The sequence below is a fragment of the Pinus tabuliformis genome, chromosome 5_2, assembly GCF_031772625.1.
Source record: "Pinus tabuliformis cultivar Carrire ecotype Pingquan chromosome 5_2, CPIR1, whole genome shotgun sequence".
NCBI classification, from domain to species: Eukaryota; Viridiplantae; Streptophyta; class Pinopsida; order Pinales; family Pinaceae; genus Pinus; species Pinus tabuliformis.
The window spans coordinates 674,721,363-674,793,451 of record NC_142306.1 but is presented as its reverse complement, the minus strand read 5'-3'; the positions used below and the strand labels follow the sequence as shown (position 1 = coordinate 674,793,451).

Below are 72,089 nucleotides of genomic sequence, written 5' to 3'. Positions count from 1 at the left end.
GCATTTGTGTGGTCAATATATATTTGGTCCTATATTGTTTATGATAATAGATCTATGTTCTTGGATAGTGTTATGCTGCTTTGATTCTACAGGTGCCCTTTGAAGCTGGGTAAACAAAGAAGCGAGTGGCAAAGATCTACCAGAAGAGAGAGGAATCAATCAAGGAACCAAGCGCAAGACAGAGGTTGGTCTCCTTCATTCCCCTCTTATCTATTTCTCATAAAGGAAAACGAAAATAGTTTTAGTTTGTTTGTTTTTAAGGTAGCTACTAGCCTTAGTGGGACTAGCAGCTCTGCATAGACACTAGTTTTCCCGATAACAAGGGCAAAGTAAACATACCTATCTTTCCATTTTTAAGTGGGGTTTTACCATGTTTAGTAGCCTTCATTGCAGTGGGAGATGCATTTTCTTCCTCTTGGTGACTTGCAACAGGGGTATTCTTGGATTGACTGCCAGGCATACTATTCTCGACAGGAACCCTGGGAGCAGATGCTTTCATAGGCTGAACATCTTGCTTTGTTCAGTCTAAGGGCTTTGTCACACCTAGAAGCGGCCCTTTACCGCACGCATGGATTTCATTAGCATTTATTTCTACGGTGTTATCTCCCTCGTTGTCATTCTCATCACTATGGAGATCCCACAACACATTAATTTGGGTTTCCTCATCTGAGGGTTCTTATACTTGGTATTCCTCTTCATCTCCTTGTTCTAGTTCGATCTCCAGTATAGGTTCTTCTTTGTTGAGGAGCGATCCAATCAGAGCCAATTCTTTTGTGTTTAAATCCCCTTCATTAGGTGGAGCAGGAAATGCAGGCTGATCATGACCACCTTCTATTTTCTTCCGGTAGAAAGGTTTGAAGGGTTTTCTGTTATTATAATCTCCTCTCGTACCACTAGTACTCTCTCCATGATTCCTTTTCATATCAATGACCGCGTTCATAAGTTTCTTAATGATCCGATGCAACCCTTCAACATCCATGGTGTCCTTTTCTTTAGTTTCAGCCCCTTTGTTATCATTTCCATTATTCTTCTTGGATGTCTGAGAAGCTGTCTTTTCTCTAGTTGTATGGTGGCATGCGGTGAGGCTGATCATTTCATTTTCAACTTTCACTGCTTCATTGATAGCACCTTGTAAGGTTTGCACATTACTCCTTTTGACCCACATCACTATAGGGATAGGGAGAGTAGAGATATAGAATTCCATTAGCACCTCTTCAGTAGTTCTAGTGGTGGCTGGGATTTTGTTGAACAAGGTGTTGAACCGGATGTTAGAATCCTTAACCTTTTCCTTGGTTTCCATTTTCAGACGGGATAGTTCTAAAACTAAGGCTGTAGGTGTTTTGTCATTACCAAACTTGTCTAAAAAGGCTTGCTGAAAAGCATCCCAAGAGGTGATTGACCCTATTCTCAAGCTAAAATACCATGTGGAGGCTACACTAGTCAAAGTAAAAGAGAATAGGTGGCACACCACATCTTCATTGGCAACCCCCAACCTGCGCAAGGCTAGGAAGAAAGAGAATAAATGGGTATCAACAGTATCTCCCTGCTCAGGGTCAAAATTGGGTAACACTCTTTCCATATTTTTGGGTAAGGGAAGTTGCTACCCAGGTACCGCTACAACATCCTGTGCAAGCCAAGGAGGGAGTGCTCCTAGAGGAGGAGGGGGTTGATTCCCACCCGGAGGAGGAGGTGGAGGCTGATTCCTACCAAGAGGGGGAACCTTGGCCATATTATAGGCATGGAAGTTTTGGTCGAAGGCTTCTCCACTAGGATTCTCAAAATCAAACGAGGAGTTACCTTTAGAAGGGGAATCCTCAGGAATTTCTTCCCAAGGGGTGTCGATACTTTGTAAGGATTCTAGCACAATGTCTTCGAGAGAACTAGTTGCTGATGTATCTTCATTCAAGGTAAAGATCCTTAGCTTTCTCTTAGTTGTCGGAGGTAAGGAGTGAAAGATGGGAAGCTAAGAGAGGGAACAAGCGTAAGCCCGAGTAAGTGCTCTGACAAGTTGTTCCTGAGTAACAGGATACTCCCACAGTCTCTCTTCCTTAGGTGACCTAGAAACAACACTTAGAGGGGCCTCTGTTTCTTCAAAATGAGGCTCTTTCAAATGTGTGGTAGGATCTCTCTGACCTTTATGATCCATACATTAATCCTTTTGAATCCATGCATGGCACTTATAGATGAAATCTTGAAAAGCTGGAGAGGGTGGTTCAGGCCCTCCTTCTAGCACCAATTTGTTGACATGGCAAATGTGCACAATGCTAACAAGGGGAACTAACCCGATCGTAAGCCCCAATTAGACTTGCTTTCGTTTGGGATGGCTAGCTCCAATGGGTTTTAAGGGACCCCATAAATTGTTTGGACATGTCGAAAGGTTGCTTCTGGGAGGAAGACTTCAATTAGATCAACAAAGATAAAACAACTAACCTCTATGTATTAAATCCTATCTATACTACTTCTAACTACTCTAATCTAGTCCTAGCTACTCTAATCTATCCTACAAGAGCATGATATAGAGGTTTAAACATCATATATATGTTCAGTAGGAGCGTGATAAAGAAGGTTAAACATCATGCATAAATTCAAGTCCAGATGAATCAATCACTGAATTCACAGCTAGACAAGACTGTATTAAAGCTAAATTGCAATCCAATCACTCATATAGGAATCCACATTCTTCTATGGAATTAAAACTACAACTGATGTTTAATTTAGTTTCAAATCAGAGACCATTCACAAGTTAACCATGAAACTGAATCACATTCAATTTAACAAGACTAATAGTGAACTATAAGTCATCAATATGCATATATATAAATTACATTTATATTCATGCCAGTAACAACACTCTCATCCAAAACAATACAATGAGTCTAAAACTAAAGGCTCCTTCTTCCCTCAAAAACAGTCCTCCTCATTCACAATAAAGCGACATTGTTCTTCTCGAAAATCAAAAGCCATTTCTCCTCTTCGGAGGTAATACTTATGCAAAAATCCCTGACTCTATATCTACCCTGCCTCTTCATCTTCCCACTGTTTCAGATCTACAAATCAAATACACAGAGAAGGACTGCCAGCGTGACCACTGGCATGTAGAAAGCATAACAGTCAGATCGATTCCTTCCCTGAGGAAGAGAACAGATGTTGGTAAAGGAGGACTATATGTTGCCTTCTCATGATGAAGATTGGAACTGCTCTGCCTACAGAATGTGCAGGCAACGCGTGGGATTCTGACCCGGAATGCTTGCGGCCAGACCCTTAAACATAGTGCTTCTACATACAATGGCCCTTCGAATCCCCTCTTGCGTCCTTTACTTCTCACCTACAAGGATAGCTATCATTAGCTTGATGATTGTGAACAATAGAACAAAAATGCTTAATCAAACACAAACACTACCTTCGTTCATTTTATAAAACCACGGAACAAGTGTGAAAAGGATTTTTGCTTGATACATAGTCAAAATACAATTTCCCGCTCAACCCATAGGCTTGGCACAGTTATCGAGGGCTTCCTTTCATCGCAATCAGGTATCGGCCCCTTCTCAGGTCACAGGACCCATGCCTTCCACCACCCCGATGCGCAATTGCACTATCGGGACTCCACAGGCCCGTTTTTACACTGAAAACCCGATCCTTTGTTATATCGCAAATTTTGAAAAACATGGGAAAACACTGAAAATTCCACCCCAATCACTTAGGCTGGACCTCAAAAGTTATGTGATGGAGTCTATAAATATCGCTAGGTCCGGCCTATTGCCTATCACAATAGGCACAAGCCTGGGGTTCTGTCGATCACGATGTGCGATAGGGCTTCGAACCCGCAATATATATATATATATATATATATATATATATATATATATATATATATATATATATATATAGATATATATCATATTTGATAGGTCGACAGGTCCGTTATATTACTACGTGTAATATGTATAAGGCTCGAGGCTCTGCTGATATGCGACATGCGATTGGGGCCGGACTTGAAAATATATACAATGTGGTTCATAGGGCCGGCAGGTCCAGAGACCAGGGGTGCGCTGTTTATACACATGGCTTTGGGGCTAGGCCGATAGTGATCTACGATGGGCTCTGGACCCGAAATGCATACATTTGAGTTAATAAAACCCATCGGGTCCGGAAGCCATGAATGCCTTGTGTTATTATGATAGGCCCCAAAAAGGGTTTATGCGTGCTTTGTGAAGGATTCCCACTATAAGGCATTGTGGTGGGAATAATAATGCGATGAGGGTTTTGAGGGGTTAAACAAATCTCGATAAACATAGAAATGAAGGGCTTAAGCGAGAGATTTGTTAAAGGGCTTTACCAATTTGTGAATGGAAGATTGGGCCCTCCATAGAGTTAAAATTACTAGGATGAAAGGATCATTCAAAGAGATTATAGATCAGACTTATAGGGGGCCCATTTAAAATTTGCTATCATAGCATGTTTTAATATGGTGGTAGTTGTGGCGACAACACACCCTCACTGAGGGGGATCTCCATGAGATTGGCAAGACAGTGAGGGACGTCACTGTAGAGGCCCTCTAGCACTTTGATGAGCAACACCAGATGGTTTTGGGGGCTCTCCAGACACAGATATAGAGGTTTCAGATGCGCACTCCATAGGCTGACACTGTGTCAACCAGCCTCGCAGTAGGCACGTCCGCGGCCAAGGAAATGTTGCGCGCCCAGATGACTAACACAATAGTGTTGCCAGATGGTGCACGAGTCCGACATGCCTATGGTCAGCGAGTTGAAGGGAATTGGATTAAACGTGGTTGCACTCCCTTGGGAGACACTCTCTACTTTGCAGGATGGAGTCACCGCAGAACTATGAGCTAGGGAGGGTCGCGCACTCTAGGTAATGAGAGAGCAGCGCATAAACATGGAACAGTTGAGCCTACAACGCAATGAGGTAGTGGCGCAGAATAGACAAATAGTGCAGGTGGTAGAGGAAGCCTTCCAGATGATCCCGAAGTTGGCCATCCAAGTAGAAGAACCAGTGGAGGCGGGTGTCCGAAAATTAGCAGCAAGGGTTATTACACAAAAATATCATCACCATGACTATTTGCAGTTAGTATGGGTCTATCATTACTTATACTGTCCTCCTAAGCAAGTCTCAGACCTCAGCTCTTCCTGTCAAGCTTTGAGAATGAGAGAAAGACATTAAAAATCAACAAAGTTCTGGTTTCGCACTTTCTCTCATTGTTGCCTATGGTCCCGCACCCCCTGTTCACATTACCTGCGGACTTGCCCGCTCTATCTCTAAAGGAGTGGGTGTGGACCCTTGTGAAAGTCAAAAAGGTGCAAGTTTATTCTAAAAAACTCACTTTGGGTTAATTCTAGATGATTCTAGAAGGAATTTTGACGTGGATTGTTCCCTCTTAGGTGGTTCATGCATCCCAAAAGAGAAGGAGCTAATCCCTTGATGAGAGGAGCTATCCCTTTGAAGGAGGGCTTTATCCCTTTGAAGGAGGACCTAGTAACTTCCCTCCATTGCACTATAAATTAAGGCATTGGGCTGGTTGCTAGGAAGGTTAGAAGCTAAACATTTTTTAGGGTAAATGCTGGTGGAATTGAGACTTCCTAGTTAAGCTTGAGAGGAGAGATCACATACCTTTTTGGCTTCATTGGGAAGAGAGTGAAACTTGTCAAAGTAGAGGAGACTTCTTACTGGACCCTGGGAGGAGCTTGTACAGCATCAAGGCACAGGTTGTAAAGTTCTTCTTTGATTTGAATTAATACAATCATATTCATTTTTCTCAACAAATTGTCTTATGTCATTTGTTTCATGAATTCCTTGATCATCATGTTAAGTATGCTTTATTACATTGGTCTTTGAGGTGCTATTTAATTTGTTTTCTTGTTTGTGTTTGCAGATTCATGACAAGGGAGCTCATTTGGATCAAAGGAGCGAGGCTTCCACAAACTTGCATTGGACCCAAGGTAGGCCTAAAACACTTGTTTGCCTTTGTTTATAATTTCATATTTAGAGAAAGATACTTTTTGATTGGCTTGCTTGTCACTAGATATCTTTAGATACTAGGGAGGTCGATCTTGTCCGCAAAATCGACTCATTCCGTGTGACAAAATGGCGACTCCGCTGGGGACTTGATTTTTTCCTTGTTTTTTCTTTGACCTGAGACACTGTGTTTTTGTTTCTGTTTTTGGCTTGTTGTGTGTGGAATTGGGTAGATTTAGTAGATCTAGGATTATTTTTTGTTTTTCATAACTTTGGGAGAGGACCACACCCTCGGCTTGCAACACAGTGCGGACTGTCCACACTTTTGCTTTTCGCACAGAGCAGTACCACACCTGTGTGAACTGTGGGCCTGCGGACCCTGCTAAAATTTTGAAAAACTTAAGATTTTCTCTTTCAGTCAGTTTATTTTTGTTTAGATGTTATTATCCCCTGCCCAGACCCGCATATGACTTGTTAGGAACTTTCCTTAGGTCAATTCCATTGGTGTTAGGGTTTTAGGTGAAATTCCTATAAGTTTTGGTTACTGGACTTGATTTTCATTTTGGTCTTGTAGTAGCTTAGAGCTTAGAAGCTGTAGAAGCCTCAGATCACCTTGGTTTTTACTGGCCTTCTTATGAGTTTGACCGTTTGCAAAATCTACCTTTGTTGAGGAATCCATATTGTGTTTTCTCTTTGTGAAACTTCGAAAAGGCTTGTGTTAAAAGTTTGGATTTCATTTTTAAAAAAGAAAACAAAAATTGGTTGTTTTTGACTAATTTGTGATTTTGGACAAATTAGTCCTTAGTGCGCTTGTAGCTAAGTAAAACATCCTTGAAAATAGATCTTGTAGGCTTTTACTTCAAATAGTTTTTATAGTTTATAGATCTCAAGATTTCATTTTTCCATAGTTTTGAGTGTTTTATAAAAAATAAAAAAATCTCTTTTGGAAAAAGTTTGTTTTTGTAGTATTTGAGTGTGTTATCACTGAAATTGCTGTAGTTAAAAATTTTTAGCCTGGCTTAAAGAGTGGGTGTTTTCGCAGCACCTGAATTCTTTTCAGCAGTTTCGCAGCGCTACCTGTTTGAGTGGTTTCGTAGCGTGCTATGAAACTGGGGATTTGTTCGAGTTTTCATTGAAGGCCCAGACTTCAGGGGTTAAACCTTGTATTCAAATGCATGAGAAGGATGGAAGTGAATGATTAAAGTGAATTATTAACTGGAACTACATCAGCAATATAAATCAAGGTGGTAATGGAGAAGTGGCTCAAGGCTTTGCTGCCTTTTCTAATACACCGGTTGCTTATTCTGTTTCCTCTTAGTCTATCATTTCAATGTTCACATAATGGTTGAAGAATGATTTGTCACCTTAAATACTGGTATTTGTGAGATCCCCAGAAGATTCCTCTGTGAGAGCGAAAATTGCAGCAGTTGCCACATTAGATGTCCTGGCAAAGAAATTTGTAGGGAACTTTCCCAGTACCTTTAGTGACTGTCTTAGTCCTGTTGTTGCAAATCTCACAGCAAATGATGTAGCCCTTTCCTCAGGTTGCTTGCATTGCATAGCTTCTTTTGTTACTGAACTGGGGCCACAAGCATTGGCTCATCTTCCTCACATTATTAAATATATCCTTAAAAAGACATGGCGGGTTTGCTTGTCTTCATATAAAGAAGCAACAGTGTCTAAGATGGCAGACTTTGAAGGGAACACAGCTTCTGGGGGAGCCTTTTTGATTTCTGTTCTTAGTGTTTTAGAAGCAATTGTGCAGAAGCTGGGCGGGTTTTTGAATCCATACTTGGAAGAAATTGTTGGTCTTTTAGTGTTGCATTCACAATTTACTACTGACTCAGGTTCAACAGTATGCACAAAGGCTGCTTCAATCCGCATTCTCATGTCTGAAAAGATCTCAGTGCGGCTTTTGCTTGATCCGATTGTTAGAATTTATGGAAAGGCTGTAGAGAATGGAGAAGCTTCTGTTTCAGCCATTTTTGAAATGCTAGCAGTTGTCTCTTCTAAAATGGACAGACCATCTGTTGTAACTTATCATGCAAAAATATTTGAGTTATGTCTGATAGCTTTGGACCTTCGTCATATGTTTTCGAGCCTCTTACACTATTATGGAGGATTGAACCCGCGTTATCAAAGGCAAACAGAGCGAAAAGTTGTGGAAGGACAATGGGATTTCCAAGAGCTAAGGCCGCTGCATTACTTGTATCATTTTGTCCGACAATATCCATATGGAAGAGGCGAAGGCAGATATGAAGAATGCAGTTCTGAAAGTGTTCATGTCGAAGATCGAAGAAGCTAAAAGCCAGAACCTTATCAATATGAAGGTTGAATCAATTTTGGAAGATTTGTCTTCGGGATTATTAGAGTCTATGAAGAGACACGTCTTTTGGTCCCGTGGCAAATTCATGGAATAGCTTAATGTATGGGCGCAAGTGTTTGATGAAAGAGACGTAGCTCATTATCATCGTGGCCTAGCTTCATAAGACCTCTTTTTCTACGCAAACAGGTGGCAGGGGTGATCAATAGTCACTGTTGTTATAATGAGACATCTGGCAATTATGTTTTCAGGAAAATGATCAAAATGCGTATCAATTCTGTTTTCAGCTTCCCAAATTATCAGCTTTTATTGGAAGCACGCCAGAGAAACTATTTTATAGGAATGACAACCTTGTTTCAAGTGAAGCAGTTGTTGGAACCCGCGCTCGAGGACATAATAGCATGGAGGATTTACAGATTGGACTATTGATTTCTTTGTGCACCTGTAGCAAAAAGGTTAAATCAATATGCTAAATATGTAATACAAAAGTCAGAAGCATAGCAATTTGGGTAGCCTGTAATGTAAACCGCTCTACATAATAGGTGGTCGATTCCCTAAATGTCAGTTGAATACCAGAGAGTTGTTGATGGATTGAGGTCGATTTGATTACTCTGTGTTTACTGTCGGTTGTTGGTATAATCGTTGTGGACCTGTGGTTGTTATATGCATTGAATGGAGCATATCATGGTACCGGTGAATGAGGGAGGTCGAGAGCGCCTGATGAATTAATGTGTTGTTGTGTATGAAGGTTGATTGTCATGTGGTTGTTTGAACAGAGTGTCTGCAAGCTGAATTTCTTATACCTGAAGGATGATGGATGGGCAAGCAGATGATGACTCACAATATAAAGATGGGGAATACAGAAATCTAATTCTTATTATTGGGATGAAGACAATACTATTCAACGGGTTAACTATCAGATAAAACGGGAAATATCAACCATGAAGTTGATTAAGCATCCAAATGTTGTCCAGCTGTATGAGGTCATGGCCAGTAAGACAAGAATTTACATTATACTTGAGTTTATATCTGGAGGCGAGCTCTTTGACAAAATAGTTAACCATGTAAGGTTGAAGGAAGATGAAGCAAGGAGATACTTCCAGCAGCTTATTAATGCTGTTGATTACTGCCATAGTAAGGGTGTCTACTATAGGGACTTGAAGCCAGAAAATTTGCTTCTGGATACATATGGAAATCTTAAAGTATCAGATTTTGGCCTAAGTGCACTGTCTCAACAAGTCAGGGATGACGGTTTGCTTCACACTACTTATGGAACACCCAATTATGTTGCTCGTGAGGTCATCAATGATAAAGGTTACGATGGGGCAACTGCAGACTTGTGGTCATGTGGTGTCATCCTATTTGTTTTAATAGCAGGTTACTTGCCTCTTGATGATCCAAACCTTATGACATTGTATAAAAAGATATATAAATCAGATTTTACATGCCCTTCATGGTTTTCTTCTGGTGCAAAGAAATTAATTACAAGGATTTTGGACCCAAACCCTAAGACACGAATTACAGTACCTGAGATTTTAGACAATGAATGGTTCAAGAAAGGTTATAAGCCACCCAAGTTTAATGAAGAAGAAGATGTAAATCTGGATGATGTTGATGCTGTTTTCAATGGTTCAGAAGAACATCTTGTTACAGAAAAAAAGGGAAACAAAACCAGAGGTGATGAATGCATTTGAACTTATCTCCATGTTCCAGGGTCTCAATCTTGGCAATCTCTTTGAAATGGACATGGGTATGGTTAAGCAAGAAACGAGGTTTGCATCTAAACGCCCTGCAAACGAGATAGTATCAAAAATTGAGGAAGCTGCAAAGCCTCTTGGATTCAATGTGCAAAAGAGAAATTACAAGATGAAGATGCAAGGTTCAAAGACTGGAAGAAAGGGTCATTTGAATGTAGCTACAGAGGTATTTGAAGTAGCTTCTTCTCTTTTTATGTTTGAAGTCCGCAAGGCTGGAGGTGATACCTTGGAATTTCATAAGTTTTACAAGAACCTTTCGGCAGGCCTAAAAGTATCTCCAGAAAGCAGAGGAATCCGAGCATGCTGTTTGAGTTTGTTTTTAGGAAAAGCTATTGACATTGAAGCCTGGCAGCTAAACAGGATTATTTGCAAATTGTTGTTCATTTGTTGGAATGAGGAAGATCATTAATAAATGTAGCACAGTGTTAGCAGAAAACCAGTGAGGGGGACTGTGTTTTTAAATCACACAGCAGTTTCGTAGCGCGCTACGAAACTGCTGTAGGTGATGATTTTAAAAAAGCACAGAGCAGCTAGTGTAATACTGTGAGCAGGACTTGTGAAAGAGAGACATCTGTCTATGCCACCTACAGTACATTCAAAAACATGGTAGTACTTCATGCCTGGGGTTGTTAAATGATTTGGGAACATGTTGCTACACTTTCGGAGAAGGTTGGGAGACATAGACCATTATAATAGGAGCACACTTTCTGGTCATTAAATGAGCCATCAGCGCTTTCAAGCATCCCAAGTCAGCGTTCATTGCATCCGTAACTCAGCCATATCAGATTAATTGAAGGAGGACAGCTGCCAAAGCATTCAAGAAAGTATCAAGTATACGAGGAGAATGAAATTAGTATTTTAGTTTGATTAGGATTGTGTGTAATTATAGTTCAGCATGTTTGTAATTAATGCATTAGTTAGTAGCATGTAGGAATAGTTAATAGCCACCTTCGAGGCTCCCCTCATGCTGGAGGAGGAAGCTCGAGGTGTTTTAGTTTTGCTTGCCTATATATGGGCCAAGGTTAGATGTAGAAAGGGTTGGATACTTAATAGAAAAACAGTGTTGTTTTGGGCCATTGTAAGACCTTTTTTTTTTACAGTAATAGTAAAACAGAGTTATTCTCTTCTCAAGATTCTCGAAGGATTGTCATGATCAAATGTAGTGATGATGTGTTATACTTTATGTTATTTTATGGTTTTGTTGTATGCAATCACTCAGAATTCATAATTATATGCTCTGACTTCCTGTGTATACAGCAAGCTATGTGTTGGTGGAATATGTTTGACATGTAATGCTAAGAGCCTTGATTTCTATGAGGTCACTGTGTTTTCCTTGTTTACTTGATATTATAGACTCCATAGCCCAATGAGAGCCAGTTTGATGTGTTTCCAACCAGTTATGCTTTCATAAGTGAATAAAGAGTTAGCCATCTAGTGTTTGAAGGATTTTATCAAGAGTTGTGAGAGAGCCCTCTCTGATTAGGAAGGCTAATTCCTAATCTAAAGTATGGTCTGAAACAGTTACATGAAACTTGGCTTGGTTGCAGCCCCTAGTACTAGTTTTGTGATAACATTTTGGTGCGTCTGCCGGGAGCTTAAGATTGAATTTCTGAAGGTAGCAGGAGTTCAAATGATTTTCAAGGCTGCAAAACTACCTTGGCGACTCCATTGTTGAAGAATTCAAAGTTATATATTCATGGTGATTCCACTGGAGTTATGAAAGACCCAGAAGCTGCCCTTCTTTGTTCAAGGTATGCATGCATTGATTTCTCAGGAAGTCATGGTTTTCCAAATCATTTTCCCAAGGATGCATACTTTCTAAGGAGTGGTCCAAAATTCAACGGTGAAGATTTGAGTTTAACCTTGGATCATATTTCAGATTTCTGTCATTTTGCTGAGCTTCTTAGAGTTAAACATGAGGATGTTTGCATAAGGTTATTTAATGATTCACTCCAAGGGAAATGCAAATAGTGGGTTGAATGCTTGCCTGCCAAGTCCATTAAGTCATTGCCAGACTTTTGGCTTTTGTTCTTGGAGGAATGGATAGATAGGCCAGAGGTGGAAGTAAAATCTCCTTCAGTTGAAGGTTTTAAACAGTGGAATGATGATCATAATAAAGAAGAAACAAATGAATCTTTTTCTTTGTCCCTGTCCTCATATCTGAAATCCTTTGACTGCAAGTCAGAGGATAAGATGAAATTTTTTGATGAATTTGCCAAAGATATTGAGAAAGAAATTGAAGGATTAGAAGGACAAATTCAGGCATATAATTTTCATGATCATGATCATTATTCCCAGAAATTTTTTATGACTGAACGCAAGGAGACTATGCTGGTTCCCCTCTCTTTTACGATTGAGGAACTGAACGCTGTGGTTGAAGATCAGTTTGCACAGCTGGAAAGTGTCGTGGAAGGACAAGCTGATCATGTGTTCTGGGATCCTGTAGCTGATTATATGGAAGAGTTTTACTCTCCAGTGTTTCAGTTTTCATATGAAGATCAGAGACTATTTCAGTGGCAGTGGTCTTTACACTATCACATAGGATCTGAAATCCGATACAGTCAGAGAAGTTTTCAGTGGCAGCGGTCATTACACTGTCATTTTGGTTCTGAACTCCGGGACAGGCAAAGAAATCAAATGTCAGATAAAGTAAATGATTGGCTGCATTGGAAGTTTCATATTGATTGAGCTGAAGAAGTTGAAATGGTTAGGGTAGGTAGGTAGGTAATTGCAAATAAGCTCAAGGTTAACTGAGCATTTCTTTTCAGTAGATGTAATTTTCTTTCTCCTGCAGTCATGCTTGTCAAGCAAATTTAGATAAGGCACTGGAGCTGCATGTTCTTAGTGCACCACAAGGGCACACTATCCCAAGTGGAGCCACTGTTATCACTGAAATTGCTGTAGTTAAAAATTTTTAGCCTGGCTTAAAGAGTGGGTGTTTTCGCAGCACCTGAATTCTTTTCAGCAGTTTCGCAGCGCTACCTGTTTGAGTGGTTTCGTAGCGTGCTATGAAACTGGGGATTTGTTCGAGTTTTCATTGAAGGCCCAGACTTCAGGGGTTAAACCTTGTATTCAAATGCATGAGAAGGATGGAAGTGAATGATTAAAGTGAATTATTAACTGGAACTACATCAGCAATATAAATCAAGGTGGTAATGGAGAAGTGGCTCAAGGCTTTGCTGCCTTTTCTAATACACCGGTTGCTTATTCTGTTTCCTCTTAGTCTATCATTTCAATGTTCACATAATGGTTGAAGAATGATTTGTCACCTTAAATACTGGTATTTGTGAGATCCCCAGAAGATTCCTCTGTGAGAGCGAAAATTGCAGCAGTTGCCACATTAGATGTCCTGGCAAAGAAATTTGTAGGGAACTTTCCCAGTACCTTTAGTGACTGTCTTAGTCCTGTTGTTGCAAATCTCATAGCAAATGATGTAGCCCTTTCCTCAGGTTGCTTGCATTGCATAGCTTCTTTTGTTACTGAACTGGGGCCACAAGCATTGGCTCATCTTCCTCACATTATTAAATATATCCTTAAAAAGACATGGCGGGTTTGCTTGTCTTCATATAAAGAAGCAACAGTGTCTAAGATGGCAGATTTTGAAGGGAACACAGCTTCTGGGGGAGCCTTTTTGATTTCTGTTCTTAGTGTTTTAGAAGCAATTGTGCAGAAGCTGGGCAGGTTTTTGAATCCATACTTGGAAGAAATTGTTGGTCTTTTAGTGTTGCATTCACAATTTACTACTGACTCAGGTTCAACAGTATGCACAAAGGCTGCTTCAATCCGCATTCTCATGTCTGAAAAGATCTCAGTGCGGCTTTTGCTTGATCCGATTGTTAGAATTTATGGAAAGGCTGTAGAGAATGGAGAAGCTTCTGTTTCAGCCATTTTTGAAATGCTAGCAGTTGTCTCTTCTAAAATGGACAGACCATCTGTTGTAACTTATCATGCAAAAATATTTGAGTTATGTCTGATAGCTTTGGACCTTCGTCATATGTTTTCGAGCCTCTTACACTATTATGGAGGATTGAACCCGCGTTATCAAAGGCAAACAGAGCGAAAAGTTGTGGAAGGACAATGGGATTTCCAAGAGCTAAGGCCGCTGCATTACTTGTATCATTTTGTCCGACAATATCCATATGGAAGAGGCGAAGGCAGATATGAAGAATGCAGTTCTGAAAGTGTTCATGTCGAAGATCGAAGAAGCTAAAAGCCAGAACCTTATCAATATGAAGGTTGAATCAATTTTGGAAGATTTGTCTTCGGGATTATTAGAGTCTATGAAGAGACACGTCTTTTGGTCCCGTGGCAAATTCATGGAATAGCTTAATGTATGGGCGCAAGTGTTTGATGAAAGAGACGTAGCTCATTATCATCGTGGCCTAGCTTCATAAGACCTCTTTTTCTACGCAAACAGGTGGCAGGGGTGATCAATAGTCACTGTTGTTATAATGAGACATCTGGCAATTATGTTTTCAGGAAAATGATCAAAATGCGTATCAATTCTGTTTTCAGCTTCCCAAATTATCGGCTTTTATTGGAAGCACGCCAGAGAAACTATTTTATAGGAATGACAACCTTGTTTCAAGTGAAGCAGTTGCTGGAACCCGCGCTCGAGGACATAATAGCATGGAGGATTTACAGATTGGACTATTGATTTCTTTGTGCACCTGTAGCAAAAAGGTTAAATCAATATGCTAAATATGTAATACAAAAGTCAGAAGCATAGCAATTTGGGTAGCCTGTAATGTAAACCGCTCTACATAATAGGTGGTCGATTCCCTAAATGTCAGTTGAATACCAGAGAGTTGTTGATGGATTGAGGTCGATTTGATTACTCTGTGTTTACTGTCGGTTGTTGGTATAATCGTTGTGGACCTGTGGTTGTTATATGCATTGAATGGAGCATATCATGGTACCGGTGAATGAGGGAGGTCGAGAGCGCCTGATGAATTAATGTGTTGTTGTGTATGAAAGTTGATTGTCATGTGGTTGTTTGAACAGAGTGTCTGCAAGCTGAATTTCTTATACCTGAAGGATGATGGATGGGCAAGCAGATGATGACTCACAATATAAAGATGGGGAATACAGAAATCTAATTCTTATTATTGGGATGAAGACAATACTATTCAACGGGTTAACTATCAGATAAAACGGGAAATATCAACCATGAAGTTGATTAAGCATCCAAATGTTGTCCAGCTGTATGAGGTCATGGCCAGTAAGACAAGAATTTACATTATACTTGAGTTTATATCTGGAGGCGAGCTCTTTGACAAAATAGTTAACCATGTAAGGTTGAAGGAAGATGAAGCAAGGAGATACTTCCAGCAGCTTATTAATGCTGTTGATTACTGCCATAGTAAGGGTGTCTACTATAGGGACTTGAAGCCAGAAAATTTGCTTCTGGATACATATGGAAATCTTAAAGTATCAGATTTTGGCCTAAGTGCACTGTCTCAACAAGTCAGGGATGACGGTTTGCTTCACACTACTTGTGGAACACCCAATTATGTTGCTCGTGAGGTCATCAATGATAAAGGTTACGATGGGGCAACTGCAGACTTGTGGTCATGTGGTGTCATCCTATTTGTTTTAATAGCAGGTTACTTGCCTTTTGATGATCCAAACCTTATGACATTGTATAAAAAGATATATAAATCAGATTTTACATGCCCTTCATGGTTTTCTTCTGGTGCAAAGAAATTAATTACAAGGATTTTGGACCCAAACCCTAAGACACGAATTACAGTACCTGAGATTTTAGACAATGAATGGTTCAAGAAAGGTTATAAGCCACCCAAGTTTAATGAAGAAGAAGATGTAAATCTGGATGATGTTGATGCTGTTTTCAATGGTTCAGAAGAACATCTTGTTACAGAAAAAAAGGGAAACAAAACCAGAGGTGATGAATGCATTTGAACTTATCTCCATGTTCCAGGGTCTCAATCTTGGCAATCTCTTTGAAATGGACATGGGTATGGTTAAGCAAGAAACGAGGTTTGCATCTAAACGCCCTGCAAACGAGATAGTATCAAAAATTGAGGAAGCTACAAAGCCTCTTGGATTCAATGTGCAAAAGAGAAATTACAAGATGAAGATGCAAGGTTCAAAGACTGGAAGAAAGGGTCATTTGAATGTAGCTACAGAGGTATTTGAAGTAGCTTCTTCTCTTTTTATGGTTGAAGTCCGCAAGGCTGGAGGTGATACCTTGGAATTTCATAAGTTTTACAAGAACCTTTCGGCAGGCCTAAAAGTATCTCCAGAAAGCAGAGGAATCCGAGCATGCTGTTTGAGTTTGTTTTTAGGAAAAGCTATTGACATTGAAGCCTGGCAGCTAAACAGGATTATTTGCAAATTTTTGTTCATTTGTTGGAATGAGGAAGATCATTAATAAATGTAGCACAGTGTTAGCAGAAAACTAGTGAGGGGGACTGTGTTTTTAAATCACACAGCAGTTTCGTAGCGCGCTACGAAACTGCTGTAGGTGATGATTTTAAAAAAGCACAGAGCAGCTAGTGTAATACTGTGAGCAGGACTTGTGAAAGAGAGACATCTGTCTATGCCACCTACAGTACATTCAAAAACATGGTAGTACTTCACGCCTGGGGTTGTTAAATGATTTGGGAACATGTTGCTACACTTTCGGAGAAGGTTGGGAGACATAGACCATTATAATAGGAGCACACTTTCTGGTCATTAAATGAGCCATCAGCGCTTTCAAGCATCCCAAGTCAGCGTTCATTGCATCCGTAACTCAGCCATATCAGATTAATTGAAGGAGGACAGCTGCCAAAGCATTCAAGAAAGTATCAAGTATACGAGGAGAATGAAATTAGTATTTTAGTTTGATTAGGATTGTGTGTAATTATAGTTCAGCATGTTTGTAATTAATGCATTAGTTAGTAGCATGTAGGAATAGTTAATAGCCACCTTCGAGGCTCCCCTCATGCTGGAGGAGGAAGCTCGAGGTGTTTTAGTTTTGCTTGCCTATATATGGGCCAAGGTTAGATGTAGAAAGGGTTGGATACTTAATAGAAAAACAGTGTTGTTTTGGGCCATTGTAAGACCTTTTTTTTGACAGTAATAGTAAAACAGAGTTATTCTCTTCTCAAGATTCTCGAAGGATTGTCATGATCAAATGTAGTGATGATGTGTTATACTTTATGTTATTTTATGGTTTTTTTGTATGCAATCACTCAGAATTCATAATTATATGCTCTGACTTCCTGTGTATACAGCAAGCTATGTGTTGGTGGAATATGTTTGACATGTAATGCTAAGAGCCTTGATTTCTATGAGGTCACTGTGTTTTCCTTGTTTACTTGATATTATAGACTCCATAGCCCAATGAGAGCTAGTTTGATGTGTTTCCAACCAGTTATGCTTTCATAAGTGAATAAAGAGTTAGCCATCTAGTGTTTGAAGGATTTTATCAAGAGTTGTGAGAGAGCCCTCTCTGATTAGGAAGGCTAATTCCTAATCTAAAGTATGGTCTGAAACAGTTACATGAAACTTGGCTTGGTTGCAGCCCCTAGTACTGGTTTTGTGATAACAGAGTGTTTGAAAGAAAAGGGAAATTTTTGTGAATATAACTATTTGTCTCATTTCTAGTGCTTTGGAAAAGACAAAAAGCTCTTCTTTTGATTTTTTTGTTAAGAAAGATTTGTGTTTACAAGCATTTGCATTCTCAAACTCTTTCCTAGCTAGAAATTCATTGAAGGGAAAAGATTGCTTAATCATCTTAAGTGCATTTTTTAGTGATTTCGAGTCGAGTCTTCACACCATAAGTTTCATCTCCGCACCTCTTGACTTAACGAAAAACCAATAAAAATAACGCTTAAAGTAAAATCAATCTAGTAATCTTTTTGTTTCTAGGGCTCTATTACAACAACATAGCTTAGGTTAGTGTCTTGGAGTAGGGAGTAATTAACTCTCCAAGACAGTAAAACAAACAAGTAGTTGTATCTTGCGGTAGGAGAAAATCCAATTGTTACATCTATGCTCTGGGAAAGCTCCTCTTAAAGGAGAAGCACGAGATCGTGTCCGAACCAGTGTGGGAATCAATCCTTCCTCATTGGGAACGATGCCAGATATTCACGTATTAAAAATGGTAACCTCATATTAACCATTGTTGAGGAGCCTGGGGTCACTTGTTGGTAAACCTTGGATTATGTCAAGGAGCCTTCAAGGGGATTAAGCTTGTTACTCTGCCCTTGCGTGCATATAGGATCGTAGACTATTCCCCCAGGTATATTTGTTTCCGTTGGTAACCATAGTGACCATATTCTATAGGATTCTTCCTAAGGTGACAGTGGTGGGAATATCCCATTGTACCTGGAGCAGACGTCGGCTAGACTCACTTGGATTTTCTGGGGGGTTCTCTTCACTCAAAACGGTTTAGTGGAGGAACTTGTGCCAATCTATTCATTAAGCAAGTTGCTGGGGTAACTATTCCAACCACCACTTCTATATTGAACTCTGCGACGTTGGATTTCATCACCAACTAGTGTTTTCAGTACGGAAAGTTACTGTTTGTGTGTGGTTTGATCTCCTAGATTCTTTAGGCTTGTGATTCAATTTGTTTGGTTCTTTATAGACTTTAGGTGGTTTTCATTGAGATTTTTCTTTGTTTGCATGTGAAGTAGTTAAAATATTTAACCGTGGCTGAATTACCAAGGAAGTCCCGTAGACTTCGAGGCCAACCTCCTAAGTTTTCATCAAGCCAACCTGAAGGGCTACGAGCCCTTGTTACTCCTAGAGACAGTAGAGTAGGGTCACCTGAAGAAGGAGAGTCTTCTTTAGTGGTACATCCTGATTTTCAAGCTCTAGTGGCAGATTATAATCCACAATCTGTTTCTATTTCCGAAGTTACTAGTAGTGTTTCATCTACTAGTGATTAAGGTGAGGAACCTGAAACTGAATTTGCTGCTACTCCAACATCGGGTTTTACCTCTCCAACTTCTAGTGGTCCTGGTTCACCCAGGGTAGAAAGAATAATTACCCAAAATCTTCCTTCTGGACTAATAGCTATTGAAGAACTTGCTACTCCGAAAGAAGAAGAAGGCATCCCTATCCCTGAAAATCAACCTGTTATAGAACTTAGGGAGCGTGAATCAATCTTTTACAGTCCACCTAGGAGCAGTGCTTGGTATCTTTCATTGACTAATTTTTTGGAAAACCCGGGACTAAGTTTTTCACCACCTCGTATTCCTTATCACCCAACACCTAGGGGTTACTATCCTCCGTTAAATATGTCAAGACAGTCATCCACATTTTCTCAATCTCCGGAAACCTTTTTGTATGGCGGTCCTTCTGTTCCCTCTAGGTATCAGTCACTTTCTGGTACTTTTGCGGGAGCATCTCCTCAACCTATTGAACAAGGGTTATTAACTAGAAATAATGGAACTAAGCCGTTGAGTGTAGAAGATATTCTCATGATGTCGGGTTCTATTCCTAATCCTCAACCTCAAGGTGGCCAGTTACCACCTGGGGGGCAGCCTCAAAATCCTTAAGTATCACTTGGGGGGCAACCTCAAGGTACCCAATTTGCGCCTGGGGGGCAACCTCAAGGACAGTACATACCTATGGGATAGTACGTTCCTCAAGGTCAACCCCAGAATTAATATGTACCTCAAGGTCAACCCCAGTATCAATATGTACCTCAAGGTCAACCCCTGTACCAGTATGTGCCTCAAGGTTATCAACCTCAAGGTCAGTACCCGAACCAAGGTTACCAATCGCCTTCCGGTCAATCATATGTTCAAGGAAATGTATCGTTGAATTATCAACCCTACCCTCAACCCGGTTATGGTCCTCAATATTCTCAACCTATTATGGGTCCATACCCCAGAATGAACTTAGTGTGGGATCCATCTCAAACTCAACAGCTCTTGCAACCGAATGTACAGTTGTCATCTCAAACTGGACAACCCTTGGTTTCTGGTTCACCCCAGCAACTGGTCCAGTCTACTATTCAAACTTCTGCACCTTCTGTAGTTTCTCAGCCTGGGCCTAGTACGCCTCCTACTCCACCTCAAACGGCTACTGCAACTATTGCAACATCTGTTCAATCTACCCCACCTACTTCTGGAGTATCGACAGCTCCGGTTTCTACTGTTCCTGTATCAACTCCTTAGACATCTTTACCTCAGTCTGGACCCACAATCCAAACTTCGGTACAGATGCCTGTAGGACAACCTGGTTCAAGTACGGTTGTCACAAGCCAACCTTAATTTACTTATCAACCGTACCAGGGACAGTACCAATTCAGTCCTGCTGTGCAGCAGCCAGTCTATCAGTATCAACCGTACCCTGGGTATACATATCAGCAACCTCAACAACCCCAGTATGGTCCGGTTAATCCTGGTTTTCCGGGAGGATATAATATCCCAAATGCAATTCCAATTCCTAGTTATCCTGGATATCCTCCTCCTGGGGCTGGTCTCATGACCCAGAGTTTCAGGGACCCTAATCGTCAGTTACCATTTATTGCAACTTTGGACTTGCTTGAATTGTCGCACCTTACGAACGATCCAATTAACTATCTTCCATTTTGGCCGCCAATGTCGAATAAGTTTCCTAGTGATATTCCTAAGTTTGAAGGAAAATCAGGAGAGGACCCATCGAACCATGTGATGACTTATCACCTTTGGTGTGCGTCTAACTCCATTTCAGATGATTCAATCTGTTTAAGGCTTTTCCAGCACACTCTAATTGGTCTTGCGGCCAAGTGGTACATTGAGTTACTGCGAGCCACTTTTTATAACTTTAGTCAGTTAGCTACTTCGTTTTTAACACATTTTCAGTTGCCAGTCCGATATGAAAATGGCATGGAATTATTAACTTCATTAAAGTAGTCAACGTCCACTTACATTTTAGATCACATTCATGAATGGAGACGTCGACGGTGTTTAGTGAAGGTTTTTATTCCGGATCAGATCTTAGCTGAATGGTTTGTAAAATCTTTATTGTCGAAGATCACTGAGGATGTAGCTAAGGCCGGAGTCGTTACTGAGGAGCAAGTAATTGCTCAATCACAGTACCTTGACTTTGTTTATACGTAGTCAGTTACGTTACACGAGAAAATCCCCGATCTTCCTAAGCAAAATCAAATAACTACAGCTCCTTCAGGATCTCATGCCGCTAATGGTATGATTGGTACGGTTAATACCAAAAGTAAGAAGAAGTCTTCCAAGAATTCTTCTCCTATCATAACCTTGCCAGATTCCCCGACAGGAGATTCTTCCACAGAAATTTCCACCGATATTCATGTTGTAGAGTCATCTACAGCCAAATCAAAATCCGATGGTAAGAAGAAAGGGAAGAAGAAAAATAAAACAGATAAAAATTCGAAAGAGAAACCAGAAAAAGCGGAATCAACTGATGAGAAATGCAAACCTCGTTATCCTTGTCTCATTTGTGACGAAGAGCATTTTACAAGAGACTGCCCTCATCGTGCAGAGGTTGCGAAAATTGTCAAAGGTTCCCAAATGCCTGCTATTTTGAAGGATCCTTTTCCAAGTCAAGACAGTAAGATGATAGGTTCTTCCTCAAATGCCAACGAAGAACCCATACTGATGATGTCCCATGTTAGGATTGCGACTCGATCGCATGATTATGGAAGTAAAAGTCCTGTTGATGGTAAAGAAGCAGAATCTTCTCATTCTAACCCATCAACCTCAGCTCCCGGTTCCGATCCACTACAGATCGAGAAACCTAATCTAGACTTAGTAATCAAACCACCCGCCAAGGGTATACTTCGAAAGTCGGCTTTCAATCCACATGCGAGAGCGGCTCAGAACTATAACATTATTGAAGATTTAATTGTTTCACCTTCAGCAATGTCGGCTTTGGAAGTGCTGCAATCAAGTCCAGCACAACGTAAATTACTTTTGTCGGCTATAGGAGTTGTTGATGTTCAGGACTCGAACCTTATAATTTTCGATCTAGAAAATAGTACACCATGCCTACCTCATCCCAGTGTTAGTCAAAAACAGACCTATTCATAGGATTGTGATTGATGAGGGAGCCTCAACGTGTATTATGTCGATACAATGTTGGTGATCGCTTGGTTCTCCTTCGCTAAATCAATCCCCGATGATTCTAAAGGCCTTTGATGGCCTTGGGTTTCATCCTTTTGGCATTCTACAGGATTTACCTATAGGGGTAGAAGGCAACACTGTTAATCTAGATGTGGAGGTGGTTGATGCCCCTCTAGATTACAACCTTCTCTTGGGTCATAGTTGGTCTTACGCTATGACAACTGTCGTTTCATCGGTCTTTCGGCTTATAAAGTTCCCTCATAATGGAAAGATCGTAACAATAGACCAGCTGACTTACTTTTCATCCGACCCAGCCTCTTCTGAAAGTCTTCAGCATGTCAGCAAAACGACTATCCCGTATAAGGATGTTGGAGTAGGACTAGTTAAAGATGCTAGTTTACTGGGAACTTTTCCTTTTCCTCCTATCAACGCGTCGTCTTCTACTGTAACCATTCATATGATTTCGTCAGAAACCATTGTTTATGATGATCCTTGGATCGTACCTTCTAAATTTGAGATAGACTCATTTGGTAATGTTATGCCTTTGAGTCCATATGAAATTGTGTATCAGGCCGTGCAGTCGTTTTCCGATCCATCTTCAACCAAAATTGACTTAATGAATGTGGTCCATGAGGAATCACTTTCAACATCAACCTCAGATTCAACAACATTTTCTGAACTTGTTCACACTAATGAGAAAATTCGTGAAATCCTATGTGTCGATGATTTACCATGGGAAGATCTTCATCATAGATCTTTGTTTTTACCCGAGAGTGATCGTTTTGAAAATGATTTTTCATCAATTTTTACGACTGAATATGTCAAGGAACCTCAGAATCCAATGAAAAATCCTGATTCAGAGTTAAATTTGGGAAACATTTCTTGAACTATTCCTATTGATATTTCGGTTAAGCCTGGAATTGTTGAAAACATTCATATAGGGGCCTCTTGTACGGAAGATGAATTTCAAACATATAAGGCCCTATTTCAAGAATTCCACGACGTGTTTGCTTGGTCATATGAGGAAATGCCAGGAATTGACCCCACAATTGTTGTTCATGAAATCAAGACTTACCCGGATGCTAAACCCGTCCAGCAACGTTTGCGTTAGATCCACCCGCGAAAAGCTACTGCTATTAAAGCAGAAGTTGAAAAATTACTAAAAGAAGGTTTCATTTATACAATTCCATTAACGGATTGGGTATCGAATATTGTTCCTGTTAACAAAAAGCAAGGGACAATAAGAATATGTATCGATTATAGGTACATTAATCGAGCCTATCCAGAGGACAATTACCCAACTCCCTATATCGATCAAATCATTGATGATTGTGCCGGCAGCGAAATATTCTCCTTCGTGGATGGTTTTTCCGGATACAATCAAATCAATATTCTACCTGCCGATCAACCAAAAATGGCTTTCATTTGTCCGTGGGGGACATTTGCTTATTTCAAATTACCTTTTGGGCTCAAGAATGCCGGGGCAACTTTTCAAAGGGCCATGTCTTATGCTTTTCATGACATCAAGCACATTGTGCAACCCTATCTCGATGATTTGCCTGCTCATTCATTACATCGAGCTGATCATCTCATCCATTTACGAGCAATATTTATGAGGTGTAGGCATTATCGGATTAGGTTGAATCCACACAAGTGTGTTTTCTGTATAGAAACGGGTCGGTTACTGGGGTTTGTTGTTTCGAAAGCCGGTATTCGCGTCGATCCCTCGAAGGTTGAAGCTATTGTCAAATTGCCTCCTCCTTCGAGTCTTCGCCAACTCCAAAGTTTGCAGGGGAAAGCAAACTTTTTACGTCGATTCATTCCTAACTACGCCGAGATCACAAAGGTTTTTACCTAGTTGTTGAAACAGAATACTCCATTCTATTGGGATGAGATAGCTGAGAAATCTTTTGATACACTAAAACATGCGTTGACCCATGCACCGTTATTGCATCCTCCCAACTACAATCAGGACTATTTTTTGTATCTCGCCGCCTCGCATTCCACCATTGGAATGGTGTTAGTTCAGGAAGATGAATTCGGTACTGAACATGTGATATATTACTTTAGTCAAACTTTAAATCCAACTAAGCTAAAATACTCACATGTGGAGAAATTGGCATTAGCAGCTGTTCAAGTTGTCCAACGTTTTCGTCATTACATTTTACTACGTAAAACTACAGTAATTTCTTATTGCAACCCTATGATCTATATTTTGACCAAGAAATTGCTAGGGGGCAAGTACTCCAAATGGATTGTGATCCTACAGGAGTTCGACTTGGAATTTGAAAAGTCTAAGTCGAAGAAATCTTTAGTTTTTGCGGAGTTAATGTGTGACTTCCCGCGTGCTGACACGGAAACTGTGGCAGAGGAGCCCATTGCGAACGAATCCTTATTTCTAATCAGCACTTTAGATCCATGGTATGGGGATATCATTATTTATCTCCAGACCCAATCCTTTCGGCCAGAAATTTCAAGGTCAGAATGTCGAAAAATACGATTCCAGTCCCAACAATTCAGAATTATTGGAGATACTCTTTATCGTCGTGGTGCAGACTCAGTTTTTCGACGTTGTTTAACTCATGAGGAAGCTAAAAGGGTTCTGAATGACTGTCAATCTGGAGTGTGTGGCGGTCATATGTCTGGGTATGCCACAGCCCAAAAGATAATGCGTGCTGGCTACTTCTAGCCATCTTTATTTAAAGATTGTATTAACGCGGTCCGAAAATGCCACAACTGCTAAATTTTTGATCAAAAGATGCGCGCTCCACCTGCTCCTCTCCACCCTATAATTTCCGTTGGTCCTTTTGCCAAATGGGGTATCGATTTTATTACATGTAACCCTCACTCGGCCGGGGGGCATGAATATATCATCCTTGCGGTAGATTATTTTACCAAGTGGGCCGAGGCGATGCCTACATTTGAGGCAGACGGCAAAACAGCTGCGATTTTCATGTTCAATCATATAATTGCTAGGTTTGGTGTTCCACAAGCGATTATCACTGATCATGGGCGTCATTTTTGAAATGTTATGATGACTGAACTTACAGGCCGGGGGGCATGCGTATATCATCCTTGCGGTAGATTATTTTACCAAGTGGGCCAAGGCGATGCCTACATTTGAGGCAGACGGCAAAACAACTGTGATTTTCATGTTCAATCATATAATTGCTAGGTTTGGTGTTCCACAAGTGATTATCACTGATCATGGGCGTCATTTTCGAAACATTATGATGACTGAACTTACAGGCCAGCTTGGCTTGCGTCACGATAGTTCAACTCCTTATTATCCACAAGCTAATGGTCTGGTTGAAGCCATCAACAAAGTTCTAGTCATCATGATCCAACGAATCATTGAGATTCATCGGTCGAATTTTCATAACATGCTATTTTCAGCGCTTTGGGCGTATCGAACCTCAGTAAAAACGTCAACAGGGTTCACTCCTTTCCAACTAGTTTATGGTCTAGAAGCTGTGTTACCCATTGAATGCGAAATCCCATCATTTCAAATGGCCATCGAGTTACTTCCAGCCACTTCCGAAGAGGAAAAATGTTTGTTATACTTGGCTCAGCTAGATGAGAATCGACGTGACGCTGCATTGGCGATCGAAACTCATGCAAAACGTATTAAAGCTCAGTATGATTGAAATGTGACCCCTCGAAATTTTTCGAAAGGAGACCTAGTCTTATTGTACGATCAAGCAAATGATAAATTAGGCGCTGGAAAATTCGTGCCTATGTGGCATGGTCCTTATGTTGTCCAACGAAAGCTGGCAAAAGGGGCCTATGAATTGGTAGACTTTGACGGGGTCTCTTTAGGTAAACCTAGAAATGGTCTTTACCTAAAGAGGTATTATGCTTAAAAATGGGTGTGGAAATTTTTAGTTAGGTTAGTTTTCTTTCTAGCTGGTGTGTTTTAGATTAAAAAGTGTGCTTAGCTTAGAGAGTGTTTTTCGTCATTATTCCTGCTTATCTTGGTTTTACTCTTGATATTGTAGATGTCGATGCCTCTCCAAACATACATTGGTTTCGCTGATGGTGCTTGTCATAATACGCGGAACATTTCTTCCGCAGCTTGGGTTATCTATTCGCCCTCTGACGAGTTGGTATCTATGCATGGGGTAAGCCTCGGTCAAACAACGAACAACATTGCAGAGTATAGTGCAATGATTGAGTTATTATTTAAATCTATTTCATTTGGGATTCGGAGTTTGATAGTGAGGTTAGATTCTGAACTCGTTGTATTACAGCTTAATAGAGTATATGCCATTAGAAATCCAGTGTTATTGAGATTATTTTTGAGAGTGCGTCTCTTGGAATGTGAATTTGATTATATTGAATATTAGCATATTCCGAGATCTTTAAATACATTAGCAGATGCAATTGCTTCTCGAATGTTAAGTAGACATTTGCAATAATCATACAAGTAAATTTAAAAACATTCCATAAACATGTTTTACAAGATAAGCCGGTAATAGTAATATAGTATAATATAGGAGTGTGTCAAAATATACATCGTCCTCGATCATAGGTTGAAAAACACCTTATGATGGGCAAAAATGATAAGTACAAAAAGCAAAAAATGTCATATGTGTCTACAATAGGCGATCATCCTATCACTGGTGATGATCTCGATAAGAAACCACTGTATGGACCACCTTACAAAGGAACCTCCTAAAAGGTCCTGGGACCCCAATCACATAGCACTATAGTCGACGAGGAATGTCATCTATGCTGGTCTCCGGAATGTCCCCTGTCAAGCACTCTAGATGGCTCTCCAATTCGGCCAAGGTCTCTGTTGATTCGTCCTGTGGGGCTAGTGCCACTGCAGCTGGTTGTTTCCTCTCGTAAGGCCGGAGAGTGACTGGTCTCTATGGGCCCACATCTGCATTTGAAAATTTTACTATCAATTTTGGGACAAGATAAAAACAAAAAAAAATAAATTAGGAAAATGTTGAAAATGATTTTACCTGAGTCATCCCATTGCTCTCCTGGTGGAAGAGCCATGTCTAGGTCACCACGAAAATCTACCCCAGCGTAAGGAAAGTCCTGAATAGCAAAAACCTGGTTTTCCAACCAATGGAAATACTCAGGTTTGAATCGAACGACCTCTGTCCCCTCATCAAGATGACGGGCCATAACTGCAACCCATCGCATCAGTTTGGGCTCTCGAGGAAGTCCAGCTCCAATAGTGAGGTGCTGTGGGACCAACATTGGGATCCTCTCCAGACCAAAGCTCACAACTAAAGCACCATATCCAAAGGTCTTCAGTTGTCTGTTCTTGTCTCTAGTTAGTTGGCCTTTTACATTAGCCAACACAGCATCGCACCAGTTGAAGATGGTGCCTCGAAAGCAGTCAACTGCCATCTGCATCTGGGATCCAGTGGCTATATGTAATGCGGCACTCCTGCAAAGTCTGGTAACAGTAAACTCCATTACCATGAGTTCAGGAAGGGATATGGTCTTGATGTTTATCCCTTTGTCTCTAGTCTGGTTGTTACAGAACTCTAGCCGGAGGCTATCGACAGACTGGCCACCTGGCCTAGTCCCGAATAGAGTCAAGTGTTCACCTCTCTTAGGCAAACCAGTCAAAAAGTATATGTCTACTGGCTCCATTTCGATCTGGTGACCGCCAATGAAGAAGCACTGGTCCTGTATGCTCCACCTGTCTACCAGCACTGCAGAAAGTCCACCTGGGCCCTCATGCCAGGTATGGCCCAGAATTTGTATAAGCCGCATGCCTTCAATGCATCAATCGAAGGTTGATGATTTATCACGACAAGATCTACGTCCTCATGCTCCCGTTCTCGCCAATCAAGCATGATGTATAATCTACATCCAACAAAAAGGCGAATTAGAATATAAAAAATGGAAATTTTTGGGTGAATTTTGAGAAATTTAGTGTTAAAAACCCTTGCTGCGGGGACCGCACTCTCTTTGTTAGAGACAGTGCGTGGGTCTGCACCTTGCCTTCATGGCAGGTGCGGACCCCTGACTTTTTCCCCATTGAGAAAAATTCGGGGTCCGTAGGCTACGTGTGTTGTGCCTGTGGCCCCCCGCGCACGGGTTTCTAGCCTAAAAATCCTCTAAAAAATGAATTGAAAACCTAAAAACAATTTTGAAACAGATGAAATTGAAGAGTAGGATGATGCGGATTACCTGGAGGAGACGGCGCTCGATTCTGACGGACGGATTTTCTGCAATCTTCACGGGAAGTTTCTGACCAAAAGCTCTATTTTCTCACCCAAATCTCAAATGGTAAAAATGAATTGACGAAAGCCGCTTTTATAAGTTTTTTGAATAAATGAATTGTTAATTTGTTTATGTTTCACTTTAGAAAGGTAACTTTTGCAGCATTTTTATCCATGTTAAATAGGTATGAGTAATGTTTGAGTTTTTGTTCAGGAAACAGATTTTTTAGGCGAAATCGGTCATTTTCGACGAAAAAACATTAGAGTCACCTTTAAGCTCTTTTCTGACTCCTAAAATATGAAAAGATCGCCGAGTTTTTCTTTTTAAACTCGTTAAAACGGAACTAAAAAGACGGTCCACTTACAGCTCTTTTCTGACCGTAAAAACACGAAAAGATTGCCGGATTTTTGTTGTTTCAAATTCGATATTGGTTATAAAACGACGTGTCATTGATCGCTTTTTTACTTTTTTGGATCAGAGGCACTAATTATGAAAAGTACTCCTTGGTTGTAATGATCAAGTGGTTCTCTCAAGTATTATTTTATACATTTTCGGGCTTGGGAGACACAAATTTACGAAAAAGGTCAACCCTGGAGTCTTCTTAAGTTTTTCAGACTCTCTAAAATTGAAAAACGCCGAGTTTCTCCTATACTGGACTCGTTAAAATTTAATAGTAAAGGACCTGTTCAATTACAAACAGGAATGGACCACTCCTTCTTAGGGTTCAAATTTAAACTAAGTTGGACTCATCCGAAGGATGAGCTTATAATCAAGCAAATGTTATCCTCCTCAAGCTTGTCAAAAATAAAGAGGTACTTGCCAGAAATGGTGGGGGGAAAGAGAGAAAAATGAGCATGTTTATCATACTTTGTAACCACTCTTGAACACGACACTTTTATTCACCTGGGTTGGGAAATCCTTTGCCTAACAGTTGATCAAGCCATATTGAAAGTCTTCAGCCGGTTTCTGAGTATTAACTTTGGGTCAATTGTCACCAAACCATCTGCTGTGTCGTTATGTGTTTAAGAGGTCAGTGCAAATAAGCCATTCATCTGTAAAATATATGTCATCCATCTTGACCATCTCTGAGTCAGTCCTTGCAACTAAATTTCTTCAAACTTGATCTATGATTTCATGTTGTGGGCTTGCCTACGACGGATTGATTTCTATCGACTTCAGCTCATTATTTAGAAAGATGATCTAGAAATCGTCAGTACCTTGGAATCTACATGCCTCAATGGCAGGTTTCTCGCCTTCGATGATAGGTTGTATCATTGGCCTTCGATCAAAGGATTCCGTGACATGTTCGACATCAACACATCTATTCACATCTCATGGATTGTACTGAGTACTTTAAGAGCCATTGACATTACTGGTGGTTTCTCTCACACTTGTTAACAATTTACATCATTGACTGGTAATCAAGTGGTTTCTACCATGTTTGACTTCAACACATTCATTCGCATGGATAGAATCGTACTGTTTCGGGAATTAGAAATGAAGACCCTGGATCTAGTTTCCGCCATCCAGGCTGCAAGGAATTTTGTATTCATTATACTGTGGACTATTCATAAACAGATGGCTGCATCCATACTGTGTCTACATGTGTCTATACTTGTGATGTATTACAAGATCATTCCTATATCAGAGCAGTAGTTAGTTTTCTAGTCAGTTTTGATCTGAGTATGGGAATGCCTACCTCAATGATGATATGATCTCATATATATATTTTGCATTGAATGTTTTTACAGGTTCCAACCAGGCTCTCCACAAGATGATCCTCGAAATGATAAAGTACTTCACTCTTCCTAGATGATAAATGAAATCCTCATCTACTACAGACTTCGCACTTTAGGGGGCAATCTGTTACACAAAAATATCGTCACCATGACTATTTGCAGTCAGTATGGGTCTATCATTATTTATACTATCCTCCTAAGCAAGTCTCAGGCCTCAGCTCTTCATGTCAAGCTTTAAAAATGAGAGAAAGACATTAAAAATCAACAAAGTTCTAGTTCCGCACTTTCTCTCACTGTTGCCTGCGGTCCCGCCCCCCCTGTTCACATTACCTGCGGACCTGCCCGCTCTATCTCTAAAGGAGTGGGTGCGAACCCCTATGAAAGTCAAAAAGGCGCAAGTTTATTCTAAAAAACTCACTTTGGGTTAATTCTAGATGATTCTAGAAGGAATTTTGACGTGGATTGTTCGCTCTTAGGTGGTTCATGCATCCCAAAAGAGAAGGAGCTAATCCCTTGATGAGAGGAGTTATCCCTTTGAAGGAGGACCTAGTAACTTCCCTCCATTGCACTATAAATTAAGGCATTGGGCTAGTTGCTAGGAAGGTTAGAAGCTGAACATTTTTTAGGGTAAATGCTGGTGGAATTGAGACTTCCTAGTTAAGCTTGAGAGGAGAGATCACATACCTTTTTGGCTTCATTGGGAAGAGAGTGAAACTTGTCAAAGTAGAGGAGACTTCTTGCTGGACCCTGGGAGGAGCTTGTGCAGCATCAAGGCACAGGTTGTAAAGTTCTTCTTTGATTTGAATTAGTACAATCAGATTCATTTTTCTCAACAAATTGTCTTATGTCATTTGTTTCATGAATTCCTTGATCATCATGTTAAGTATGCTTTATTACATTGGTTTTTCAGGTGCTATTTAATTTGTTTGCTTGTTTGTGTTTGCAGATTCGCGACAAGGGAGCTCATTTGGATCAAAGGAGCAAGGCTTCCACAAACTTGCATTGGACCCAAGGTAGGCGTAAAACACTTGTTTGCCTTTGTTTATAATTGCATATTTAGAGAAAGATAGTTTTTGATTGGCTTGCTTGTCACTAGATATCTTTAGATACTAGGGAGGTCGATCTTGTCTGCAAAATCGACTCATTCCGTGTGACAGGGGTGCACGAGGCAAAGGAAGAAATGGCCAGGGTTCAACTAGAGTTGAACCTTTAGATAGCGGAACTATAGTTGAAGGTGCACCCTTCAACTCTGCCAGAGATTAAGGAACAACGCACCACCACGATCACCACCACAATAGCGGCGGTCAATAGTGTAGTGACAGACTGCACAAAGTTGTTCAAGCAGTTGTTCGAGGTCCTCACCACCCTACAGGAGGATCCAAACATACAGTGCCTAGAGACAGAGGTGCGTGAGCTACAACAGAGATATGATGAAGTAAAAGGGACCACATAGACGGTTTCCCTCACACAGAGGCTCACCAGGATGCAGCAGGCTAAAGTGCTTAAGGAGCATGTGGATGCTGCTCAGCATAAGGAAGCAGTTTTGAAGGCACACTTATAGCTATGGATTGATGAGGCGTATACCATTACAACCTCCATTTAAGAAAAACTCACGTAGCTCCAAGAAACACAGGAAAGGATTCAGGGCAACAGTTTAGCCGCAGCAATCACAGAACAATGCATCGAGGAAGTACAGCAAGCAACTTCTCAGTGCGCTGCGAAACATGCAGCGATCGAGTCAGAGTTGGAAGGTCTTCGCGCAAAGATCTCCACATTGAAAAAGTGAGTTGAGGGCGAGTCACGATGTTTTTTTTGGGGGATGGTTAGGCGCAAGATCTCCCAAGGGAAGTTTTGGGGCTTAGAGCCTAGATTTTGGTCAAAGATTGTAATTTTGATGTAAAGACTCTGCATTCTGTGGGCGCGAAGTGTGTAGTTTGTAAAAGAGTCATAGGGTTGGATGCCCTCTATTTTGTTATTGTAATGTTGACTGTAGAGATTTACCCATGGTCCATGGACCATGGGATTGTATAAATAGAGCGAGGCTCTAAGTAGTTTAAAAAGCATAATGGAAAAGAGAAGATGAATATATGATGTATGTGAGATAGATCTATGGAGTAAAGTCTAGTTTTGGGTCGTAGAGTACGAGAAGGCTCTGTAACTATGTGTGTAGAGGCCTAGTAGTCCGTAGCTGAGTGCTTGGACCCCTGCAGCTGAATGCATAGGGCGAGTCGAGTCTGTAACAATTGGAAGTACTAATAAAGATAATTTTCCTATCATTTCTATGTATTTATTTCCTGTTTTATGCATATGTTATCTTGGGTATGAAATTCACTTCTAATACTTATATGATGCGCGAATGTGTATAATTGTATTGATTAAGTGAATGCAAAGTTAACTAAGATCTGTTAAGAAGATAAGTAAGATACGTGGTGTAGTTTGGGGAAATAGCACAGGTCACTGCCATAGTAGCGCGAAAGCATCTCAGCCCCTGGTTAGGGCTGCACGAAAGATGATTATAATAGATCGCGAAGGTATTTAAGGTTAGAACAGTGCGTGAAATGACCTACATGAAGGTAAACATAGTTGGACTAAACCAACATCACAGATATCTCAAGGGTGCGGGAACTTGGTTCCAACATCCCTCCATACTGCCTCGGGTGAGACTTCAGTGCACGCTCTGTGGGCTGATGCCAAAAGGGCCAGTAATGTAGGGATTTGTTTGGCTAAATAACTCTAAACCTAGGTCAGGCCCCCATAAGCCAACATAACTACTTACATATTTTGATTATATTTTTCTTAATGAGATGAGTAAAAGTGAGATGTTATGGCTAGTGGACTAATGTGCATTGACTGTAGGTTTTTGAGCGAAAATCATGGAAATTTTGGCTAATTCGGGGCAAAAACGCGAATGAGAAAAGGAGGAGAGATTGTAGGAGATAGATCCTCCTCATTTACTCCTCACTAATTCAAATATTCCTCCATCAAATCACACTATCTTGGAGTTGCAAGCAACTGAGTCATGAAGATCAAAATGCAGTCGAGCAAGTGACAGTTAGAGAGCCAGTTCAACTTGAGTTTAGGAGCCAAGCCTCCCTATATTTAAGGAAGTCATTAGATACTTCAGTTGTATAAATAAATAGGCCCAAAGCCTCATTAGGATTCGAATTTTTGATGTAAAACGAACTAGGACTTTTCGAGTTCAAGACTTGTGGAAGACATTGTTATGTAATGTTCTGATATGATAATGAGAATGGGCATTTCCTTGATCCAGCACTGAGTTGACTTAGAGGGTTGAAGCTCTTGGGTTAGGGCCCAACCCTAGCAGTAAAGGCTCCTCTTGTTGTATTTGTATGCTTAGTTGATTTCATAGATTAATGGTTGAATTGTCTTTAGCATTATTTCATTGCAAGTAGTTGTGGATTTGATTAGTTTGCTTCCATTTGTGCATTTCTTCAGTAGTATCTTAGGAAGGTAAAGGAATATAAAAAAATCTATTAGTAGGTGGATTTGGCCTCACTCCTCCATTCAGGGACCATGGTTTGAGGAAAGAACTCCTATGCAGCCCCAAAAAGACATAATTTTGATCTCTCATGGAATTTAGGGTTTTTTGTTACTTAGGCCAGCATTTTACTAGTTTTCAAGAATAGGATTTAATTGTCATTTCTGATGTCTTCAACCTTGCATTAGATCTCATAAAGGTTTCACATTATTTTTCAAGTTTTACCCATGCATGAAATAGGCAGCTAGCTCATGAAATTATGTTTTCTTTAGTTAATTGAAAATCTTTCTTGTTTAACATGATTCATGGATAAATATCAATGATTGATGTAGTGTAGGAGTTTCAACAATGCATAGAGATTTCATGACCAACAATCCCATCCTAACCTCATCCATCCATGGTTATCACTTTTTCCACTAAATCCCTCACCAAATTCATCATTCCATAAGAACATTTCTCCAATCTTGTTGAGCAAATCCAACCATCTCACAAACTCTGTTTTGAGCTATGAAGGAGTCCTAGCCACTCCTTTGCCTCATTTCTCCTACCATACACCTTCCCTAAGCCTTACACCACTTTCCAAATCACTCCTCTTGATCTCGACCGAATCTTGTAGTAATACAGGGGATCCTGTAAGAGCATTAGGACATCCTGTAGGAGGCATCAGGAAATCTTATAGGTCGACTTGTAGTCGCCTATTTTGAGGCCAAATTATGGGAAAAGAATCTAGGAAGTTAGTATAAGACCCCTACTTGCCTCCCAAGACATCTGACCATCCACCATCATCCCTAATCCACCTGCCACATCACCAAGAGAAGTTAGCATTCACATTTTCACACAAAAAAAGAGAAAAAGGAAAAAGAGTTATTATGTTCATTTACATGCACAACAGTAGAATGTTTGGATGTTTCAAATTGCAAGTCCAGGAAACTAGGATTACACACATGTGATCTTAACATTATTTTGAAGCAAATCCTCTTAGCAGTTAGTTAGATGAATGGTTTGTTTAAGCATTTGATTTCATTCTTTTCCTTACTACAATAGACAAGATTTCATTTAGTGTAAATTTCCCTTTTTCTCATTGGTAATCAAGCTTCTTCTTAATTAATGGAAGGTTGGTTTGAGAAACCATAGTGGTATATCGCGAGATTAGTAGTGAAAAAGAGTGGACCCATTACATCTACTTGTGTATACAACACTATCACCTCCAAGTTTGTATGAACCCTGGGTTGATAAAGTAAACTTGGTAGCCCAAGAGTTGTAGCATTCTTGCTACAATACTAGTGCTCATCAATTACTGACTCGGGAGGATACTAATGAGGAAGAGGACACTAACCGCAACGAGATAAGGAAGGTGTAGTGGAGCGTAGAGGAGCTCATGATGGGTGTATCACTTACATGACTCGAGGACATGCCATGGAACATGCAGTGCCACACATTGATTGTGTCTAACATGATGGGTCGGCTCCTCTGCCAAGTGACTAGGTTGCCTGTGTGTTATTGGGCACACATGGAATCTGATGATGAGTAGTAATATGATACCATTATGCATGCTCCCTTCATGAATTTTTTTGGACATTAGTGTATGTACTATGTGCTTATGAGCCTTGGTTTGTGAGCTCAATTTTAGCACTATACCGGTTTATACATTTTGGTTGTATGCAAACTAAGTTTTGCATATATATACATATGAGTTTTAATCTTTTACATATGGATGTGTTAATGGTACGCAATGGATCCCATGTGTTTTATTTACATGCATGTTCAACTATCTTGATATTACATATGTGATAGATGTCATTCCAATACATAGTTAGCTAATGAATCAGCCAATGGATTAGAACTCTTAGGGACACATTGATAAATTACGTAATAAAATGAACATTCAAGCAAATGTACCCTAAGACAACAAAATAACACAATATTTCATACATGATAGATGTGATTCAGCAATGATAGTAGGAAAATCTGCCTACAAAGATCCCCATTGGGGCATGATAGACATAGCCTAGAAAGATGCTCCCTGAACTCAAAAGTTCATCGGTGGGTGAAAAGAGTACCCAAGTTGTCGAAGAAATGTTTCAAGAACTACAGTCATTGCCATCAACATATCCTACATAGATAAAAGAGTATACAAACATTTTCATACCAAGTACCAAACATGATAAGAAATGGGCTGAAACATTACAAACATTTAGGAAAAAAGTAAGAAACATACAAAATACATATGTATTAGGAACTACACCTAGAGGCATAGGCCTAAAACTTCCTAAGATAGAGCCCATCGGGGTGCTCCACAATGGTGTTCCTATTAGGATCATTATTTTTCAAACATTCAGAGGGTCGATAGTCCACACAGATATGATGAGTAATTTTTTTTTTATGATAGGAACTATGTTAAAAACCCATTTAGGAGATGAATGAGGTGGATCCTAAGAGTTTAGAAAAAGAAATATATGACCATTTTACTTATGGACATGAACTAGGTGGGAAAACCATTTTGGACATGTCTTACGTAGATCTTGATAGTTGACACATCCATGAAAAGAACCTCAACTTTTGATGACTAGAATGATACTAGAAATCCATCCTGTCAAAGGAAAATGATAGATGGATTGAGTGCGAAGCAAGTTTTCTAGGATATAAGGGTCAATGCCAAGCATCATTTCATAGAATGAGGAGAAAATGTCACATAATTCAGAGAAAAGAATAATATTAGCTATATGATCTAGAGGGCAATCCACTCCAATCATATTGTTGTCCACAATCCCAGGTTTCTTGGAAATATTGATGGGAATTATAGGAGAGATGTTTTCAAAGTTCCCTTTAGAGAACACATGATGGGTGGTGTCAGGATCTTGTGCCCAATTGAAATTTTGGGAAGAAATGAGGTTGTGAAAGTCGTCATTCAAGTGTTTCGAATAAGGGAGAAATGAAGAGTGATGATGTGATTCTTCCCAAGGTAGATCATAGATCATCGTGGCTTCCAAGGTGACTTCATCATATAGCATTGTAGTATCAAGGAATTTTCAGAAATGAGAATGATCGATAGCCCAAGTGAGAAAGTAGTAAGCATAAAGTTTGACCTGATGAGAAGAACTTAGCTCAAGTTCAACAGTCGCCATTTGGATAGCTTGATAAGCCAACTCGATGGGGCTCAAAGGAATCTAATGGCCAAACATTTAAATTTCCTTAGGAGAAGGAATTATCAAAGGATCAGTGGACCCATTGGAATCATATGTGACATATGTGAACATGTTGATAAAGTTAGATGACAATGACAGTTTAGGGGAAGAAAAGGAAATGTACCCATCAATGAGGAATTTTGAAACATCCCTTCCTCAATGCTTTCAATAGAAATAGTGGATTTACCAACGAATGGAACCAACTAACTATCATGAAATCATAATTCTGGCTTGAAGAAGGTCATCTAGTCAATGGTGACTATCTTACCCTCATGGGGGGACATCATGACTCAAAAGACTGAAAACACGAAAATATTCATGGCATAAAACCAACTTCGCTTAAGTAGGAGGTTATAATATAGCAGTGTGTTTATGACCTCAACCTCAATTAAGATTGTTTTGCCCATAAGATAAACAGGTGAAGTGGAGAGCATCCCTTGAGGCTATAATGTATGCCCATCAAAACCATTTCACATGGATCTAGGTAGAGACAAAGTTGGTGAACTGAGAGCCTTCCAAAAATTCGATGACATAATACGTGTAGTTTTCCCCTCATCCAAGATTTTCTCATGAACACATTGTCTGAAGACATGGAAAATTTACAATACTTCAAGTGCATACATAGCAGCTGAAGTTTGGGCCAAATCCTAGACAATACTATAGTTATGAGCGGCCCTCACACTAGGATTATGCATAGTCTTTTAAAGAGTGCCTTTAGGAGGGTGTTACACAATGTTCAGTGATGGCTTATTAAAATGAATAAGGCCATCAGGTGGAGGTGGATTAATGAGCTCTTAGGTAGAAGTGCCACTCATAGGATTCTCATAATTGTGTGTGTTGGTTGTGACATGAATACATTGTTCCACCATAAAGATATATTGCATAGATGATGATGAGGTAGTATTAGAAGAGTTGCCCCCATCGCCCCATTTTTTAGACAATGGAGGGTTTACGACCATCTGCTGGTGTTGGTCCAAAAAAATATTCGTAAAAAGTGTGGGTTGAAAATTAGCAGATTATTGTGAGGAATATTGATGAATCCTATCAATATAATGGCACTCATGAATAAGATGGATTCCCCACAAATCTTGTAAGGAAAATGATTTTCATTCTTCTTCTCTTTGGTGCCACCCCCAATGATCTCTTGGGTTTATGATGTTCCTTGTTCCTCATTCGAAGTTTTGATAGACTTGTTCTTTCTCTTCTTACCTCCTGGTTGTTGAGGTTTCTTTATCGATTTTAACTAAACAAAGCTCACCTCAAAGGTGGGTACAAGAGAATTAGGAGTTTGAGAGCAAGGCTTACCAGTTGAAGCACTAGAAGAGATATTAATTTGGCCCATCTATGAGACTAGTTGGCCTATGTTTCCTAATGGTATAGACACCACTACACCATGGGCATGGGTCCTAGATTGGTGATTCATAGGATTATTCAATGGCCAAGGAGCATTAGGAATGATCTCATATAAGGTACACGCTTGAGAATAAATCAAGACAAGTTGATTGGCACACTATTACACAACATTTTGTCGCTATCCCTGTACTCCCCATTCCTTGATCCTGGAGGACCTCTACAATGACCCTCATGTGTCTCCCTGTCATGAAGAACATGTCCTTACATCCCTCTTCATCTATAAAACATTTCCTTCTTACATCATTTCCCAATAATATTCCTTCAAACTCAGTTTTCAAGACTAGCGCTACCACTCAGTTTCTTCCATGTGCTGATTTGTAGAGTCTAACACTGGGCCTAGCACCGAATAGCGTCGATAATCCATTCATGACCCGCGCCGACCCTATTTTGGAAAGTTTATAAAAATGGAGCTGAAGCTTCTAGGTCTAGAAGCTTTGTGAACGAAAGTCAGGTAAATGGTTAAGCAATATAGAGCCGAGAGACACTGTTTGGGCTCTTTTCCCGTATTAAAATGGAACAAACCAAAAGGGATAAGACCTCTTCCATCATAAGAGGATCTATTTCCCCTCTATCAAAGCTATATAAAATCATCCTTTTCCAAACCTCAGCTAGCTAACGAAAGGGCTGAAATAATATGCAATTCTTGATATCCATCTTGAGAACTTTAGCCTTCTAGTTTGTGTTTGTGAAGGGAGAATAAGCTTGTAGTTTTGTTTGGTTTGGAGAAAAGAGGAAGAGGCCTTGAACTTCCATTGTTTTGAGGGTGAATCATGAGATGCTAATAGTGGTGTTGGAACCCGGACATGTCGAAGGAAACCTGCAACATCAAGGCTTCTGTTGTATTTCTCTTTGAAGTTTATTTTAATACAACTAATGGTTTATTTCCTATATCCACTACAATATTAAATTTGATAGCTTATAACTCCTTGATCTTTTAGGTAGATTGGATTTGATTTTATTCTATCACGTTTGTTTTTGTTTCTTGCATGTTTGTTTCAGGTACTTGAACGAAAGAAATGAAAGGAAGCTGGAGAAAGGAAGCAAGATCACCATCAAGTGGATTAGCGTTATAAGAGGTAGGCCCTCTTATTCGGTTGTAATCTAACGAAACTTACATTAGATTGTCTTTTTTGTGGGTAGACCCACTCTCTTGAGCTAAAGGGATCATCTCTGTCCGCAGAGAGGATACTTACTACTCCAAAAATTGGCGACTCCGCTGGGGAACCATCCCTCTCTTTGGATTGTTTTTCATTTCATGATTTGTGACAAATTTTCTTGTTTCATTCTTTCTCTTTGGTAATCTATACTTCAATTCATCTACTACTTTGATTCTTGAATTTAGAGTGACAGGTCTAGTTTTGGTTAAAATTTTTATTTTTTCTTTGAATCCCTCGATCAGCATTGTTAATTTTCTAATAGTAGTGCCGACCAACGCGAGTTCCCTTTGAACAGTCACGCCACATCCCCTTCTGGCGCATGCCGCTAGTTAGACAGTCGTGCCGATGTCTGTAGGTTAAAATTGGGGTTTCTCCTAAATCATTGCCAGTGTGTCTTGTCCTCATAGATTCTGATTCTTAGCTTGTTTGCCTTTATTCTCCCTGGCTAGAATGCTTTGTTAGCTTGAATTGTTTGCTTAATTGGTTTGAGATTGCCTTACTTGATTTTTTGATTTTTTGGATGGTTTGTGTTCCTAGGGAATCTAGGTCATTGTCCATTCATTTGTTTGCCTACTCATCAAGTCAAGATTGTTGGTTTTCTGCTTCGTGCATTTCATTTTTAGTCCTTGCATCTATCTTTCTTTGGTTTCAATTGAACAAGTGAAAAAGTTTCATTTACTCTTCTCTCGTTGAACATCTCTTTCTGAGCATAGATCACATTGCTCGGTTTGTTTCGGTTGAATCTTTGCATTTGGTTTGAAAGGAGTTCTTTTTATCATGCTTTGCATTTGATTGATGTTTGGTTGTTTTGAAATATTCATTGAAATGTTTATGTGAAAGATCCATTTTAGCATTCCATTGAAGAAAATACATCATTCTAGTTTGTTTAATTGATATGTTGCATTAAGTAGCATCATTGAAAGCTAGAATTACATCATCGTGAGCATTTGAAATGAAATGAACTTCTTTTACAATTAGAAGGACTAGTTGAAGTGCATCTGATAGGAAGAGTAGGAAGTGGAAATAATTTTTATTATTTTGTTTTGAAAAGTGAAGTAGTGAAGAGACATTTTACTTTCAATTGCTTGTTTGTTGCATTGATTGTTTTCTCTTCTCTCAATTAGTGTAAGCATTCATCAAATTGAAAGGGTTTTGTCTCATATAGCTGCACTTAAGAGTTTTTCAGGTGACATCGATAGGGCCTAAAAACTGAGACTTAATTTCAAGATCAACCTTTAAAATATATTCAATTAACCTAAGGCACATTTGAAACTAAATGCTCACATTTAGAGGTCTAGGCTAGAGACGTGCTCCGACGTCTTTAAACCTAGCAGCTATCATTCACTTCGGCATTAGACAAAGCTAGTACAGACTTGTGCTCCCTATGCTGTCACATATATAAAGGAAGAACCCACTAGGTTTTCAATCCTTTATCCATAGGAAGTCGAGTCTTCTGCCTTGTAAATGTAATACACCGAACACATGATTCAGAGATATTATCACTCAGAAGTTTTCCCTAGAAGTTATCAAAAGAAGGAATCATCCAAGGTAACCACAAACCAATCTTTTAGACTTAGGTTCTAGCCAACCTAAGTATAGAGAGGGCTCTCTTTTTATGATTTAGCTTTGTTTTTATTAGATTTTAGGCTAGTTCTTAGTGTTCATAGGGTTTTGATTTTGGATTGAAGGATGGGTGGTGGTATTCTTGAAATAGATGGATAGAGCTAGGTATTCAAGCCATTGGGCTATGAAGTCAATAAATGGATAGCATAACTGGACCAAATCAATAAAGGGAATGTTCACAGGGCAAGCTAGAAAAGCAAAAGGAAAATCTTCAAGTCTAATGGATGAAAGGATTCTAACCAGGGTGAAAGGGCACTTATGAATCCTTGGACCGGGATTAGAATGAAGAAAAGAGGGTGATCATGAACAAAGGGAAATTAAGAATCCTTTGCTATAGACTAGGGGAGAAACTACGGAAGCTAAGGAGCAATTAAGAATTCCCTAAATAAGATAGTTTAGCAGAAAACATTCAAAATGTAAAACTATCAAGACAGAGTGCATTCAAGCAATTTCTGAAATATCATTCCATGTTTTACATTTAGATTTTAGAGAAACAAACAAGATTATGAAGAAACATAAGAGAAACAATAGTAAACATGAGAGAATACTTATTTGTATTTCACTTTACACAAGAATCCTGTAAAACATCTGATCTTTATTCCTTAATCCAGCAAGCTAATCCACTCATTGATACAATAGAATTTTGATTTGAGAGAAAAAGTCTATAGAAATGTCTTGGAATCCACCCTACATACTTCAAAATGTGAAGTATTTATACAAAAAATAATTACAAAATATCTCATAACAGTTTGAGATTTAATCTAGGAAATAAAATATCTTCATGCATGAAGATAGAGACAGATATGAAACTATTTCTTGTTGTCCCTTTTATTGTGGTGTTGCTGGCTGTTTTTGTTGAATTTTAAGCCCTTTAAGCTGTCTGGAAGTTGTGGTATATTCTGCGTTGGAATCTTTTTTACCTTGATTTTTCACTAATACTCTTTGACTCTATTACTCTTTGACCCTACTTATCTGTCTTTCACCTGTTTCACCTGGCTGCCTTCAGATTTACTGTGGTAACTTTCTGCTGTAAAAAAATTTCAAAGTAAATCTGTCATTTTTTCCCACCATTCTGCTTCAGGAAATCTCACCTTTAACATTCTCCTATAATTTCGTCTACCTTTGTGTATTTTGCAAAATTGGGCTTGGCGAGAAACAGATGTTTCACCTCATGTTCTAAGAAAAAGAGGTTTTCTAATGTATCATACAGTACTTTTCCAGTAGGAAAAGCTCTAATGCCTTAAGAGATGGCTTGTTCCTTGGCCAGCCTCCTAAGTCTATCATTGTAGTCCAATTGCGTCATGAGTTTATCATTGATGACCATAGGACTGGGAAGGCCTTTGTCCCTCAAAGTTTGAAATTTGGCCATAAACTTGTCAATGGCCACCAGCATGTTGTGGCACTTTTCTTCTAAGTTGAGTATTAGGTTTATTTTGGAAAGAACCTTTTTAATCTCTAGGATAGCTTCAGTCCCATCCTCTACACCAAGCTCGTGGAGCTCATACCTGTTCTTACTGTTTAGGAGGTGGATGAGTCGATTTGGATCCTCAGGTTGGTCTCCTAACTCTTCCCTTACTTTCTGGATAGCCTCAGTGGCTATCTTCACCAATTCAGTTTGATTAAATATAACTTGAATTGATGGCCAAATATCATTGACAGAGTCAATGATATTGGCCCAGAGCATCTCTTTAGTTTGTGCTAGTGGCTTCTGCAGTGTCAAATCTTTCTCTAGGACTTTGATTTTCACACCCATCCTTAGGGCTTTCTGTGTTTCTTCTCTTTGCTGAATTTGGGCAAGTTTACAGTCATTTTCTAAACTTGCCACTTTATCCTTTAATATTTTGAGCTCTGTAGCTTGGATGGACATCTCCTCCATAGCTTATACCAATTCTACTGTTTTTTTTCAATTGAAGTGCTTGCTATTGTAGTGGAATCAGTTGAAATTGGCAGTGTTGCGGTAGGTGGAGCTGTAGGTGCCAACGATGCTGCCATTGTGGAAGGAACTGTTGTTGTCACCGTGGGAATGACAATTGTGGAAGTTGTTGCCAGGTCACTTTGCTTGGACTGAATCAAAATGTCCAACTCCCTCTATGTTTCTTTAAGCTGATCATTTAGCTTTAGGACTAGGTCCATAAGCTCTTCATGTCCTTTTTGTGCTTCTAGGACTTCCATTGTTTGAGGGTGATGCAGCTGAGGAATTTTGAGCTGCTTCTTTAGGGCAGCAATGTCATCATTCTTCTTTTTTATCAACTTCTCTGTTGCTTTCACATCCTTGGGATCATGTCCCAATCCTATCACTAAGTCCTCTAAGGACTTGATTCTTGTATCTTTGGCCTGTGAAGAGGCCTTCTCCAACTGAAACTAAGATGATATATTATTTAAAGAGTTCTGCAGTTGGTGGGTTGCTATGGCTTTCCCTGTCAATGTAGAATAAATCATCTTACCTGTTTGTTTATGCAGCTCAATCTGGTCAATCAGATGAATATCCCTTTCCAGTACTTCAAAATCCACTTTTGAAATCTGTTGTTGTCTTTGGCTACTGAGTGGTCAACTTGATGAAGGTCATTTGCATTTTCCCCTCTTTAACATCATAGGCTAACATGAGCCTTGTCTGATTGGTAGGGGTCCTTTTCAAATACTATGCATAAGTCTGGGCTTTCAGCCTCTCATTCCTAGCCTTTATCTCTATGTATCTCTCTTTGATGTCTTGGTCTTTATCAGCTAGCATTCTGAAAGAGGATACCTCGACACTTTGTTGTCTTTCCAACATCTGAGTGTGTGATGTGGAAGGTTCTAGGATGCCTCCAGATGGAGTGGCATGCCTTCTCCCATCTCTTTCTGTGCTGGTAACCTCAGTTGTCTCCTCTGTATATTCCTATTCAGAAACAGGATTTATTTTTTGTCTTTTAGCCTAGCTTGTCTTTGCATAGGCTTGTGATGTTGTTCTTTCTGAAGGAGTGACCCCTTCCCTATTTCTCTTGAGGCTTTTCTCCTCATTTAGAGGAGTCTGTAAGACTGGGGGGTACTCATGGTGGCCTCTGGTCTATCTATTTTCTCTAATTGTTCTGGTATGTCTGATTTCTTTGGTGCTTCTGATTCTTCTGGTACTTCTGGTACTTCTAATCCTTCTTGTACCTATGATTCTTCCTGGACCTGTGATTCTCCTAGCACCTGTAGGAAATAACTCTCATCAAGCTATTTCTCTAGATCAATTAAAGTGTTTTCCATAGCAACTTCAGTGCTATCCATGTCTTCTAAAGTGTTTTCCACCCATTCCAGTTGGTTGGCATACTTTTCTATTTCAGGGATTTGGTGATGAATATAAGGAGCCATCTTGTTTTTCTGTCTTCTATTGCAGATGAAATCCAAGGGATCATATCTCCATATGAAGCTCTATTTTAGATTTAATATTTGAAGGATTTGGTTTGCCTCCTTTCCAACTTCTCGGCTATTACAAATGAAGGGACCTAATTGGTCTTTGATCCTGAGCTGGGCCTTCTTTTTGGCTTTGATAAAGTGTACCTCATCTGAATTGATTATCTTACTGTAGTACTGCAAAAAAATAACCTCATTGGGAGGTATTTGGGTAGTTTATATGGGGCCAGCTCACAACCATAAATTCTAATCTCAGTGTGGTTTTGGTACAAGTACCAATCCCCCACTTTGGATTGTTTTGAGAGTTGCAGGATCCTCTTTATATCTGAATTGATTCTTGGAGGAGGGCTTCCTATTAGCATTGTCATAATGGGATGTACAAATAGGTCTATGAAGTCTGTATATGAATATGGGGAGTCATATTTATGGATCAATGGAGTCTAGAAAATTACTGGCCTAGGGTGACCTTTTGTGTCAAGCTTCTGAAGGGTAAATGGGAACTTATCAACTTGATAGTATAGAAAGAGGTGATACAAAATTGAGGAGTACTTGAAGACTCACTCATTACTCATCCTAAGGAACTGGTCATGCATCCTATCAGCTATAAACTTGGCATAATCATAAATAACAACAGGAGGCTGTCCTGGAGTGTATATGGACATGAAAGCTAGGATGATCTCATCTATATACTCATTGGTGGTATAACCTAGGACACTGGATATCATTTCTACAATGTCTTGGCCAAATGGGGAAAATATGGTATACACATATGGAGGAGGTTCTTTGGGGGTATACTTCTCTTCTACAATGTAGGTTTGGATTATTTGGGCCAATCTTGTAGGGCTAAGCTTGGGAAATAAGTCCAATAGATCTCCAATGGAGAGGGGAGTCAAGTTTTGGCCAGGTTGAAGTTGCAGCATCTCATTTATTGATTCAGCAGTGATGGTGAAAAGTATAGTCTAGTTAGGGGACATCACTTCTCTTTGGCTAGGGATATAGTTTGCATGGCAGTAATGGACAATTTCTGGGAAAATGTGAACTTCAAGGAATTGGTACTTGGGAAAATTGGACTCCCAAAAACCAATTTTATCAGCATGGTTCAGGTATTGGTCTCTGTATCGACAATAGAGTTTGAGAGGGGATTCATGGACAGAGGTGTCCTTTATCTGGAAATCCTTGTCTGCCAGGGGGAGATGGTCTAGGTCTAGATGAGGAGTGGAAATAGGTCTCACATCCATGGCAATTGGGGTAGCCATTCTTAGTTCTTGTGGATTTGAGAATGGGGGAGGTGATTTTCAGTTTTTTAGGGCAATGGTGGTTCAATATAGTGTAAGCTTAAGTTACTTGAGTTTCTTTAATTAATTTTTCACTTTAACTAACAAACTCAATATCTGCTTCTGAAATTAAGAAGTTTTCCAGTGAATTATGGCTTAAATACCTGGAATTAAGGAGAACTGGCTCTTAACAGGGAAACTAGCAACTGCGAACGATTGAAAAGGTTTTGAATAGGTTGGAGAGAAAACTGGGTGATCTGTGGCGTCTTTAGGGTGAAATTAAACGTAGGTTGACAACTTCGATGTTCGCAGGTGCGTGCATGGATCTTTTCAGTTGAAAAAACCATCACAAATTATTTGGGGATTTTTTTGGCTTTATGCGCAAAAGTCAATTTTGGTGGGTACAGGTGAACACTGGTCATTTGTCGCGTAGCGAGGTGAACAATGGCTTTTTTGCATGTAGCAGGTGTGTCGTAAGTGGTTTCTATCACATTGCTTTTTGGCACTTGGTCGTATTGGGGGGAGGTCACCCAATTCCATACATTGAGTGACACGTAGCCTCGGGGGCCCCACGGAAAACAACTCTTTTCAGGCGGGTAATGTTCAGACGTCGGGGCCTATCTGAAATGGATGAGGGTCGTCCGATGTGGAGGGAAGCGATCATGCGGTGATTGGGCAGTAGAATTGCACAGAGGGTAGTGGGGGGGCCCGATGGGTAACTAAGTGCGATAGTTTTAAGTTAATGAGGGATTAAGGAGAGGTTAAGGCGTCGAGGTCATTAGCGGAGGGTTTAACTAGGTTTTTTGACTAACTTAATCACAGATCGATTAGTTAGTGGATTTGGGTTGAAAATCATAGTTTATATAATAAAACTAGGGTAGGGTTAATTAATATTGCGGGAGTTAAGTATATACGAGAAACAGGTTTTTGATTGGGATTTAATAAATAAATTAGTAATTAGTAAAGTGAGTGGAAAGGGGCACAATATCATAAGTATATGATATTTCATGTTTTAATGTTTTTCCAGTAATAACATAAAAACTCAGGATATAGTCTTTTTGTGGGTTTTGATATGAAAATGATTTATGTGGGGAATAAATACTTTTCCTAGGTAAAAGTAATTTAACCTTAGGAAAATAGTATTATTAGGGAAAATGAATGAACTGAAGGGGGGGAATGAATGTTTATGAGGGGGTTTTAGTACTTGTTGCCTATAAGTCATTGAGCCGAGGGTTTGGTCCCTCCAAAAGTCAAAGAAATGCTCTGAGCCTCATTGACTTAGGGTTTTTCAAGAACTTTGAACTTTATTGTGGGAAATTAGTTAAGTAAAGGTGAAATGAATGAGGAAGGTTAATTAATTGACTTTGATATCCATCTGCATGCTTGATTTTCCATTCACATTTGAAATACATGTTGAAAGGTGATAAATGTGCTTTGTCTAATCAATCATCATACTTTTGCAACCTTTCTACTACTTACCCATCTACTCATCCTACCATTTTTACTTCTCTTTATTAGGGTGCATTTGAGCTAGCAAACCCTTATCAAACATTTTTCTTTCTCTTTACAATAGTAAACTGACTAAATCTAATCTTATTACATTCAAGGGCTCAGATTAAACAGTTAATCTCCTTTTATTCACTCTACCTATCTAATTATCTGCCAAGATTAAACAGTTTGGTCATATTTTTATTCTCTATCTATAGACATGAAATTGAAACATGAAATAGACAAGTTTAAACATTTTGACTATCATGGATTGTGGAAAAGATTACAAACTACACACAATAATTTATTATGCACAAAAGGTAAACAGTAGTGGAATTTTGGCTTGCTCACTTTCATAGTCTTTTAATTTTCTTGGGGTTCATATTTTTCATCTTTTTTTTACCTTTTTGTTCTTTTTGTCCTTTGATTATTCTTTTAGGACATACCCTCTTTACATTTTTTAATTTTTTTGAATATGGAAAACGTTTTCAGAAAGCAAAGGTATGTACATATTACAAGTTTAATCTCAGATATTCAAAATTATGACTCCTATTGGTATAGGAACCTAATAGGGGAGATTGCATGCCCATACTTCCCGGTTCGTCGGGAGGTATTCAGTAGTTCACAGTTACCTGGTAATCCCTTTTGCCTAGATTATCCTGAGCATTCATTTTGGTCTTTTTGAATCTTTAAATTTAAAATATCATCGAGCACTTGTCCTTTCGAGCTCGTTCAAATTGAAAGAGAAGTCATCTTTGCCTTTTTATCAACTCTTAAAACATGAAAAGGCATCAGTCTATTTCAGAGTTTTAATTTATTTTTTTTTGCCCATGATCACATCACATTCCTGATAGTCTTACTCTAGACCACATCGTGAGTATATCCTTAATATATTTTTAAAGCCTTGAAATTAATATCTCTTCTCTTTTGTTTGAGACAAAGTCATCGTGGTTGAACCGTGAGGTTTGCCTCGTTTCTCTTCCTCGCCTTCATCTAGAAGGTCATCAGGAGAAGCTTTCCCTGAAATTCCATAGTTGCTTGAGGATCAATGTGTTGAGCTTGGAATTTTTCTAAGTATTCGACCTTTGTCTTCTCATCTTCCTCTTTCAGTCACTGGGTCACTTTACGAATCTGGCCCAGAATCCCCTGATAATCCTATCCAAACTCCTGAGAGTCTGTAGAATTTTGATAGTCCGCCAAGAATGGTTGTAGAACCTTTTGTGGTATCTCCATAACACCCTTATAGTCTGTATGATCATCCTGGTGTTCCGTTGGAGTTTTCTCCTCGTTCATATTTGCCTCGTCACTGGTTGTTTTCTATGGAGTCAAAAGGCAAAATTCCAGTCTCCTCTCTGAGTCAGTCGGAAGTTTCTACTACTCACACTCCTCAAGTGGGTGATGAGCAGGCATATGAGTTCCCTCTAGAAGGTTTCCCTTATACAGGAAGCATCTCGTCTCTTTCTTATCTTGAGTTTAGTGAGCCCTTATTGCCGCATGGTTATACCTCTCTATCTCAGTTGGTTTCGGGCACTCCCAGTGCCTCATCGTTGTATCAGAATCCTATCTGGTCTTCTGGAACCATGCCTACATTAGGACCATTCATCTAGAACACGACCTCTCGATCAATTGTACAAATTTTAGTCACTTCAGTTTCGGTTCAACCTACAGTTCCGTCTCAACTTGTGTCGTCGTTTCAACTGACTCTTCCAATTCAACCGGTGATCTTAGTAAGTAAGGTCTCGATAGGTTCTTCTATCCCTCTAGTGAGTGGACAAATTGTACCACTACCTGGGGGAAAGATCCGAATATATCTATGATGTCAGGCCAAACCAATGTGAGTGGATCACAAACTCACATGGTTGGAACGAATTAACTTTTCTACGGTGCTATTCCTAATCCTATTGATCTGTTCGGGTCAAGTAACGTCCAATACCAGTAGCCATACATGGCTCAAGTTTCGTTCTAACAAGCTTATGTTCCATATGGTTCACAAGCCTTGGTTACCCCGCCTTACATTCCTCAAGTTGGACCTTATGTTCAACCTGGCCAATCTTCCGTGCCTGGTGGGTATGGCCAGATTCAATTCGGGAACTATCCAAGAACTATCCAACTACCTTTGCAGCAACAAGGGCAACCTTCATTGTAGCAAGGGAAAGCATTGCAGTAGCAAGGACAACTACTACAACTACAAGGGAAACTTTTGCAACAGTCGTAGTAACCTTTGCAGCCACAGACACAGTTTGTTCAACAATCCTCCCAACCTTCATCCTTGCAAGGCCAACCTTTGCAGCAGTAGGGGTAACCTTTGTAGTAGCCTCAAGGTCAACCTGTGCAGTAGAAAATCCAATCTTTGTAGTAGCCACAAGGTCAACCTTTGCAGCACCAAAGCCGGCCTTTGCAGCAGCAGGCTATATATGCATATTAGCAAGGTCAACCCGTTGAGGGCCAAGGTCAACCCCTGCAGTAGTAGGTACAAAATCCTTATGTCTAGGGGTAGCAAGTTCAAAATCCTTATGTCCAGGGGAAGCAAGTGCAAAATCCTTACGTCTAGGGTCAGCAAGTTCAAAATCCTTATGTCCAAGATCAACAGGCTCAATAGCCTTTTAACCCATATGCCTATCAATGGCCTATGGTAGGATAGTATCAGGTCTACTCAGGAAAGAATCCTCCCTATGGGTAAGGTAACCTACAAAGGGAGAAAAATCAGATTCCATATGGACAAAATCCTCCACTGTGGGGGAAAAATCCTTACCAACAAGGATGGGTTCCTTAGTTTGGGTCTACTCAAAGACCCCAAATGCCTTTTAATATGCAATTGTCATTCTTAGCCACGTTGGAACTCTCGAATGAGTCAAGGCTCACTAATGATCCTATTCTTCATTTGTCTTGTTGGCCTCTAGTTCCAACAAAATATCTAACTGATTGCCCCAAATTTGAGGGAAAAGCAAAGGAGGATCCATAAGACCACATGATGACATATCAGCTCTGGTGCTCCTCCAATTCTTACATCGATGATTCCATTCATCTCTGACTTTTTCAAAGAACTCTCACAGGGGATGCAACAAAATGGTGCATCGAATTTCCTTGAGGTACCTACAGTGACTTCAACACTCTCACTATGGCTTTCCTCACTCATTTCCAGCTGTCGATTCACTATGAAACTGGCACCTATCTACTTACGTCACTTAAGAAAGACACCGCGACCCATATCTCTGATCACATTCATGAATGGAGACATCAGCATCGCCTGATCAAGTTTGAAATTACTGATCAGTTGCTGACATAATGATTCACCAAATCATTCGTCGGCCCAATTGCTAGAGACATAGCTATGGGTGGGTGTGTTATAGAGGAGAAATCCATCGCTTGTGCCCATAATTTGGAGTTAGTCTACTTGTAATCTAGCACATTATATGAGATGTTACCCAATGCTCCAAGACCATCATCCGATCTGACAGCATCGAAGTCTCCAGCTACACCACCTGTTGATGGAGTGATTGGTTCCATGTCTTAGACTCCTGTGAAATCTTCTTCCAAGAAGAAATCGGTCTCGAACACAGGTTCCAATGATCCCTCTAGAAATTCACCTGGTCCTGGTAAAACCTCTGAGGTTCACGCTATCTAGTCTACTGCAGTGGACAAAACCTCTAAAGGTAAAAAGAATGGCAAAGGCAAGGCCAAATTCAATGCCCCTAAATAGGGCCCTCATGAGTCTTATGCTGAGGATGCTTCTCAAAGAAAGCCGAAGTATCCATGCCTCATCTGTGAGGAGGATCATTACACTAAAGATTGTCCCTGACGATCTGGAGTTAGTCACTTACTAAAAGGGATCCTGGAAATCTTAAAAGAAATATTTCCATCCTAGCATATCCAAATGGTAGACTAGCTTCAGTCTTCCGCTCCCTCAGGTTCCCAAGCATTTATGATGAATACGCCTATAGATGTGGCTACCAGATCAAAAGATTATCAAACCTCGATGGCAGGGAAATAGAAAGAAAGTACCCCTTCCTCCTCTATCATGTCAACCTCTGGTCCTCTCCATATAGAGAGATCTAATCCTAATTCTGATGTCCAACCACCCTCTCGGGGTGTGCTACGAAAGTCCTCGTATAATCTAAACGCTCGAGCCGCTCAACACTATAATATTGTTAAGGACTTTGCTCAAGTGCCATCAGCTATGTCCTCTCTCAAGGTCCTTCAAAGTTGTCCTTCTCAGTGGAAAGCATTACTATCGGCCATTGGAGGTGTTGATCCATCTGATTCAAATCTCATTTGATTTGATATGCAAAATCATGTTCCACATGTACCTCATCAAATTTCCTTTCTCATTCAAGTGATTATTAATGAAAACACAATTCACAGGATCGTCATTGATGAAGGTGCTTCTACCTGCATCATGTTTGTGTCTTGCTGGAAGGCAATTTGTTCTCCTACCCTGAACCATTCACCTTGGAAGATTTTGATGGATGTGATTCTCGACCATTCGGTGTCCTTCCTAATCTTACCATTACCTTGGAAGGTGAGACAGTTAATGTCAAAGTAGAAATTGTTGATGTAAATCTTAACAATAATCTTCTACTCGGACGGAGTTGGACCCATGCTATGCATGTTGTAGCCTCGTCTCTATTCAGCATGCTCCATTTTCCTCATCAAGGGAGAATCGTCATGGTTGACCAGTTGTCTTTCTTTGCCTCTTCTTCCTCAGATGGCAATGTTCCTTACGTGAAGCATACTCATGCTCCATATGGGAGTGTGGGTGCTGGATGTTTCAAAGATCTAGCCTTGATGGGTATTTTTCTTCTCCCACCTCTGCATGTTGCCTCAGTAAACATGATCTCAGTTAAGTCTGATCCTTGGGTCATTCATCCTCCTGATCAAGTTAATGCATGGGATGATGTCATGTCATTAAGCCCCGACGAGATTAATTATGTGGAGATTATTTCAGCTTCGGCTTCAGCACCTACTGATCGCACTTCTTTGGGTACTTCTCTTGACACGTATTCTCAATCTCCTTGTATTGGTTCTTTGGATTCTTTCGATCCCTTAATCGAGACATTTCCTATTGATGTAAGTATCATGGAAATTATGTCTCTTGAAGAAGTACCTTGGAATGATACTCATCATCGTTCCTCATTCTTACCTGGTCAAGGAGCCATGTCTACCTGTCTTGAGAAGTTATCTTCTTGTTTCCCAACCCAACCACTTCAGACGCCCATCATGACCTATGAAGTCTGGTCGAAAGGGAACATGGGTAATATCACCCTAATCGTGCCTATTGACATTTCATTTTATCCTGACATTGTCAAGATCTTTCAACAGGGGGGTGCTTTTCCTCATCATGAGATTAGGTTCTCCTTGCCTCCTTTCATGCGACCTTTTTGTCGAGTCTCTACCGTTTTCCCATTATCACAATGGGGTTTCCATCTTATGACTTGTAACCCTCACTCACCCAGGGGGCATGGGGGCACAACCTTTAATGAGTTTTACTCTATTATTTGGCCAAGTCAATGCTTACACGTCATTTCAACAGTGAAACTCTGGTTTTCTTCTTTGTTGATTGATTACCCGAGTCTGGAAATGGACTCCATCCAAAATTATTATGTGTGAGTCATCTCGCATGGTTACTTGTGTACATAAGTGTGTTATTCATTTTTGTTTAGTTTGGTTTGATGTGTTTTTTCAAGCAACTTTCTTGCCTATTATGTCTTCACCTTCTTTTGTAGATGTCTGTGACTCATGTCAGTTTCACTGATGGTGCTCGCCATAGTACCCGAAATCTATCATCTGCAGCATGGACTATTTATGACCCTCATGGTGAGTTGATTGACCTTCAAGCTATTTGTTTGGGTGAAACAACTAATAACATTGATGAATACAATGCAGTTATCGAACTCTTGTCAAAAGCCATTTCTCTTGACATTCCAGAAATGGTTGTTAAACTTGATTTGCAACTTGTTCTTCAGCTCAATGGGCAATATTCCATCAGAAACCCTCAGATATTGAGAATGTATTTGCGTATTCGTCTTTTGGAAAGAAATTTTTATTATATCACATATCATCATATTCCTAGGCATATGAATACATTAACAGATGCATTTGCTAATTATGTTTTAGATAGACATTTTATGCCATATGTGAAAAACATTGTATCATAGTAAACAAGAAATATAACATATATATATATATATATATACACACACACACATATATATATTGATAATGTTTGAGTGTAATATATCAACATCCAAAAAATAATATATGTGTTCTAAATACATCTGTGGCTCGCAGACCTCAAAACTGTAAATGCTAAACTATGGACTAATTTGCGTGGTGATCATGATAACATGTTACTACCCGTACTACATGTTGGGCATGGAATCCCTCCCAAAGTAGGTTTTGGGGCTCAAAGCCCAAGTTTTGGTCAAAGATGTTGTAAAACTCCGCAAATTGCGAGCGCGGAGCACAAAGTGTATAATTGAGTCATAGGGTTGTCTTCCCTAAGCATTGTATCATAAAATAGTGTAAAGTCGACCTACCCATTGTCCGTGGCCCATGGGATTGTATAAATAGAGCAAGTCTCTAAGTTGTAAGGATAGAAAAGGGGTGATGAATAGATGAATAGCAAAGGAATGGTTCTAGCTTAGAGTAGAGTTCTAAGTGTCTTGGGTTGTAGTAGTAAGAAGAGGCTCTGTAACTGAATGCGCAGAGGCCTAGTAGAGTTCGTAACTGAGTGCATGGACCCCTGCAGCTGAGTGCGCAGGGCGGTGTGGAGTTTGTAAGCAAGATTGAAGATTAATAAAAGAGAAGTTGATTCATATTCCTGTGTATTTTCTGTGCATTATCTTCTTTATGATTATATTTGTTTATGTATTATGCGCACTGTTATGGTTGGTGAATATGTTGTAATAACCATAGATCTTACACACACAAGTTAAGTAATCGGTTAATTAACAAGGATCTTGGGTATTATATGGGTCGTGCCCCAATTAGGGCTGCGCCGAAGCTACATCGCAGGTCACGAAGGGATCACAAGTGTGCGTAGCAATAGGTCAAACTGCGAACCTTCAGAAGCCCATCAGACATCCCTAGGGTGCAGAAACCTAGTTTTAGCACCCTCCCATACTACTTCGGCTGAGACCTCATTCCACGCTCTGCGGACTGTTGCTGAAAGGGCCAGTAGTATAGGGATTTGCTTGGCTAAATCACCTCTGAACCTAGGTTAGGCCCCACTAAGCCAACAAATGGTTTCACTACCAGAACCGGGATCTGCATAAAGGATGTCTGATGTCATGTGACTGGAACCCTACAAAGAAAGAAATTGAAGAGTGGTTGGACAAGAATATTCACGAGTTCACGGCGTAGGAAAACAGAAATCCACGAGTATCTAAGGAGCAGTGGTTGGATCGCTACTTGTACACTGAAATACATGAAATTTTCTTTGCATCTTTTCCATCTAAGCTATATGAGCGGATTGCAAAGTTAGCAGACAGCCAGCGAAGGTGTAGGCTCGACAAACCAATAGTGTGGACTTTGGAACTAGTGCACAAACTAGAAAGCTCAGAAGATAAGATAGTGCGAGCTGTGGACCACTGGCTTGACCAGATAATAGGAGGATTTATCATTGAGTTCACGGTAGACATGACCGTTAGCTACAGCGAGGTAGAGCAATGTTTTCTCAAGGGACCACGAGGTAAGTACGTTAAATCTTTGAACACTTGGATTAAAATGTTATTGTGTGAAAAGTGGATTATGTGAATAAATTAATGTTTGGGACTATGCAGAGTAGAAAGTTATACAAAGGTAGAAGCAATGAAGAATTAGAAAATAGTCCCTTAATTTCACCCTCGCAGGAGAGCGAGGAAGAGCTAGCGAAGTTTTCTCCAAGAAGCGCAGTCAGTTTGATAAGGCAACGAATTCCACATTTACCACCTCCACCCACACTGCCACCCGCTTCACCCCCCTCACCTCAATCTCCACCCACTCCACCTCCACAGTTTAGTATGGCAAGTGCGATCAAACTACCAGTGTTCAGAGGAGTAGGGAATGAAGATCCGGACCAATTCTGGTTCATGGTAAGAGCAATATGGGAAGCACAAGGCATCGTGGATGACAATATTAAAAAGGTTACGTTGGTGAGCATGTTGTAGGATAGCGCATTAACGTGGTATATCAAGCATTCTAATGACCACCCGAACGCAGGAATTGCAGAGATCCAGACTGCGTTGAACAGGGAATTTAGTAGGCCAAAGTCAGAAATGCAATCAATCATCGGGTTTAAAGAGATCGCGATGCTCTCGGGTGAGACTCCCTGGGATCTAGACCAAAGGCTGAAAAGTATGATCCGCGAAGCCAATATGACGTTAACAGATGCACAACATCACACATGGTTTATGGCCTCACTTACGCCACACTTAAGGACGGCACTATCACAGCAAAAACTTTCCACCCAGGCCGAAGCATTGGAGATGGAAATGAGGTTGCATGAGACCCCTATACAAGACCCTGGATTGGGAGTCCAACAGATCCACGTGCAGCTACAAAATCTGTGTCTAGAAATGCAGAGTTTGAAACAGGATAGGGCACCTCGGCCAAAGGCACGCGAGGAAGTATGGTGCATAAAATGCAAAGGCCAGGGCCACGACAAAGATCACTATTCAGTGTTTGCAAACTACTTGGTAGGAGGAGAGCCAATGCCATTAAGACCGGAGGTACAGGTGGGGACGAGCGCGGTGTCTGCATTATGGTGCGTGATCTTCCAGATAGGAGGAAAACATACCACAGATAATTGTCATCTGTTGCAGAAGTATACACAGACGTCCCAGCAGTTGTTTTGTAATTTCTACAGGTTGGTAGGCCATGACGAACACACCTGCCGAAGCTATGAACTAATGATGGATCGGACTCCTACCTATAGAGTGCAGGCCGAAATACGAGCCCTCGACCCAAATGCAGGGATGGCGTGCACTGGGTTTCAGGTGCGCGTTGAGGTCAAGGTGGAATGGGACCAAGAAGGGGTTGGGGACAAATAATCTGTTACAATTGCGGAGGGCCAAGGCATTATGCCTGCGATTGTACTAACTAGACTAGGATATCATGTTGGTACTATAATCAGTTTGATCATGAGGCAGAAGATTTCCCTTCACTGATAGTGAAGATGCATGAAAAGGGGGTACTCCAGCCCCCTCCAACCCAAAATTTACAAATGATGAGGTTTGAACTGCGCGAAGGAGACCCAAATGTAAACATGATGCTCAAGAGTGGTATGACAATGGGAGATGATAAATGGAAGTAACTAGAAGAAAGTGCGTGGGTTCGCAAGGCTCCTACAAAGGAACCCAAGTTTAATTTAGAATGCGCGAAGGAGACATTTGTGGAAGCTAAGAAGAGCTTCACGGAGGCCTCCACTTCAAGTAGTAAGGATCAACTAGAACCAGGGATGGATCCTTCAAGGCTCACTACCTTTCTGGAGACATGCCTGAAACTGTTGCATGACAAAAAGGAAATCAAAGGGCTATAGGAACTTATCACTAGGTGCACAGGGTTAGGAGAACTGCGCGTGGTCTGAAAACTGGGAAAGCATGCCTTGCGCACAGGAAGGGAGATGAGGTTGACTGCACAAATAGGCGAGTACAAAATGGATCAGGTAATCCTGGACCTGGGTTCTAACGTGAATGTACTACCAAAGCAAACATGGGAATGCATGGGTAGAGTCGCATTACAGTGGTCCCCTATTCAGTTATGAATGGCGAACCAACAGAAGATTTTGCCCATGGGAAGATTGCAAGGGGTGACAGTCGATATTGAAGGCGCGAGCATGCAGGCAATTTTGAAGTGATAGAGATTTTCGATGACAGCAATCCCTATCCCATGCTACTAGGAATAGACTGGGCTACCGATATGAATGGAATCATAAATCTGAAGAAGCGGAAAATGATCTTTGAGAAAAAGTCACTATGCGTAGTAGTACCACTGGATCCAACAGAAGGAGCGTGATACACTAACCAGTGCATGACGATGATAATGATGATGATCTTGACTGTATCTACAAGATAACTGCACAAGGAGAGGATTGGGTGAATCCGACAGCAGATGGAAGGATTTCGTGGGAGCGTGAAAGCTCCTGCACTTCGAATTCCGCTTAAGAGATAGAGCGATGGAAAAATCGGCTGCATGAAGTAACAACACTGAACTGCAACATGATGATCAGGTCATTACGTTGCGTAGCAATAGAGGGAAGGGAGCTACCAACATATGATGGATTGTCAGAGGTGGATGAATTTCTGAGCAAGTTTGAAAGTGCAGTACCAGAGTAGCAGCAATTTGATGCTCTGAAGTGGGCATGGTGTGCAACACCTGCACGATGGTGGGGTACGCATCAAGTAACTTTTGAAGACTAGTGCAGATGAAAGAGGATGTTGCGCCTATGTTTTGGAAAACCCCAGCTTCGAATGAAATCCAATCATATGGGGTGGAACGACTTGCACGCCCACCTTTCCTGATGGGTATATACATATGTTGTATAGTCTACACAAGCGCACACCAACCCCAACCTAGAGCATCGGAACAAACCATAGTAGCAGGAAAGGCAACGCACGTTACCAATTCTCCATGACAAAGCATTCCATAGGGTGCACGGAGTACTGAACAAGGTTTACCAGGTAAGATGAACTAACTGGGACCTGCACGTGCCATCAGTTCGATGGGCCTATAGGACCATATGCAAAAACCTGAGCGCGAAAGTGATTCCAAAAGTGCGAAACAGAGTAGAACCCGAGGTTTCTAAAGGGAATACCAAAAGGAATCTACACATAATAGCCCCCACAGTGATGACAGCACGCGGCAACCAAGATGAAGAAATCACACAGCTACATGAGGATGACCATATAAGGATTCAGGAAGCCATTCAACGAGGGAACCTTAGACTTTGCAAACTCGAAGAAGATTGGGTACGATTGAGGAAGAAAAGCATGATGATGGATGCTGAGATCAAAAGACTGGAGAAAGAGGTCATGCAAGCATGTCTCGTTCATAAACCAAGGATGATAAGGTGAGATATGGATGATCATACCACTGTGTTAGATGATTGTCACTGAGAATTTATGACTATGCTACCATGGCTGAGACCGCACCTTACCAAACGCAGTAACAAGGGGAGCACACCACATGGGGTAGAACACATTGCACCAACCGTCGTGAGGGCAATTGAGGAGTGTCCACGGACTAGACTGGAAGGTGAATTGGAGTCTTGTACAGATGGTGCGACCAGTTGACTAACCATAGGGAGCATAGTCTCAGCACTCCAGAAAGTTGAAAGAGAGCGCGGGACTCTAAATGATTCTGTTTGGGAACTGTGCGGTGAGAGAGGTGCATGCAGAATCAGCATGGTACAAGGTTCGCACTCGTGCACAGGGGGCTGCGCTGCCACGCGGGTAGGCTAGGAAGTAACTGTTGACATCACTGTTCATGACGATATGTCCAATTTAAGGCAAAAGGGAGCAGGCGGTGGGCAATTAAGATAAGAATTAAGGGCTAGATTTGGGACGATATGCCACTAATAATGCATTAATGACTCAGAAGTGGGAGGAACGCTTGAATTCAAATTCAAAAGATGCTATAAAACCCCCCAGGATAGCAACGAGACAAAACTTGGTCATTTAAGATTTGAGCTATTACGAAGAACACAGAGTGTTTAGCGCTAAGCAGTATTTGAGCCCCCAAGTTTGTGAAAAACCAAAGACAGATTAGACAAGATGACAACTACCAGGAGAGGTGTGGGTTTTGTAGAGAGTACTGCTTAGGAAGCCAGGCAGAGCCCTACGGTGCAGGTGGGGGATGCGCCAGATATTATGAAATCGCCTCGGACGCCGAGGCCCAAGAAGGACACACAAGTAGCAGGACCAATCTGCATGTCCCCGCGAAATCCGTGGTTTGGTAAACTTTCCATGGAAGACAAGGGCAATGCTGTCAACCTTGAGATAGATGATGAGGAGGAGGACCTCCAGGATTTCGTAGAGGAGATAGAGGCGGATGAAGAAATGGAAGAAGACATCCAGCTGGTGCACGCTGCAGCAAAACTGCAAGAGTATGTCCCTCCGCAGAAAGGGAAAGCTAAAGTACCCAAGGATTTGGATGTCGCTAAGAGCGCACTCCAAACCTCGCTCCTCCCAGATGGAATTCTGTTTGAAGGCTTGGTCCTGGGCTGTGTGCCCACGATGAAATTTGAAGACTGGGACCTTGCGGACAGTGAAAATTTCCCACATTTGGAGACAAAAAACCTCAAGAAACATAGCAAGGAGGGGTCAGTTACATCGCTAGAGCCGCGGAAATGGCTGCACGATGTGGAGAAGGCTAGGCTACTCCACCTACTATGGATTCCACACTTTCACCATGCACTAATCACGATCTTGGCCAACACCATAGTGCTACCCAAAGGAGCACTAACAACGGAAAGCGAGGAGGACAGAGCCATGGTGGGCAGGGTTAAGGGACTTGACCTAAACTTGGCTACCCTTCCGCGGGATATATTATATCAGCTACAGGACGGAGCGATAGTAGAACTCCAAGTGAGAGAAGGACGCGCAGTGCAGATACTCAGCGAATAGAGAATCAACATTGAGCAGCTTAGTCTCCAGCGTGATGAAGTGCTTGCGCAGAAGCAACAGCTAGAGCAAATTGTAGAGGAAGCATGTCATCGCGTTCCAGAGATAGAAAACACGACAGACCTACCAATTGGACTACGAATCCACAAATTAGCCAGTGGATTCTGCGAGGCAAAGGAAGAAGCAACAAGGGTATAGCTAGACCTAAACCTTCAGATTGTCGAGATGTGATTAAAGGCGCAGTCTTCTATGCCCCCGAAAGTTAGGGAATAGTGCACTGGCGCTATTCAAAAAGGGCTGGAAGAAATAGGACAGGAAATATAGAACTGCACCACTATGTTGGAGGAATCCTTCATGGTCCTCACTTCATTACAAGAGGACCCCAATATACACCTCTTGGAAATGGAGGCATGCGAGCTTCAGGTGTAGTATGACAGTGTGTGTGGAACAGCACAGACAGTTGTCTTGACCCAGTGGCTTGCGAAGCTACAGCAGGCAAAGGCATTGAAGGAACAGGTGGATGCCGTGCGGAAAAAAGAGGCGGTCCTTAAAGCGCACGTCCAGCCTTGGATTGATGAGGTCTTCCTCATCACTGCAGATATTAAAAGAAAGCTCAAATAGATGAAGGCGATGCATGCCTTAAGACAGGGAGTTGCCCCTGATAGCGAGACTTCCGCTGAAAGGGTAGAGCAGATCCAGCAGACTGCCGATCAATGTGCCACGGACCTTCGGGAAGTGAAGGAACGATTGGAGGGGCTTCATGCCAACATCTCCGCACCAGCAGAGTGACTCAGGATGAGTCACGATGATTGTGTTTGGGGCCTGTTAGGCATGGAATCCCCCCCCCCCCACAGCAGGTTTTGGGGCTCAAAGCCCAAGTTTTGCTCAAAGATGTTGTAAAACTCCGCGAATTGTGGGCGCAGGGCGCGAAGTGTAAAATTGAGTCATAGGGTTGTCCGCCCTAAGCGTTGTATTGTAAAATAGTGTAAAGTCGGCCTGGGATTGTATAAATAGAGCGAGGCTCTAAGTTGTAAAGATAGAAAAAGGGTGATGAATAAATGAATAGCAAAGGAATGGTTCAAGCTTAGAGTAGAGTTCTAAGTGTCTTGGGTTGTAGTAGTAGGAAGAGGCTCTGCAGCTGAGTGCACAGGGCAGTGTCAAGTTTGTAAGCAAGATTGAAGATTAATAAAAGAGAAGTTGATTCATATTCCTGTGTATTTGATGTGCATTATCTTCTTTATGATTGTATTTGTTTATGTATTACGCGCATTGTTATCGTTAATGAATATGCTGTAATAACCATAGATGTTACACACACAAGTTAAGTAATCAGTTAATTAACAAGGATCTTGGGTATTATACTGGTCGTGCCCCGATTAACGCTGTGCAGAAGCTACATTGCAGGTCGCGAAGGGATCACAAGTGCACATAGAAACAGGTCAGACCGCGAACCTCCAGAAGCCCATCAGACATCCCTAGGGTGTGGAAACCTAGTTCTAGCACCCTCCCATACTACTTCAGGTGAGACCTCAGTCTACACTCCACGGACTGTTTCCGAAAGGGCCAGTAGTACCGGGATTTTCTTGGATAAATCACCTCTGAACCTGGGTCAGGCCCCACTAAGCCAAAACTACACGAGTTAGTAATCATCGAATCTAATCTGACACTCCCATTATGTGCCTCTAGTAATGGTGAGGAATGTCCTCGATTTGTGCATACTCTAGGATTCCTCTGGTCAGGCCCTCCAGATTTCGGGCAATCTCTTCTTCATTTTCAACTCCTTCCTGAGAAGGAGCAACCTCGACCTGTCAAGCCACATGTCTAGCTATAGGGGACATCCTTGCTGGCCTCTCTAGTCCAAGTTCTACAATTACAAAGTCAAAATGTCATGAATAAATATATGCAAAAAAAAGAAAATAAAAAACAAGATTGTTTTGCTCACCTCCATCATCAAAGTCTTCTCCCTTTGGGAGTGGTATGTCAGGGTCTCCACGGATCCCGCTGTATGGCCAATCCTCCACCATGATAAATTGTCATCTGAGCCATACAAACAAGGCAGGCCTATAGGACATATGTTGGCCCCCTCCAGATCTAGGCATCAGCTCACTCCATCGGACCATCTGTGGATCTCGTGGTACTGGAGGGTTCACCTCCGCCATCTGGTGGTGGAATAGTGGGATCCATTCCAAGAAGAAGGTCACTAGAACAGGACCATATCCAAATTGCCTCAAGTTCCTGGTTTTACACTTGGATATTTTTCTTGTCATGTTTACCTTCATGGCTTCCACCCAATTGAAAACCCTGGGCACCATGCAGTCCACCGCATAATGGAACCGAGATTTGTTGGACTCATGTAGTGCTTGAGCCCCAACCACTTAGTTGATGGTTAAGAGTATTATCTTCAATACAAGATCGTTTATGGTCATGATGTCGATCTTGCCACTTGTAGATTTCAAGGCTCCCGAGCAATGTTGGGCAAGAAACATCTTTACACTCGCCCCAATAGGCCTACCTCCATACAATTGGACTGGTTGCCTGTTATAGACATTTTTGGGCACTGCAACCCCAATCAAATATGTCCATAAACCAAGGGATCCTAAGTCCTTAAAAGTCTTGTTCCAACCCCTAAAAGAACAAGGTCAACTGATTACATCATCTTCCAGAAGTTCTCCACGAAAAACTACTCAGAAATGGTCAAAACTGGACCATATTGATTGCTCAGTGCTGAGGGTGCAATGCATCCCACCTAAATGCACACGGGAGGTGCGATGCATACTGAAAAGACCTTCTATAGGGTGCGATGGACGAGAATAGACAAGTGGCAGAGACAGTTTGCGAGGTGAATGATCATGGAATCTTCCAGAAACTTCTCATGTGACACTTGCCTCTCAGAATCGCCCAAGGATGAGTAAGAGATCAATGAGATCTCCAAGTGGAAACAAGAACTATCAGAGAGAAGACACTAATCAAAAACCCAAAGCTGACTCACACCTCTGTAAATATCTATATATAGATCTCTCATCCCAGAGATCCAGAGGTTGGAGGCTGGAATTTTGTATCTTGTAAGGAAGTGCTGCTGGTTTCTTGGTGTAACATCATAGTGTTGGGTGATCTAAGTTTTTCATGAGGTGAAGAAGGGCTCTCTTGCTGGGAGGATGACACTGGGTCAGAACAATTGGTTGTAATCCTCTTTGCTTTTCTTGATTATTAATAAATCTATTCAAGTTTTCCTCCACATTCTTGTATGATTGATGATATATGCATTTTTGTGGTCAATATATATCTGGTCCTATATTGTTTATGATAGTAGATCTCTGTTCTTGGATAGTGTTATGCTGCTTTGATTCTACAGGTGCTCTTTGAAGCTGGGTAGACGAGGAAGCGAGTGGCAAAGATCTATCAGAAGGGAGAGGAATCAAGCAAGGAACCAAGCGCAAGACAGAGGTTGGTCTCCTTCTTTCCCCTCTTATCTACTTCTCATAAAGGAAAACGAAAGTGGTTTTAGTTTGTTTGTTTCTAAGGTAGCTACCAGCCTTAGTGGGACTAGCAGCTCTGCATAGACACTAGATTTCCCGATAACAAAATGGCGACTCCACTGGGGAGTGAATATATTGTTTGTTTGTCTATATTTGTTTTCTTTATAAACTTACAGATGGAGCCTGAAGTCAAGCCAACTAGCCTTCGAATTGCATTTGCTATGCAAGTGCAAAGTAGATCAACGCTGCTTTAGTCTATCTTCGGGTTTTGTTTATAAACTGAACAATCGATTTACAAGCTCTCTAATTGCCCTTGTGGTGGCTCTAGTAACCTCCTTAGATCTACCCCTATGATTTATTTACTTATTATCACTTGCTCGGCCTAAATCCCTGGACTGTGATCAAGAACTGGATCAAAAGTCTCGCACTGTACCATCGCACCCTTTCTTCAAGGATATCAGTATGCATCGCACTTCCCATGTGCTGTAGGTGGGATGCATACTGGAATCCCTGTGTAACAGGTGCGCTGATCAAAAAGGGCTAATTTTGCCTGCAGACTTTGGTCTTTTTCACTCTTTTCAGCTCTATTCAGGAGTTTTGCTGTCTGTAGTCAGTATACCTCTGTTGGAAACCCCCTTCCTTGCCATTATTCCGCCTCCATTGTGCAAAGAACTGTAAATGTTTTTATGTATTGTGAGTCATTTTCAGTTATCTTTTACAAAGTAGTAGCGTAATTGAACCGTCGTTTCTTGATTTGGAAGTGTCGCAACTGCCGTTTTCAGTCATAGAAGAGAATCCGATTGTTCTTGATAGTCGATTACACTGTTACTCTTGTATTTGATTTGAATTAATAGTTTTTCAAGTGTCAAAAGCAAGTTTTCAATTCCAAACTGCAAAGTGTCGTCATTGTCTTCATTTTGTCTTGAAAAGAAGCTTGTTAGTAATGTCACTTTGAAAAATAATTCAGATTTGTGCTTAGCTTTCTTTTTATCATTCACACATTAAGAACGCTGAAAAAAAATACATGCATGTGCATTTTCATTTAGACTGTTTGTTGGTTTGATTTAGGACAATGCATATAGTGTGTGCTCTCTGCTCTATGTTGAAAGAATATCATCTCTTTCCTTAGTAGCTAGGATTTTCATTGCAAAAAGAAGATTAAACAATTGTTTATCATCTTAGATTGCATTTTAGGAAATTGTATATCTACATCACGCGGTGAACCTGAAAGGAAAATTTCTTAAGAAAGATCAACTATAAAATAAATTTAATGAATCTAAAAACGCTTTGGAACCTAACGCACAACATTTAGAAGTCTAGGCTAGAGACGTATTCCGACGTCGTAAAGCCTGGTAACTGTTGTTTTCATTGCTGGTTGGGTGATTCCTCCACTTTGAGACGATAAGTGCCAGTACGGACTTGTGCTCCCACGTATCGTCGAGTATATATTGGGAGACCACAATAGGCTTTATCCTTTATCCATAGGAAGCCGTGTCTGCCGCCCTATCGATCAAAATGCACTGAACACAACATTCGGGAAGATTGACTGCTGTACCATAAAAAGTATTCTGTAGTTTTGTGATTGGTTTGGTAATCCCTCTGTCTATATTTTCGGAGTAGTCTCTTTTGTTCCTTTTCAGACTCCTTAAAGGAAAAGGTCCATCTAAGCACTTGTCACTTCAGGCTCATTAAAAATCGAAGGCGACTAGAGTCATCTTTTGTTTTTTCTCGACTCTTAAAAATTGAAAAAACAAGTTGTGTCAAAGTGTCTAAAATTTATTTTAATCGGACTAACGTCACCGTTCCCTCGTTGGTCTTAGAAGTTAGTCTCCCTTCATCGCAAGTTCTTGTGGAATCGCTAGGAAATCTTTTGGATAGACTAGATATGTCTGAACAATCGTCGACATCCAAGACTGTGTCATCTGACACAACAGCGGCAGAGCCTCCTGCTGCTACTCCAACAATGTTCGTCGGTATACCATCTGTCCCAGCAAGTTATCAACAACAAGCCGGAGTCCAATCAGAGACTGTTTCGACGACATGGTCAGTTCCTATTTCTTCATCCGGATTATCATCTGGTATTTCTTATGTTGAAACTCAAAAAATTGATCCAATGTGTCTTCAAAGGCCGATCTACCCTTTAAATACTAGATTGCCACCATATGGAGGGCAGTATGCCTTTTCATTGTTCCCTCCCAGAGAACAACCATATGGGAGTTTACAACAAAGTTCAGGTCAAACTGGAATTACATCCAGCGGTTGGGTACTAATACTGCCTCAGCAACCAAGGGTTGTATATTCAATGCAACCAGTCCACCCTGTGTCAAATATTCCCACTATACCTGCTATGGTGACTGCATCGCAAGTACAAGCGCTACCTGTTGTATGTCAACCCCAAGTTTCTCAGGTTGCAATACAACAGCCTCTTGTCTCAACGACTCAATCACAACCTCAGGTTAGTGCCTCCTTATCTGGAGCGACTCAGGCTCAAACAAGTACTATGACTCCTCATCTTGGTCAATCATCCAGTATTGGACAACAGCAAATGGTCCAACAACCAGGGCTGGTTCAATCTCAACAACCGCAATTCCAGCAATCATATCAAGGACCTGCGCTGCAACAAGTCTTTGTAAGTAATGGGCAACTGCATTTCCAAAGCAGTTATCAACAACAATATTATAATGGTTATGACCATCAACCTTATCAAAGTTACCAGCATCAAATACATTATGCTGGTATGCAAAGACCCACTGCTCAGGAAATTCCATCTTATCCTGGGTATGCTTCGCCTAACCTGAATCAACAGTTGCCCTTTGTAGCAACTCTAGAATTACCAGATCTAAACTGGCTAACGAATGATCCAATTACTTATGCCCCTTGGTGGCCAGCGATTCCGCATAAACTTCCGTCGGATATTCCTAAATTTAATGGAAATCCGGGTGAAGACCCGTCGAATCATGTGATGACCTTTCATCTGTGGTGTTCATCTAACACTCTAAACGATGATTCGATTAGGCTTCACCTTTTCAGCGAACATTAACTGGTCTGGCAGCAAAATGGTATATCGAATTGCCTAGAGCTTCATTTGATAACTTCAGCACCCTAGCCACAAACTTTTTAACCCATTTTCAGTTACCAATAAGGTACGAAATAGGAATAGAGCTTCTTACTAATTTCAAATAGACAACGGCCACTCACATATCTGATCATATTCATGAGTGGCGACGTCGTCACAGAGGTAAAAACATATGTTCATGATTAGCTGCTAGTTGAATGATTTATTAAGTCATTATTGCCTTCTATCACAGAAGATGTGGCAAAGGGAGGAGTCGTCACTGAAGAGCAAGTTATTGCTCGTGCACAATATCTAGACTTGATCTATACTCAGTCTGGCACACTCTACGATAAAATACCTGATGCTCCTAGACCGGAATTTTCCATTCCTCCCCTCCTAAATCAAACAAAGACTCTCATGCCGACGATGGCGTGATAGGTACGACAAGCACGAAATCGACAAAGGCTACATATAAGAAAGCCCGTAAGATTTCTGATCAAAATGCAAATGAATAACTTCTCACCTCGGAGATAAATGCCGTGTCGACCGACAAGGGCAAACAACTGAAGCAACTAGGGGGCAAGAAGAAAAAGAAAGGGAGGAAAAAGAAGCAGGATGAGTCATCTCCTGAAAAACCTTCTGCAAACCCTTCTAGGCAAAGGAAACCCCCTGCAGGGTGTCAGATATGCGATGAGGATCATCAGACGAGAGATTGTCCACATAAAGCTGAAGTTAAGAAACTCTTTAAGAGTTCAAAAACCTCAGCAGTATTGACTGATCCATTTCCAAACCCGGGAACCAAACTAGTTGCTAATCAAAATGCTTCCCGATCCCAAGTGCTTATGTTGTCTATCTCAAAGCAGCAAAATGATGCTTTGACAAGGAATAAAGATTACGGGAATCCACAGCTGTCGAATAAGAAGGCTAATAAACAACCTAGTAGTTCGACAACAACTTTGACCGAAGTTGCACCACCCATCATTCCTGAACCAATGATAAAGCCGCCAAAGGGAGTAGTACACAAATCGACATTTAATCCTCGTGCCAAAGTAGCATAGAATTATAATATAGTAGAGGACCTGGCCCAATCGCCATCCGCTATGTCGACACTTGAGGTACCGCAAAATTGCCTCTCCCAAAAGCAGGATCTATTATCAGTAATAGGTGGGATTGACCCAACAGATTCCAATCTTGTATCCTTTAATCACAAAGGATATGACCCTCAGTTACCAGCTCAACTAGCTTTCCTTATTCAAGTGAAAGCCCTCAACAAAACTGTTCATTGAACAATTATTGATGAGGGGGCATCTACATGTATTATGTCGATGAGTTGCTGGAAAAATTTAGGCTCACCACCCTTGTCGCGATCGTCAACAATGTTAAAAGCATTTGATGGATGATCATACACCCCATATGGGATTTTAAGTAACTTGCAAGTTGAACTAGGGGGTAAAATAGTAGAAATTGATGTTGAAGTAATTGACGGAAACCTCAATTACAACATCCTATTGGGAAGGCCCTGGATATATGCCATGGCCACAGTTGTGTCGACCTACTTCAGGAAGATTGCATTTCCCTTTCAAGGAGGAATTACAATCATCTACCAACAAACATTTCTCCCCAACAGTTCACAAGTTACGGGAAGCATTCCAATGATCCATGGAAGCAATCATTCACTTCAAAATGTTGGAGTAGACCTCCTAAAAGACCCTGCCTTAATGGGTACTTTTGCCCTACCGCCTCCAAGTAATCTGGCAGAAGTGGCCACAGTGGAAACCTGCAATATGAAATCTTCTATATCTAATGGATTCGGAAGATTCCTAAACATTTTGTCAGCATGGATCATCGCCATTTTAGAAATATTGTAGCAATCAATTTTCTTGGCCTAGGGGGTAAACCCAAATCAACGCTCATCGAGTGTTTGGATAGATAGGTCTAAGGAATATGGTACCTCTTCAGATCCTTGGTCACATGTACATTCTACAAAAAAAGGAATCATTCAATCAATGATGTTAGGAGAGGCACCATGGGAAGATTACCACCATCGTTCCCATCTCCCAGATTACAACGAAGATTATTCCAATGACCTTAATCATCCTTCAGTTTTTTATTTTCTATCAAATACTGTAAATACGGTGGATTCCGAGGACGGTTCTTATCTTAAGTCGACCTCATTAAAAAATGAAACAAGGAGTCATGAGAATAGTTCTTTTACTATGTCAACCTCATTAAAAAATGAAACAAATCCCTTTCCAAATCTCAAAGGTAAACCTTCATTCTAACCACCGAGTTGAATGCAATGAAGCTTGGGGGGCATGCACCTCGATTTGCGTTATTATGCTGGGGGCATGCAAACTTATCACGAGTAGTGTTACTACAGGGTTCAAGCTCATTAAAAAATAAACCTGCCACGAGCAGTTTTTATGTGGAGTTCAAGCTCGTTAAAAATTAAACATAAGCAATAAGAAAATGTTTCCCCTAGAGTTTAAGCTCATTTATTAAAAAATAAACCAATTCCCGGTAAATAACCATCGTGAATTCATTATTATCAGACTTTGAGCCTTGGTCGTGTTCTCATCATCACCTCCACTCTGTATTGGCCAATCATTCACCTCCATTTGATTGTTTACCCCTTTTGAGGAACAGCTACGAAGAGTGATCCTGTTAGCCATCCTTGTGACACTGTCGTGATTGGAAAATTCCAAACCTTACCTGGAATCAGCTGCTACCCGAATTTATCACTCGTTCCTCAAAAAATGAGTCTCCTTTAAACTCTTTTCATCTGACTTGTAAAATATGAAAAGATTGCCGAGTAATTGGCCTCTCCAGCTCGTTAAAGTGACCGGAAGTGCTATCCCTCCTTTAGATTTTAATCTTTTTGGACCTGAGGGATTATTACACAAAAAGATCGAGCGCTTGTTTTGTTTGGCTCGTTAAAATTATCGAAAATTCATCCCTTTTGTATTATTTTATACTTTTTCGGACCTAAGGGATTATATGACGAAAAAGGATTGTTGGAGTTTTCTTTACGTCCCTTTCAGACTCTCTAAAATTGAAAAGGACTGAGTTATCTTTGTCGTTAAACTTGTTAAAACCTAATAGCGAAAAACTTGTCCATACAGACAAGAACGAGTTTCACTATCACTAGGCTCATTAAAACATAGCGATGGGTTTGCCCGAAGGGAAAATTATAGAACAAGCATATGTTATCCTCCTCAATCTTGACAAAAATAAAGAGGTACTGGTCAGCAATGACTGGGGAAAAATTGGGAAAAAAACTTGAAGAAACTTTATTAGTAGCAAGATGCTCTTGAACATAACACTTTCACTCCGCATCTGAGTCGGGTTGGGTTGTTCCGTTCACTGGTCATATCACCATTGGTCCATCACACCATCCGCATTTGGGGTTAACACTACCAATCCATCATGTCAGTGTCGCTGATATGTTCAAGAGAAGTCGCTCAGAGAATTCACTTGTGTCTCATCCACTGCAATACATTTACGCTCCATTCTTTCATGACCGCCACCCTGAACCTTATATCATCAGATCGTTTTCACCTCCATTAAAATCATTTGCTCTGTTCTGTGTTGTAGATGTGGGATTCATTAAGGCCCTCCTACGATGGATCGCTTCTTGTCGACATCAACTCATTATCCAAGAAGTCGATCTAGGAACAACCCTTTCAGTACTTTGAAGCTTGCATGCCTCAATGGCAAGTTTCTCACTTCCGGCAACAAGTTTACATCAATGGCCTTCAACCGAAAGATTTTGCATGGTGTTCGACACCAAGTCCCTTTTTCACACCACGTGAATTGTACTATCGTGCCTTGAGGGTCATCATCATTATCGGTGATTCCTCTCACGCCTGTTAACAGCTTACATCACTGGCTAGTAATCAAGCGATGTCTTTCCATGTTTGACTCCAGATGATCTCTCACATGGATCAACTTGTACTTTGAGTGAAGATCGAACGAGATTGAAGACCCCGGATCTAGTTTCATCCATCTGGGCTGCGATATATATTCAAGAAAATAAAGACATTAAATGTACATCACTGCTGCACAGATAATCATCCAATCTAAGGGATGATGGCTCTACCAGAATCATTAGTCTGCACTCAGACGATTGTCTGTATTATGTACATGAAAATAAATTTATAAAGCTGAGCATGGGAATGCTCGCCTCAGCTAGATCATGAAAATATTATGAAGATAATGTATTGTATTGTATCTTATTACAGGTTGCCTTCCAGCTTGAAAAAACTTTGGATCCTCATGATAAAGCATTTCACCCGACATCAAAAGATTAACGACCTCATGCTTTAGGGGGCAACTGTTATAGACATTTTTGGGCACTGCAACCCCAATCAAATATGTCCATAAACCAAGGGCTCCTAAGTTCCTAAAAGTGTTGTTCCAACCCCTAAAAGAACAAGGTCAACTGATTACATCATCTCCTAGAAGTTCTCCACGAAAAACTACTCAGAAATGGTCAAAACTAGACCATACTGATTGCTCAGTGCTAAGGGTGTGATGCATCCCACCTAAATGCACACGGGAGGTGCAATGCATACTGAAAATCCCTTCTATAGGGTGTGATGGACGAGAATAGACAAGTGGTGGAGACAATTTATGAGGTGGATGATCATGGAATCTTCCAGAAACTTCTGCTGTGACACTTGCCTCTCAGAATCGCCCAAGGATGAGTAAGAGATCAATGAGATCTCCAAGTGGAAACAAGAACTATCAGAGAGAAGACACTAATAAAAAACCCAGAGCTGACTCACACCTCTGCAAATATCTATATATATATCTCTCATCCCAGAGATCCAGAGGTTGGAGGCTGGAATTTTGTATCTTGTAAGGAAGTGCTGCTAGTTTCTTGGGGTAACATCATAGTGTTGGGTGATCTAAGCTTTTCATGAGGTGAAGAAGGGCTCTCTTGCTGGGAGGATGACGCTGGGTCAGAACAATTGGTTGTAATCCTCTTTGATTTTCTTGATTATTAATAAAGCTATTCAAGTTTTCCTCCACATTCTTGTATGAGTGATGATATACACATTTTTGTGGTCAATATATATCTGGTCCTATATTGTTTATGATAGTAGATCTTTGTTCTTGGATAGTGTTATGCTACTTTGATTCTACAGGTGCTCTTTGAAGCTGGGTAGATGAGGAAGCGAGTAGCAAAGATCTATCAGAAGGGAGAGGAATCAAGCAAGGAACCAAGTGCAAGACAGAGGTTGGTCTCCTTCTTTCCCCTCTTATCTACTTCTCATAAAGGAAAACGAAAGTGGTTTTAGTTTGTTTGTTTCTAAGGTAGCTACCAGCCTTAGTGGGACTAGCAGCTCTGCATAGACACTAGATTTCCCGATAACATTGCCCTTTGCGGGACAACCCAGTAATGAAATAGATGTCTGAAGTCTCCAACTCCAGCTCTTGGTCATGGATCACAAATACTTCCCATCCAACGTCCCATAGACTGATCAGGTATTGTAGTAACTCAGGTTGAGCCCATAGGCCTGGTGTCAAAAAGAATTGGAGGAGCTTGCAGTTCCTCAATTCATCTAGAGAGTTCAGATCTTCCAAGGCCATTTGGTCTATTTGTTCATGCTCTCATTCTTTCCACTCAATCACCATATTTTTTCTTTGATTTTCCTAAAAACATCCCACATTGTATTTAGCATGAGTCTTTGAAAAGGAAAATTCAGATTTAAAGGAATAAAATTGGGTAAAATTTGAAAAAATCCTATTCTTTGTGCCAACGCAACTATTTTTAAAACAGGTGCGCCAACAACGCAAGTGCCCATGTTAGAAACCCCCAATCGGCACGGTCTCAGTGCTGGATCCCACGCCAACTGAGGGCAATTTTTTTTTGCCAAAAATCCTTCAAAAACCCTGAAAAGACTATTAAATG

General features: G+C 40.7%; 1 pseudogene; it reads left to right on the top strand.

The window, feature by feature from the left end:
• The first annotated feature begins 15,204 nt into the window (after positions 1 to 15,204).
• LOC149160915 (CBL-interacting protein kinase 23 pseudogene) lies at positions 15,205 to 42,973 on the top strand (annotated as a pseudogene).
• Positions 42,974 to 72,089: the final 29,116 nt, after the last annotated feature.